At 41.3% G+C, this 72,089-nt stretch overlaps 2 protein-coding genes and 1 pseudogene across 2 annotated transcripts in view; 1 reads left to right on the top strand and 2 right to left on the bottom strand.

The window, feature by feature from the left end:
- The window catches only part of LOC109224136 (gamma-tubulin complex component 5-like), a 32,278-nt gene extending 27,946 nt beyond the window's left edge, over positions 1 to 4,332 (bottom strand). Inside the window, exons 1-2 of the mRNA XM_019388725.1 lie at positions 4,220 to 4,332; positions 3,802 to 3,979 (exon numbers count right to left, since the gene is read on the bottom strand). Coding sequence (XP_019244270.1) covers positions 3,802 to 3,979; positions 4,220 to 4,332 — 291 coding nt within the window. The remainder of the gene's footprint in view (positions 1 to 3,801; positions 3,980 to 4,219) is intronic.
- On the top strand, positions 54,725 to 57,117 carry LOC109223212 (transcription termination factor MTERF15, mitochondrial-like). The gene is made up of 2 exons (XM_019387430.1): positions 54,725 to 56,267; positions 56,363 to 57,117. Exon 1 carries the CDS (start codon positions 54,829 to 54,831, stop codon positions 55,933 to 55,935), a length of 1,107 nt encoding a protein of 368 aa, XP_019242975.1. The 5' UTR covers positions 54,725 to 54,828; the 3' UTR covers positions 55,936 to 56,267; positions 56,363 to 57,117.
- LOC109223211 lies at positions 57,974 to 61,761 on the bottom strand (annotated as a pseudogene).

The following is a 72,089-nucleotide window of genomic DNA, read 5'->3' as shown; positions in this document are numbered from 1 at the left end:
TTGATCTAAAGGATCAACGGCTGGGATTAAACGGGTTAAATGGGGGAACGGGTTTGGGTATGATAGAAAGGGTATGGGTCGAGTAGACGTGTTAATTGGGCTGGGTAATTGGGTTTTTAAATTGGGGCTGAGATGTAGTGCCAAATTGGCTAAAATTGAAATGCAATAAAGCCAAATTGTAAATAGCTAATTTTCCCCTTTTAATTTTACAAAAATGGTAATACTGATTTTAAAAACAAATTAAACATACTGGATAAATAAGTATTAAATAAATATTAATTAAAAAAAAGTTGGGACTAATTATATAAACGTAAAATGTCATAAATCACAAGATGGGCTATAATTGCAATTACATGCAATTTAGCTTTAAAAATACCAAACAAATTTGTAAAAATATACAAAAAAATTACCTTAATTATATTTGGTGTAAATATGAGAATAAAATAAGTTATTAAAAAGAAATAATAATTTTGGGAATTATTATTGGATTTTGTACTGTTAAAATAAGGAAAAATACCAAAACTCTTGGGAATGCTTATATATGCATGTATATGCTATTTTGAGGATATTTTGGGTATAAAAATACATAGGGAAAAATTGGGTATCAACAATACTTCGCTAGCAACTTCTCAAAGGCTCGATTACAGAAGTGGGTGCCTCCGTCACTGATGATAGCTCTCGGTGTCCCAAAACGGGTGAATTTGTTCTTCTTCAAAAACCCCACCACCACTCTTGCATCATTAGTGGGTAATGTTGCAGCTTCTACCCATTTGGAAACATAATCTACAGCAACAAGTATGTACTTATTGCCAAAGGAGCTGACGAAGGGTCCCATGAAGTCAATCCCCCAGACATCAAACACTTCCACCTCTTGAATCGGGTTCATTGGTATCTCATGGCGACGGGAAATTTTCCTGGTTCGCTGACATTCATTGCAGCCCTTCACCCATTGGTAGGCATCTTTAAACACTGTTGGCCAAAAGAAACCGGCCTCTAGCACTTTCGCAGCTATCCTGACTCCTCCGAAATGCCCTCCATACGTCGATGCATGACATGCCTGCAAAACAGAAGATTGTTCTATCTCGGGGACACACCTTCGGATCATATTGTCAACAAATATTCGAAACAGATAAGGTTCATCCTAATAATACATTCGGCAGTCACGATAAAACTTTTTCTTTTGTATAGAGGAAAGATCATAGGGAACTATACCACACGCCAGGTAGCTTGCAAAGTCTGCATACCATGGCACTTCCTCAAGACTTGTAGCGAGCAGTTGCTCGTCTGGAAAGGTTTCAAGAATGTCCTCAACCTCATTTGAACTTTCAGCTCCCTCAAGTCGTGATAGATGATCAGCGACTTGATTCCCTGTGCCCTTACGGTCACGAATTTCGAGGTCGAACTCTTGCAGTAACAGCAACCAACGAATCAGGCACGGTTTTGACTCTTTCTTCTCAATCAAGTACCTGAGAGCTGCATGATCAGTGTATTTGAGCCGATCAGATATGATCTGAATTTATCGAAAGCAAACACCACAGCCAACATCTCCTTCTCAGTCATAGTGTAGTTCAGCTGGGCTCCACTCAGCGTTCTATTGGCATAGTAGATTGGATGCATTAGTTTGTCTTTCTGCTGTCCCAGCACTGCCCCCACTGCGTAGTCACTGGCATCACACATGAGTTCAAATGGCTGCTCCCAATCGGGGGCAACGATGATGGGTGCTGTGACCAGCCTCTTTTTTAGCTCCTCGAATGCTACCCTGCAATCATTAGAAAACAAGAAGAGGTGATCTTTTTCTAACAACTTACAGAGAGGGTTGGCAATTTTTGAAATGTCTCTTATGAATCTCCGGTAAAAGCCAGCATGCCCGAGGAAGCTCCTGATTGCCTTGACTGAAGTTGGAGGTGGCAGCTTTGTTATCACGTCAACTTTAGCGCGATCCACCTCAATTCCTTTACTTGACACCCGGTGCCCCAAGACTATACCCTCTTATACCATGAAATGGCACTTCTCCCAATTAATAACCAGGTTAGTCTCAATACACCATTTCAGTACCCGAGTCAGATTTATAAGGCACTCATCGAATGAGTTCCCCAAATCATCCATGAATACCTCCATTATGTCCTCTACCATGTCAGTGAATATGGCCATCATGCACCTTTGGAATGTGGTGGGTGCATTGCATAGGCCAAATGGCATCCTCCGAAAGGCATAGCCATAAGGGCAAGTGAAGGAGGTCTTTTCTCTGTCCTCAGGTGCAATAGAGATTTGATTATACCCTGAGTACCCATCCAGAAAATAGAAGTGCGACCTCCCCACCAATCTGTCTAGCATCTGATCAATGAAGGGAAGTGGGAAGTGGTCTTTCCAGGTGGCCAGGTTTAACTTTCTATAGTCCATGCAAATTCTCGAGCCTGTGACGGTTCTCGTAGAGATCAGTTCATTGTTATCATTTTTAACCACTGTCATGCCATCCTTCTTAGGCACACATTGCACCGGGCTAACCCAGCTGCTGTCGAAGATTGGAAAAATGATTCCCGCATCCAACCACTTTATCACTTCTTTCTTCACCACTTCCTTCATGTCGGGGTTCAGCCTTCGTTGGTGTTCCCTGGAAGGTTTATGTCCCTCTTCCAGTAGAATCTTATGCATACAATAGGCGGGGCTAATCCCCTTAATGTCTGCCATGGTCCACCCAATGGCAGTCTTACACTCCTTGAGTACCTGCAAGAGTTGTTGTGCCTGCACATCTAACAAACTAGATGAGATAATAACAGGTAATGTGGAGTTAGGTCCAAGGAACTCATACCTGAGATGGGCGGGCAGTGGCTTCAATTCCAGCTTTGGTGGCTCTTCAATGGATGGCTTGGCTGGAGGAGTTTCTCTGTTTTCTAAGTGTAAGGGCTCAAATTCAGGAGTTCTATCCCAGAACCCTCTACCCTCTAAAGCCAATACCCATTCCGCCAGTTCTTCCCCATTCACCTCATCTAAATTCATCAGACATGCAGTAAGAGGGTCCTCAATAGTCAGCATCTCATCATCAGTTTCTACAATTACATCCACGGCATCAATAAGAGAGTAATTGGCGAATTCACTTGGTCGCCTCATAGATTTTTGCACATTGAATGTTATCTCTTCATCGTTCAATCTCATCTTGAGCTCCCCAGTCTCACAATCAATGAGAGCTCTCCCAGTTGCCAAGAATGGCCTTCCCAAAATTATTGGGATCTCTTCATCCACCTTGCAATCTAGAATCACAAAGTCTGCAGGGAACAGAAATTTCCCTACCTGAATCAACACATCATCTAAGATACCAGATGGTCTTTTCACGGTCCTGTCCGCCAGCTGCAACAACATCAAGGTGGGTCTGGATCTTCCAATCCCCAACCTCTTATAGATCGCTAGGGGCATAAGATTTATACTCGCCCCTAAATCACAAAGTGCCTTGGCAAAAGCAAAATTACCAATAGTGCAGGGAATTGTAAAGCTCCCTGGGTCTGATAGCTTCTCAGCAATTGGTCTAGTAACCACTGCACTGCAGGTCTGAGTAAGCGTCACCATGGCCAAGTCTTGGAAATCAAATTTCCGGGACATCAAGTCCTTCATCATTTTTGCATAACCAGGCATCTCTTTCAAAGCATCTATCAATGGAATATTTGCCTGGATTTGTTTCAGCATCTCCAAGAATTTCTTGTATTGCTCCTCTTTTTGGTACTTGGCCAGCCTCCGAGGGAATGGTGCGGGAGGTCTCTTCTTTCCAATGATTTGGGATTGCTCTTTGTCAGCTGCCACCTCAACTACCTGTTCCTGGGCTGTCTCAGCTTCATTCTCAGCCTCAATCTGAATGTTCTGTTCTTCTTGGGCAGGCTGGACTGTCACCTCTGTCAGTTTCGTTGACTCATCTAGCTCAATAGGCACTGGTATAAGTGTCTCAGCCTGTCTGCTTTCTCGATCCCTCTCTTGCTCCACGTCTAAGTCTCTGCCATTACGTAGACTCACTGTCATCAGCTGCTTCGGGCCTTGATCTTTTGGATTTATTTAAGTATCTGCAGGTAATGTCCCATGAGGACGATTTTTTAGAGACATCGAAATCTGGCCCATCTGCACTTCAAAATTCTTGATAGCTGAATCATGTGCATCTACTCTTTCACTAATTTTTGCATTAGACCCAATAACCTGCTGCATCATTGCCTCAAGTCTAGTAAACCCATCTTCCTACCGTCCACCACGCTGTTGCTGAGGAGGATGATACCCCTGCTGCTGATTTTGATTATTGTATCCCAGTGGCCTTTGGTAAGGCGCCATATTATTGGGAGGTCTCATTCCTCCCATGTTTCCATTGTTGAACTGTGGCTGGACTGGCCTGTATGGCTGCTGCTGCTGCTGACCCCAATTTTGACCACCATGTCTCTAGCCTCCATAGTTAGACACATAATTCATGTCTTCAGGGTAGTGATAATGATCACTTTCTGAATTCCTTTGGTTACCAATTGGCTGACTAATGAAGATGTGCATAAGCCCCCATTGGTAGTGTCTACAATATGTACCTGCTGCTTCTGCCCTGATTCTTCCACCTCTTTGGTGAGTATACTCATCTGTGTCATTAACGTAGCCATGTTTTCAGCAAGAGTGTTGGATGGATCTAGGGGCACTGAGTGAACCACTGGAGTAATAGGTGCGCTCCTTGTTGTCCACCCCGAATTCTGAGCCATCTTATCAAGCAGACTCTGGCCTTCCCTCCATGTTTTTCTCAAAAATGCTCCACCAGCTGAGGCATCAACATTACCTTTCACGCTATCAGACAATCCCATGTAAAATCGCTGACCCAACATCAGATTTGGAATACCGTGGTGCGGACATATAACTAGCATCCCTTTGAATCATTCCCATGTTTCATGCAGTGTTTCCATTGGTCTCTGTTTGAAACTCAAAATTTCATCAATTTATTGAGCAGTCTTGTTGGGTGGGTGGAACTTGTTCACGAATTGCTTGACTAACTCCTCCCAAGTTGTTATGGAATTAATGGGGAGTGAGTTTAGCCAGGTCTGGGCAGTTCCTATCACTGAGAATGGAAACAATAATAGCTTGATTGCTTCCTGAGATACGTTGGGCTGCCTTTGAGTTTTGCAGATTGACAGGAAATTCTTCAAGTGTTGTTGAGGATCTTCGACATGTGACCACGAAAATAGTCCCTTGTTTTGCAACAAGTGCAGCATGTTGTTCGTGATTTGGAACGATTCAGCCTGTATTTGTGGGACTGAAATCGCTCTGGCCAGATTTTCAGCTACGGGTTGTGCCCAGTCATAGAAAGCAGCCTCTGGCACAAGAGGTGCCACAGGCGCTATTGGTACAGCTGGGTCTTCTTCGTGATCTCCCATGTTTGGTTCGATTTGTTCAATTGTTTGTTGCTGTTTGCTTTTCTGATTGGCCCGGTTCAAGGCCTTAAAAACTTTCTCGGGATCAGATAAAGCTTCGAATACTTCACCAGTTCGTGATGAGTTTCTAGGCATGCACATGTACAACCAAGTCAACAAACGTTAAAATTTCAATGTAAAGATTGGGTATAGAGAAAACTGACTACACTAAGAATTTTTGTATTTCTTTCAATTGTAATTGATAACACCGTTAATCCCCCGGCAACGGCGCCAAAATTTGATCATGCCCAACTATGCCTTATAAAAAGGACACGCGGACATTGCAAATATAATCTGAGTATTTAGCCTAGAGTCGAACCCACAAGGAATTAACCTATCAATTACTCTCGTTAGACTTACTAAATTCTATGGAATCAACTTGCCAAACGTTCTGAATAACAATTGATGATGTTTCTACTAACTAAGAATGAATGTAAATAAGCAACTAAAAACTAACTATGATTAAGTTGTAAACAATTAAGAGAAGGTTCTAAGGTTATGATTTCCCCTATTGATGGAATCCCTTCCGGTTATTTGTCACATAGAATTCCCTAATCATCTCTATCAATCATTAGCACTCTTATTACCGTAAATCTCTCCCGAGTAATCACGATAATTTACTAGACGCACTCTCCCGAGATACGCTAGCTAGCTTTGTTTATTACAGCTCACTTTAGATTGCACCCAAGGCTTCGTTATCCCTAATCCCGCCTTTAAACCCTCAGTTATTGATCCCTCATGTACTTTGGGAGAGGTGTTGTTCAATAATTAACCTAAATATGCACTCTCTCCCGAGTTATGCACACTAAATAGGCACAGCTAATTGAGGATCCAATCAATTAACTACAACAAGCACATAGTTGAACAAATAGAGATTAAACCGGGCAAACTATATTAACATAACAAGAAGTTCATCCTTCAATAGGTTCCATCAAAACCCTAGACTAAGAAATTAGCTACTCATAACAAAACAAGATAAAACTACTGAATTATTCATAATGGGTAATTGCAATAATAAAGAGAAGATAGAAGAACTCTAATGTTTTGTTGCTCTTCTCACACTTGTTCTTGCCTCCAAAGTAGTCTCAAAAAACAAGCATTAACATGTCTTGGGCGAGATTCTAAAGTTTATAAGGGTTTGGAACAAGTGTTCCCCGAATTACACTTTGGTCCCCAAACTTTCTGACGAGTGAAAAGTTCACCGCGGTCGCGGCAAGACCGCGGCTCGACCGCGATGAACGCTGAACATTCTGGCCCGAGTACTTGATATGCCGCGGTTCCACCGCAGTCGCGGTGGATTTCACTCAGCCCATTTTTTGCTTCCTTATGCTCGGGTACTTCTTGATGTGGGCGTTTTCTTCACAATATTGACTCCAAAACACTTCGTAGTGCTTCCTCACTTAGATTATTCCCTGAGATGCAAAAGAACACCAATTAGAGCATTTTGTTATCAATTTGCCTATAAATAATATCAACAGCATATAAAGAGAGACAAATTTAAACAGTTTTGATTTCAAAAGAAAACAAAGTCTAAGACATAGAACTTGTAGGCAGAATTGCACCCAGAAAACAAGCAAGGTTCATGCTCAAACACACAGTTCAAATGAGTTGAAGTCTGGTTAACAGTCTAGTTAAGCTAGGTATTCAATGCTAGTATTTAGGAAAGCCAAACAATCAGAACACTAACATGAATTTCAGACATGTTAGAAAGCAAATTATCAAACATATAAACGACAGAACCAAAAGCCTAGTGACAATACAAGTTCAAAAGGCTTAAGACTGATTGACTACTCAACCTTCTAACATTGTTCTCAAGGTTCTCAAATTCAGAATAGGTACAGAACATACAGGAGGCAGATTGAGCATATTTTCTTAAGAGGATTCATATTATTCAAAACAACTAATCAAAATTAATAGTGTTAACTATATGATTAAAAGAAAAGCATGTATACAGGTAGAATCATGCTTAGAGATGGATTTAGACATGCTGGATTATAAACACAGATCAGGAACACATAAAAATGGTATGACAAAGGATAGTCATTCACCAGTTAAGCGAGCAAAACCAGAATAATACCACGAAGTTGAGAATCCAGAATGTTTGGCCTTGGCTTTCAGCCGGCCAAGACCAGTAGTAAGCGAGAGAACAGAGAGAGTATAGAACCAGAAACTTTAAATTTTAGCGGGAGTCTATAGAGTTCGAGTCTTATTCAAAGGGGGGGAGGGAAAAGGGTTTAAATAGTATTCAATTAGGCAAATAAATAAGGGAAGAAATCAAACATACACAAATAAGGAAAGAAATTTAACCCACAATCAATTGTATAGAGTTCGGTAAGTTAACAGAGCATAATAGCGTGTAATCAGGCGAGTAACACTTAGAATAAGGAAGATATCATATGGAATCAATTAACAATCAGGTTCAAGGCAAAATAAGGTAAAGGAATAAAGAAAACATGGTAGATTGAACGAAATAAGAAAAATATCAGTACCATGCAAGAAAGGAAAGATTAAAAGTCTCAAACCCTAGTTTTAGGTAAAATATACAAAATTGGCAGTAATAACAAGCAAAGAGATGCATATAGGCATATAGACAGAGAGTTTAATATAATAATTAAAGAATCAAACAGATTTGGTTTGATTTCGCAGAATCAAAAATCCCTAATTTAGGGTAAGTAAAAATCAGTCAGAAATTAAAGAAGAGAGTTATAATAAGATGCACAGACACATATAGACGGAAAAATTAAGGGAAAAATAATCAAAGAATCAAGAACCAAATTAGATCTTGAAAGATCTGAACCCTAGTTTTAGGGTAAGCAGAAAATCGCGAAGAATCTCATAGATTCATACCATAAAGAAATGAGAACGAACACGGATGGAAAGAGGTCAAAGATTTGAACCAGATTTGGTTCGAATCTCTTAAGATCTGCTTGCCATTTTAGGCAAGCCATTAGGAAATACCAAATTCGGGTAGCCAGTAAGGAGAAGGGGCCTAATAAGGTAAGGAATCATGGATTGATTCCATTTTTGGGTTTAGAATCAGGGAGGTTCGCTTGACGGCGCTAGGGTTTTGTGAGGAAGATAATGAAGGAGAGGGAGTGTATAGAGACGGCGGGTTGGGGTAAAATGATTAGGGTTTGGGCGGATGGGTATAATTAAAAGGGGTGAGGTGATATGAGTCGTTGATCTTCAGAGATCAACGGCTGTGATTTAAAAAGGGAATTGGGTCGGGGTTTTAAACGGGTATGGGTCTGGGTATTGTGTCTTTGATACGGGCTGGTGTATTGGGTGTATGATGTGGGCTAGTGTATTGGGCTGGGGTAATTGGGTAGTGTAGGTAATTGGCCTAGGTCCGAAATTGGGGTTTTAGGGGGGGCTATATTTTAAATACCCAATTTAACAAATAAATAATTTATAAAAAATAATTAATAAATAACAACAATATCACTTGTGCATGAAAATAATTTAAAATAATTACTTAACATTATAAAAATATAAAAGTCAATATTTGTGTAAATAATGTAATTATGCATATATATGGGCTATTATTGAAAAAATATGCAATTTTAGCCTAAGGATGCAAAATAAGTATACATAAAAATATTTAAAGCTTAATATGGATATAAATGATGAAAACTTAAATAATGAATCATTATAAAATTATTTGTGATGCAACTAATAATTATTTATATAAAAATGCAGGAATAAATTGATTAAAAGCCTTTAAAAATTATAAAAAAAATTATGGAAAAATACTTTGGTGATGCTCATGCACTACTTTGAAGGTATATACGTGTATTTGAGAGATATGAGGGAAAAATTGGGTATCACACCAGCAATGCATCATTATTTGCTTCTTCGTCCGCCTGGAAGTACCGCAAGGTCGGTTCTCCTACTTCCACTAGGATCAGAGCTTCTGCGCCGTATACGAGAGAGAAAGGTGTCTCCCCCGTGCTCGACTTAGCCATCGTCTGGTATGCCCACAAAACTGTCGGTAACTCTTCGGGCCACTAGCCCTTGGCTACTTCCAACCTCTTTTTGAGGTTTTGAATAATCACCATATTGGTTTACTCCGCCTGCCCATTTGCGCTTAGATGGTATGGCGAAGATGTGATTCTTTTAATTTTTAGGTCTTCAAGAAATTTTATGACCTTGGAGCCTATGAAATGTGGTCCGTTGTCGCAGGCAATCTCCTTCGGTATTCCGAACCAGAAAATTATATTTTCCCACAGGAAATCAACCATTTCGCGCTCACCGATCTTTTGGTAGGGACCTGGCTCAACCCATTAGTGAAGTAATCAGTTAAAATTAAAAGAAACCTTACCTTCCCAAGACCTGGTGGCAGCGACCCAACTATATCCATCCCCCATTTCATGAATGGCCATGGGGACAGTACCGAATGTAATAATTCTACCGGTTGGTGCATTAATGGAGCATGGCATTGACACTTATTGTACTTCTGAATGAATGCCTTCGCATATTGTTCCATCCAAGGTCAATAGTATCCTGCTCTAACTAATTTTAGCACCAATGAATCAGCACTAGAATGATTCTTGCATATCCCTTCATGAACCTCTCTCATGACGTAATCTGCCTTCGAGGCTCATAAACATCGGGCCAACGAGCCTTGGAACAACCTTCTATATAGCTTCCCCCCCCCCCAAAAAAGGTGTAGCGAGCTGCTTTGGTGCAGAGTACTCGGGATGCCTTCGAGTCTGAAGCTTCTGTGCTAAGGGTAATCGATGAACTCATTCCTCCAGTCCTAGACTAGGTTAGTTGTATTTACTTCACAGTAACCGTCTGCATCCAGTACCGAATGCATGAGTTGTACGACGGTACCAGAATCTGATCCCTCCATCTCTATAGACGACCCCAAATTGGCCAACGCATTTGCTTCAACGTTTTCTTCTCTCGGGATGTGGATGACCAACCACTCCCTGAACCATGTGAGCAAAGTTAGAACATTAACCACATACTGTTGCAAAGATCCCATAAACCACATTTACCACCAGCTGTGAATCACATTTGATCTCTATGACCTCGGAGCCAAGTCCCCGGGCCAATTCGAGTCCTGTAATCAGTGCCTCATACTCGACTTCATTGTAAGTTAAAGGAACAGTTTTTATGGCTTGCCTCGGGGTTTCTCCCGAGGGCGTGATTAGGAGCATCCTGAGCCTGGACACTTTCACATTGGAAGCTTCGTCCGTGAACAGGGTCCAAACTCTTAATGTCGTTTCCGACACTATCATCTCTTCTTTTGCGGCCAAAGGCAGTAGCCAGGAACTGAAATCAGCCATGAAGTCGGCCAAAACTTGCGATTTGATCAAAGTCTTGGGCTTATACTCAATATCAAATTCACTAATTTCAACTGCCCATTTCACCAGCCAACCTGACAACTCAGGTTTGTGAAGGACATTCCGCGGGGGAAAGGTTGTCACAACGACTATCAGGAGGCATTAAAAATAAGGCCTAAGATTTTGAGAGGCGACTACTAGAGCTAATGCCAGTTTTTTGAGGTGCCGATAACGAGTTTCCGCTCCTGACAAAATTTTGCTAACATAATAGACAGGAGATAGCGTACATTCATCCTCCCGGACTAGAACGGCACTTACCGCTACCTCCGAGACCGCTAAGTATATCAGAAACTATTCGCCTTCCTCCGGTTTTGATAGTAGTGGGGGGATTGATAGATAACGGTTCAGGTCGTTTAAGGCCTGTTGGCATTCTGGAGTCCATTCGAAGTTTTTCTACTTCTTCAAATGTGAGAAGAAGTGATGACATTTTCCTAAAGATCGAGAAATGAACCTGCTTATTTTCCAGTTATCCTTTGGACTTCTTTCACGCTTGTTAGCTGGTCTGGGATGTCCTTGATGGCTTTGATCTTATTGGAATTGACCTCAATCCTTCTTTATGACACCAAGAAACCCAAGAATTTCCTGGAGCTAACTCCGAATGCGCATATTTCGGGGTTGAGCTTCCTTAGGATATTGAAGGTTTCCTGGAGGTGTTTTAAATGTTCTCCTGCATTCAAAGTCTTGACCAACATATCTTCTATTTATACTTCCATTGTCTTACCTCTTTGTTTTTAGAACATCTTGTTCGCGAGCCTCTGATAAGTGGCTCCAGCATTTTTAAGCCCGATGTGCCGAAGTTCGTTATGAATGCAGTGTTTTCCTGATCCTCTGGGTTCATCTTAATTTGATTATACCCGGAGTAAGCATCAAGAAAACTCATTAACTCATGTCCGTCCATCGCATCAATCATTTGACAGATGTTCGGCAGTTGGAACGAGTCTTTCAAGCACGCCTTATTCAAGTGCTTATAATCATGCACATTTGAAATTTATTATTCTTTTTCGGTAAATTAGCTAGCCAGTCAGGATACTTTACCTCCTGGATAGAACCGATGTCAAGTAACCGAGTTACCTCTATTGGCGCTTCTTATGCCTTACCGGTGGGATGATCGAGTCCAGGATTAGCTTGTGCATGACTACCTCTAGTGAGATACCTGTCATATCCATGTGGGGCCATGTGAAACAATAAACGTAAGAAAATCAATTATTCCTGACATGAGCTTGGGGTTGAGTCCTGTCCCCAAGTTAAATTTCCTCTCCAAGAATTTTTCGAACAAAGCCACTTGTTTGAATTCTTCTGTCGTGAACTTGGTCGCGTTTGTTTCTTCCGGTACCTAAAAATATCTTGGTACCTGGTGGGATTCTAACGACTCCTCCCCTTTGTTATCTTTGATTGGTTCAGGAATAGGCGTCGGTTCCTGTAATTGCTATGTGTTTATTTCCTTCCCTTTACTGCTGGAAATCGATACCGCGTTCATTTTCCTTGTTGTCGGTTGATCTCCTCTTATTTGTTTGATTCCCTTTAGAGTTGGGTATTTCAGTAGTTTGTGATATATTGATGGTACGGCCGTCATCTCATATAGCCATGGTCTACCGAGAATTATATTACAGCCCATGTTGATATCCACCACTTTAAATAAAGTGTTCTTCGAGACCCCTTCGGCATCCATGGGCAGCAAGATCTCCCCCCGGGTTGTCACACTTGCTAAGTTGAACCCGGCGAGGACGTCATCTCATGTAGCTATTGTCTACTGAGAATTATGTTGCAGCCCATGTTGCCATCCACCACTTCAAATAAGGTGGTCTTGTAGACCCCTTCGGCATCCATGGGCAGCAAGACCTCCCCCTGGGTTGTTACACTTGCTAAGTTGAACCCGGCGAGGAGCTTTGTCGCCGGAATGACGCTTCTGGTAAGTTTGGCTTGTTTCAGCACCCTCTATTGAATGATGTTGGCTGAACTTCCGGGGTCAACTAAAACCCGTTTAATCTTGAAATCTCACACGTGTAGAGAAATTACTAGGGCGTCGTTGTGCGGTAGAAGAAGTCCATCGGCGTCTTCTTTCGTGAAGGTTATGTCGTCTTTGGCGACTTCCCAGAGTCTCTTGCTATGAGTCACTGATACCTTCGTCTTCTTGGCTGCCGAGAAAGTTACACCGTTGATCTCGTCCCTCCCCTTACCCCCCCCCCCCCCCCCAAAATCATATTGATAGTTAGTCGAGGAGGGTCTTCCCCTATCTTCGAGGGTTCTGCGTTGTCTTGGCTGTGGTCGTAATTGTTCTTAGCATGTTCGCTTAAGAATTACCTGAGATGGTCGTTCTTCAATAGTGTTGCCACCTCCTCGCGCAGATGTCACCAATCCCCAGTTCGGTGTCCATGAGTCCCATGATATTCGCACCATAAATTAGGATCCCTCTGGTCGGGATCGGATCTCATCGGCCTCAGAAATTGTGCTTCCTTGATGTTTCCCATTGTTGATACCAGCTCCACTACGCTAACTTGAAATTATACTCTAACATTTTGGGGTAAATGGAATCCCAGGAACTCGATACCTCTTTATCCTGCAACGACCTATTATTTCGGTCGCGGTCAATTCTTCTATTGGGGGCGAACCTATCCGCTGATCGGAATTCTTTGCTACTGCGCCCTTCAGCCCTCTCGTAGGGCAAGAATTGGCCGTTAGAAGATTGCCGATCTGAATAAAAATCAATCTTTTGATTTATCCCTGTTCTTTTCTCGATCCCGACCCTTGGTTGATATCGGGAAGCCGAGCTGATCATCTTCTATCCTTATCTTTTATTGATAATGGTAATGTACATCTGCCCATGTAGTTCCTTGGAACTCGAGCAGGCTTTCTTTCAGATTTCGGGAGGCGTCAGAGCTCCTCGGGTTCAACCCCTTAGTAAATACCTCAGCTGCCCATTCATATAGCATGGCCGGTAACAGAATCCTTTCTTTCTGGAACCTGATCACGAACTCATACAGCAACTCGAACTCTCCTTGCGAAATTCTGAATATGTCCGCCTTCCAAGCCTAGACCTTCCTAGCCCCCACATGGGCCTTGATTAAAGAATATGCGAGCATCTCAAAGGAATCTATTGAGTGTTCGGGTAAGAGTGAATACTATGTCAAGGCCCCCTTCATGAGGGTTTCTCCGAATTTCTTCAATAGGACCGACTCAATCTCATGTTGGCCCAAGTCATTTCCTTTCACCGTCGTTGTATAAGTTGTGATATGCTCCTTAGGGTCTGAAGTCCCATCATACTTTGGTATGTTTGGAATTTTGAACTGTTTCGGAATCAATTCTCGTGTTGCGCTCGGCTTGAACGGCATTTGGTGACTTCTTCGAGTCCGAGCCCTTCAACACTGATTCGAGCATGGAACTCTTTCGCGTTCTGATCCATCCGCTCGTTCATTTTCCTTATGAACCTCATGAATCCTGTTTTGAAGGGATCATTGACGTTGACATTACCGGCTCCGCTACTGATCCCCCTGGCTCCGTCGAAGCCAACCTTACCCCTTGGGGTGTTGTTATCAACTCTTTGAGCTGTTTGATTTGCGGGAATGCCGGGAGGAACATGGCCTCTTCCATTCGCGTTGTTGGAAGTGCCTGACAATGCCTGCTTTAGTTCCATCATGGTCTGGTCTTGCCTTGAGAGATGGCCCATGATGGCCTTTTGCTGCTCTCTCAAGATCCTTACTGTTTCCGCAACGAGCTCGTCATCAGGAGTTGTCTCTTGCACCTGTCGGGGATATCGCCCGCCATGGATTGGAGTTGCTACATCCCTCTCGTTGCGGATGTCTTTGATCGAATCCTCGTGTTAGGGAAGAGTTTCTTGTGGCTCAACATTGTGTGTGATGTTGACATCGCTAGCTGCCATTTTTTATGATTTTTGCTTTGAAACAAAGAATCAAACAAGTTAGTAATAGATGCAAGGATCAACTCAATTATGCAGTTGTCTAAGCCCCACAGTGGGCGCCAAACTATTTACCCGTAAAATGGTACGGTTGAATTTGTTGCATGATTTATAGACAAGCGAACTGATTTGATCCCAAAATGATAAATAAATTAAATGAAATATAAGACTTAGCGTTGAAATCGAGAGAAATAGCAAGCAACCTGGTTCCGGGAGCAAAGCTTCCGAAGACAGCGATAAGGACAATATTAGACAGAAAATAAAGTTATATTATTCAGCTTGATAGTATAATATAGCATAAGTTTTGCTAGAGATTTCGTGTCCTACAATGGTTTTTCAAGTCCATTTTTATAGCTATACCTAGGAAATAAGATCCTAAGATCAAGCCCCTCTTAAATGATAATAATGAGGGCCATTGATGAATGTGTAACGGCAGGCCATGAATGCCAAAATTTTCTACAACGGCAACATATTTAATACTGAGGAATATTGTTCATTAAATGTCATGCGATGACAAACATTCGTTTGCATCAGTTGACTGCGTTCCCTTCGGGATCTACCCAATAACAACCGAAGTTGTTTTCATCGGTCTTGGTTCCTATTCACTTCATCTTTCGTCCGCCTCCAGTTTCACGTGTCATGTAATCATTCGAGCATTTAATATAAACCAATTTCACCATATACAGTGGGACCCATAAATTATACGTGTCAAACCATAAAAAACCTTATTATATGACGTGTTATCCTTGTCAACGTAATTGAGTATCACACTCTGATGGAGGTGTTTAAAACTGTTTACCCTAAAGTGCGAGTAACGATTAAACTTGTATTGTGGTTTTAAGGATGTGATTTAATTCATCACCAATTGATAAACAAGGGACTAAATAGACAAATTAAAGAGTGAAGTAGATCAAACCAGTATGTAGGCTAAGTCTCGACCTCGACCTATGACGGTCTCGAGGTATGATTATGGGAATAAATGATAAAACAACGCTGAAGAATAGTAGGTAAAGTAGCAAGAGAATAATGTACGTATATTCTCTTATCAGTGAACCGTGTTGTACAAATGAATGGGATCCCCCTTTATATAGTAGGGGAGTCCTAAATAAGGTACATTTCTAATTACAGTAGGAAATCATATTTGATAGCTGTCTAACCGAAGACCAATCCATTCTGAAATTTACGCCGTGATCCTCGGGCCGTTGCGAGTATCATGCTCCTTTCATTACTGAATCATAACGGTATCATCTCGAAGCATGCCTTCTTCCGACCTCGACAAATGATATCGACCTCGTCATCGGAAAGAAGCTTCTACCCCGAGCTCGGCGTCCTGGCCTTCCGACGTGGTATCACTTTCTCCGTCGAAGAACGAAATTGGGTAGCCCCGATTTCCACCGTATACAGATAGTCCCCTCGTTTCTTAAAATGAAATGAAAAGAAATGACTTGAACCTCGATTTTCTGGAGACCCCGAAAATGACGTCATCCCCGCGTCGGTTTGGTTCCCCAAAACATTAAATGCTTTCCAGTGACGGTTGGCCACTAGCGCCACCGAACCGTCATCATGTGCCTCTAAATACAAGTTCTCTATTTGAATCATAAACTTTGCTTCCACCTTCAAATTTGCTTGATCTCTTCCTCTATTTCTCTTTCACTACCTGTTGATTCAACCCTTTTAGCACCAAAAATATCAAACTCCACCTCTTTCCGCTTCCTCTAACCTAAACCAATGGCCAAAACTTCCAAAACTTTTCCTCAAAAGGGGAAAGCTTCCTCCTCTTCTTCCCTGTCGGCCAGTGATAAAGCGCCGGCGGAACCGGCCCTTCACGAGATTGTTCCCGGCCCTGTGTTACAAAGAACGACTTCAAATTCGAGAATCCCCCATCGATCCCTGGCCGATGTGAGCACGTGTCGAGATATATTTGCTCCATAATAGAGAAACACCTCGAGGCTATGAAGAGAGATTGTGGCTGGGGGGACGAGGTCGTGGTAAAGATCCCCGCTCCCGATGAGAGTATCACCACTCATGTGGAGGGGTTCCTAAGTGTCTACACTTACCCCTTCACACTGGGTCCCATCGACAGCTAGTGGATCGTGCCAGGAAGCTGGTCGAGGCTGCCAAGCCCCTCGAGCCGGAGAACCTGCCTCTTGATGAGGAGGCTTCGAAGAAAGATTCGGGCAAAACCCCTGAATCGCCCGAGGTCGAGATTGTTCCTCGGCCATCAACAAGCACACCGGAGGGGGCTGGTTCCGAGATCCCCAGAGATGAACAGAGCACCCTGAGTGATTTGCTCTGGCCAATGACAATAGGTCACTCTCCCTCACTACCGGCTTATTCTGAGGTGGCCATAAAGGAGGCTCGGGCTCTGTAGATTCCTAACTTAGGCGGAGTCCCAAGTGAAGAGGATCCCTTCCGGGATTGTTGATACCTAATTTTTCTCTCATATTTTAAAATGTGCTTACACGCTTTAAAAATATTATACATGCATTTACAAACATGCACAAGTATTTTTTACAATTTTTAAAGGCCCTAAATCCATTAATTTCTGCATTTTTTAATAACATAAATGTTCAAAGCTATCCTCATATTATTTTATGATGATTTAATCATCTAAATTCATCATTTATGTTCATATGAGTGTTCAAATATTTTAATTGCATTTTTTATAATTACATTTGCATTTTTAAGACTTTAATTGTATAATTTGCAAAAATAGCCCCTACATATGCATAACTACGTTATCTATACAAAAAAAATGGCTTTTTATATTTTTCTAATATTAAGCAATTATTTTAAATCACCTTCATGTATGAAAATCATTTTTTATCATTTAATTAGCTATTTTTAAATTATTTTATTTAGTAAAAATGGGTATTTAGCAAATAGCCCCTAATTTATACCCAAAATCCGACCCCCCCCCCCCCCCTCAACTCCAATTACAAACNTGGTGGTGTTGTATATTGGAGGTAATATTGACTGGAATAAGTGTGGGGTGTCTGTTGCTGGATGTGGTACTGAAAAGGCGGAGCTGTTGTAGGGTTGTCTAGCTGTTGTCATTGGGTGGTGAAGTCTGAGTAACCACCTTAATGGCTTTAGCTCATGTAATAGGATGATGGTTTGTTAACTGTTTTCAGGATTAATGGCTCCCAAAAGGCACAGGCGCTCTGGCGGTCCTTCTCACCAACCTACTTATGATGAATCTAGATTCCAATCGGAACAGGCTGAGGATGACTTCCGTGCCAAAGCTAATAAAACGTTCATTTCATGAAAGAGATCTAGCCCAGATCTTGTTCGAGACTCTTTAAGAGTCTGCCTATGGTCACCTCCGTTTGTGAGTGCTATTATCTTGAGTTTTATGGTTCAAATATTTGGTTCTAAAACCAGATTCTCTTTACCTCACCCCTTTTCCTCAAAACCCTAATCTTTTTGACATGATTCTATCCAGATCTTTGTAGATCTAGAGTGATTCTGAGTTTGTCAGTGATTTTTCTTTAAAGATCTCTTGTTTCTTTACTGTTAATCGACTCTAAATGTTTTTCAAAATGAGGGTTCCACTTCGTCTGTTTTGGCAAAAGGCTTTTCTGAAATTCCTTATGTGTNAAAGCAAATCATCATACCCATGGTGAAGCAAATAACATACACCACACAAACCCGAACGGACATAACCGATACGCCATTCACCGAGCAACACCCAATTACTCTCCCTGCTCGACTTCCACTATGAAACCCCAATAGAACCAAAACTATCCTCATATTATTTTATGATGATTTAATCATCTAAATTCATCATTTATGTTCATATGAGTGTTCAAATATTTTAATTGCATTTTTTTATAATTATATTTGGATGTTTAAGACTATAATTGCATAATTTGCAAAAAATAGCCCCTACATATGCATAACTACATTATCTATACAGAAAAGGACTTTTCATATTTTTATAATATTGAATAATATTTTAGATCACCTTCATGCTTGAAAATCATTTTTTATCATTTAATTAGCTATTTTTAAAATTATTTTATTTAGTAAAATGGGTATTTATATAATAGCCCCTAATTTTACACCGAAAATCAGACCCTCCCCAATTCAATTTAATTGACCCAAGCCAAATTCAAACGACCCTAACCCAATTAAAAACCTACCCGACCCAGGCCCCTTTTCATCCTTGCCGTTGATCTCTGAGATCAACGGCTCCTATTCATTCTTACCATTTTTAACTCAAACGACCCCCCCTAACCCAGTCATTTTTCACCAACAACCGCCCTAAAACTCCTCTCCTCTCCGTCTCTCTCTAAGACCCAACCCTAACCCCAGCCGCCGCCACCCAAAACCAGCCCCAAACCCTGCATAAGGCTAAGCCCTGCCTCCATTCTGCAAAAGGCTAAGCTCTGCCTTCCATTTGCATGGGACTAAGCCCTGTCCCGAATCTTGCGCTCTGTCTCCATCGGCATGAGGCTAAGCCCTGCCTCCATATCTGCATAAGGCTAAGCACTGCCTTCTATTTGCATGGGACTATGCCCTATCCGGAATCTTGCATGAGACAAAGCTCTGTCTCCATCTGCATGAGGCTAAGCCCTGCCTCCATATCTGCATAAGGCTAAGCACTGCCTTCCATTTTCATGGGACTATGCCCTGTCCCGAACCTTGCATGAGACTAAGCTCTGTCTCCATCTGCATGAGGCTAAGCCCTGCCTCCATATCTGCATAAGGCTAAGCATTGCCTTCCATTTGTATGGGACTAAGCCCAGTCCCGAATCTTGCATGAGACTAAGCTCTGTCTCCATCTGCATAAGGCTAAGCCCTGCCTCCATATCTGCATGAGGCTAAGCCCTGCCTACATTCTGCATAAGGCTAAGCTCTGCCTTCCATTTACATGGGACTAAGCCTTGTCCCGAATCTTGCATGAGGCTTAGCCTTTCCTCCAAATCTACATAAGGCTAAGCACTACCTTCTATTTGCATGGGACTAAGCCCTGTCCCGAATCTGGCATGAGACTAAGCTCTGTCTCCATCTGCATGAGGCTAAGCCCTGCCTCCATATCTGCATGAGGCTAAGCCCTGCCTCCATATCTGCATAAGGCTAAGCACTGCCTTCCATTTGCATAGGACTAAGCCCTGTCCCGAATCTTGTATGAGACTAAGCTTTGTCTCCATCTGCATGAGGCTAAGCCCTTCCTCCATATCTGCATGAGGCTAAGCCCTGCCTCCATTTTGCATAAGGCTAAGCTCTGCCTTCCATTTGCATGGGACTAAGCCCTGTCCCGAATCCTGCATGAGGCTAAGCCTTGCCTCCCTATCTGCATAAGGCTAAGCTCTGCCTTCCATTTGCATGGGACTAAGCCCTGTCCGAATCTTGCATGAGGCTAAGCTCTGCCTCTTATTTGCATAAGGCCAATTGTCGCCTTTATTTGCCGAGACTAAGCACTGTCTCTCCGGCACTATCTATTTGCTCCTCTTTCGGGCTTAGCTCTGCCCTCAACCTCACAAGACTAAGCCTTGTCTTGTTGGTTTTAGCATCATATTATTGCATCTCATGGGCTGAAATATCGCCATCTTGTCCAAAGGCATCATTGTCTAAAAGCATCATCCTCATAGTTGGAAGACACCATGCCATGGCCTGAGGATCTCTCAATACTTGCATATCATTATTCAAAGGCGTCATGGTTCAGAGGCACCATCCTCATGGCCCGAGAACATCATTTCATGGCCTACGAATCTCCTATCTCATAATTCATGGCCCAGGACATCATAGTCTAAGGACGTCATCTGCACTGTCCAAAGACAATCTTTCATGGTCCAAAGGGAATTTGCATCATATATATACTCGCATGCATTGTGTTTCAAGTTTTGCAGGTAATCTAGGAGGTAACCGTTCTTCAAACAGGAGCAGCCTTCGCTCCGGTTTCCGCTCATGCCATTCTTACTTTGCCATTCATAACCAAATCCCATCAATTACCCATCCTACTCTGCGATATCCAGCTATCTTCCCTGCGATGCAACAATTCAGATTCACATTCATAACTCCGCGTAATCCATCCGATACTATCCTCCCCAAAAGGACCCTTTCCAAAACATACGAATATTCCTATAACAATTCCATCGGTTCCATTCAGCGTTGGGTCCAGAACTACACATGGCCTAATTCCTGTAAAACCAGGGATATGTAGGCAGCTCAAAGACCAGTGTTCGGCCTCTATTTTTTCAAAACACCCATTCGGTCAAAATTGGTCATCATTTCTTTACCCGAAAACTCTTTTATCCTTCCCGGGTAAAGAGGGGCAGCTGTTGATACCCAATTTTTCCCTCATATATTTTTAATTTTGCATAAATACTTTCAAAATATGGTACATGCATATTACAAACATGCACAAGTGTTTTACAATTTTTCTATAATTTTTTAAAGACCCTAAATCCATTTATTTCTGCATTTGCAATTACATAAATGTTCAAAACTATCCCTCATATTATTTTATGATGATTTAATCATCTAAATTCATCATTTATGTTCATATGAGTGTTCAAATATTTTAATTGCATTTTTTATAATTACATTTGCATGTTTAAGACTATAATTGCATATTTTGCAAAAAATTGCTCTACATATGCATAACTACATTATCTATACAGAAAATGACTTTTCATATTTTTATAATATTGAATAATTATTTTAGATCACCTTCATGCTTGAAAATTATTTTTTATCATTTAATTAGCTATTTTTAAAATTATTTTATTTAGTAAAATGGGTATTTAAATAATAGCCCCTAATTTTACACCCAAAATCGGACCTTCCTCAATTCAATTTAATTGACCCAAGCCCAATTCAAACGACCCTAACCCAATTAAAAACCTACCCGACCCAGGCCCCTTTTCATCCTGGCCGTTGATCTCTGAGATCAACGGCCCCTATTCATTCTTACCATTTTTAACTCAAACGACTCCCCCTAACCCAGTGACTTTTCACCAACAGCCGCCCTAAAACTCCTCTCCTCTCCGTCTCTCTCTAAGACCCAACCCTAACCCTAGCCGCCGCCACCCAAAACCAGCCCTAACCCCTCCGATTCTCACTCGATCCATGGATTTCCATGGGTGTTTGAGACCCCTGCTGGCCTCCTACTTCCCCTGGTTGCTCGATTTTGTGATTTCATGAAAAGATCTCAAAGAGATCTAGTCTAGACCTTGTTCAAAACTCTCTAAGAGTCCGTCTATGGGTTGTGAGTGCTTTCTATCGAAGTTTTACGGCTCAAATCTCTGATTCAAGACCAGATTCTCTTTACTCTTTCCTTTTTTTCAAAACCCTAATGTTTGGACTTGAGTCCGTCCAAATCCTTGTAGATCTGGAGCGATTCTGTGTTCATCACTGATTTTTCCTTAAGCTTCCCTTATTTCTTTACGAATTAATCGATTTTTTAAGCACTTTGTTATATTAGGGTTTGGTTTTCTCATTATTTGTTGGTCGAACCTCTGTGTTTGAAGTAGTATCGAGTTTCCATAACTGTTTCCATGACTGTTTCTGTAAGATTAATTAACCCTAAGTATTTTAAAAATTTGGGTTTCCACTTCTGTTTTTGCAAAAGGTTTTCTGAGATTCTTATGTTTTGTTTAATCTTTCTCGCATGGCTATGTTTCTGGTTCGATTGCTGGACTGTTCATTTGTTTAACTTCAACATTTTCGTCCGTTATTGTTCGAATAATTGACTAATTAACTAAATTATCTAGGGTTTCATTGTTTGCTGAAGTAATTTATTGATTTCTGCTCACTTTCCTTAATCTAGAGGTTCCTAATTAGCATCTCTTGCCTATTTATGGGTTGATTGACCCTTGATTGGTCTCTAATTACCTATGATTGCCTTATTCATGTGATTGATTGCTTGATTTATGGGTTCTAACCCTAATTAGCTGTTAAATCCACTTCTTGCCTTATTTGAAACTCAATTCGAGTTATTCATGGGTATAATCCCCTGATTTTCTGTCCCGTCAAGCTTAATTGATGATTTGATTGCTTACCTTACCTTATTTAATATATTAAGCTGCCTTGCCTTATTTACTTTACACTACTCGACTCCTATAAATACATGATTCTGTTTTCAAACACACACATAGACCTAAGGAAAAATACCCAAAAAATTCTTGCTCTCTCTCTATTGCAAACTGCTGTTACTTGTCTACTGCACTATCTAGTCGGCTGGAAGCTAAAGACTAGATTTTGGATCCTCTTTACTTCACTCCTTTATTGCAAATTTTCAACTGGTATGCCTCTACTACTGTCATTCAATTAATCTGTGTGTTTATTGGCATGTTCACTTCTGTTTAAATCGATGTTTTTATCAGCATGTTTACTTCTGTTTAAATCTATATGTGTACTAGCATATTTACTTCTGTTTAATCCATTTGTTTACTAACACGACTGCTTCTGGCTAATCTACGTGGTTACTTCTGTTCAATCTGTATGTTCAATGGCATGCCTAACTATGTGTTTCCTAGCATGTCTATTAATATTCAATCTATGTGTTTATTGCACTTGCATGCCTACTGCTGCCTAATACATGTGTGTACTGCAATAGCATGTTTACTTCTATTTTTATTTAGAACTATGTGTTTCCACTTTTTGCAAATTTGCATGTTTACTCATGTCTAAATTGGATCTGTGTTTTGTCTACTTCCCTACTAGCATGTTCTCCCTATCCAGATGTTCACCTTTCATAACTTTGCTCCCCAGTCCCTACTGCCCCTTTGTATGTGACCGTTTGATCCTCAACATGCCTTGTCTTTGTGTTTGTTCACTTAGTAATAGCCAACTTAAGTAATCCCTGTTTCTGTACACTATTTGACTGCTGGGACCTTTGTTGAATGACCTTGTTTGCTCCTTATTTCCTGAAAGTCTAAAATTGCTTTTCTCAAAACTACTCTTGTAAATCACTATCCACTTCAAATTCTTAGAACATCTAGGGTCCTGCCCCTCCAGTGTGAGCATTGCTTTGGAGTCCATGAGAACCCTCTGAACTTTGACACACTGGGGCTGGCTATTCCACACTGCACAAGCTGTTGATCTTTAAAGGGGGCCTTGGTGTGAGCACTGCCCTGGGTCCTCGAGGCCCTTGGGAACTTTGACACACTAAGGTACCCTCCCTGGCACTATGAGATGTGGCATTTGAGACTGTTTGAAGGCCTGGTGCCCCAGGTTTTTCTTTGGGCCCATCCAGGCTCCCAATAGTATACTATTATCACTCCTGTAATTTATTCACATTTGGCTTGTAATATTAATTTCTTTGTAAATAGATATTGGGGAAATTAGTAAACTGTTGATACCCAATTTTTCACTATGTATTTTTCAGTATGCAAAATAACTTTAAAATGGCATATGTATGCATATATGAGTATATCCAAGTGTTTCATTATTTTTCCTTAATTTTTTAAGATTTTTAAATCAATTTATTCCCCTATTTTATCCATAAAAATCCAATAATAATTTTTAAAGTTATCACTTTTGGTGATTCACTTGTTGAACTTTTATATTTATTCTAAAATATAGCCAAGATGATTTTTGCACATTTTTACAAATTTTACTTAGTATTTTTAAAAGCTAAATTGCATAATTGCAGTATTAGCCTCTTTTAGGATTTAATTATGTTTACATTTACAAAATTAACTCCAGTATTTTTAAATAGTTAATTATATGTTATAAATCATTTTAGCACTCTTAATTTATTTCCAGAAATTAATTTATTACTTTTTATAAATTAAATAGGGAAAATTGGCTATTTAAATAATGGCCCAATTTCATTTCAATTATAATCTACAATCTGACCCTAATTAAACCCTGACCCAATCCCAATTAAACCGACCCAGACCCGGATCCCCACCTACCCTTTCTAATCTCGACCGTCGATCTACTAGATCAACGGTCCACGTTATTTCTTGCCTTTCTAACCCAACGACCCCCCAAAACCCTACCCCATTCATTTATTCGCACCGCCCCTGAATCCCTCCTCTCCCAAATTCTCTCTACANATATTGCAAATGTGCTGGTAGATCTCCTCGTGAGACACCTAGATGGTGCACCCTAAAATATTAAAGCTAGATATGAGCACTGGAAGCCTTGAAGGAATAAATATTACCTTAGTGTGGCTCCCGCCCCCAGTAAAGAAAGAATGTTAGGCAATTGAAAGAGCCAAGGGATGGAGCAAGGGGAGCCAAAAGCAAAAATATTTTGTTCGAGTTTTTAGAGTAAAGCAACATAGATAATTAGTGGGAGATAAGAAGAGAGTTAATGAAGCATTATGAGTAAGATATGATACACGAATGATAACGGTAGGTCAAAAAAAATGATGACAGTATTACAGAGTTTACAGTCAAGTGAAGGGAAAGACAAAAGATGACAGGCCTTGAGACAATAAAAGAATATAGGCCATAAAGTCATATCCTCATTTCGAGAAATAAGTTCGCTACTTTAGCGCGATTGCCAAGAGGAAAAGTTAGACCCCAGAGTAATAATAGAAATTAGTGTGGATTGGTGAATAAGATAAACTAAACATGAATTAGGAACTGAATGATTTGATAATGGTTGGCATCACGAAAATTTCAGATTGCATTCCGGCAATAATAGAATGGACGATGGAAGAATAACCTTTAAAGGTCATAGGAAGACGCTTCCCTAAAGCAAGCAATGCGAGCAAAGTTAAGATTAAGCGACTGTATATGCCAGTTACACTAAATGTCACCATCGTGAGTGAGGAAATTTTGTTATCCTTGAAACAGAAGGATTACCGCAAGGAGAATAAGGGTCATTGACGATGTGAAAGGACGCCAAAGATGAAGAGGAAAACATATATAGGCAGGTCGTCATAGCTCCAAGTCTTAGTACTCCCCAAAAGGGGGGAATATGGAGTAATAAATGAAGAATGCGGTAAACACGAAAAAAAAAAGGATAAGATTACACTTATTTAGCTCCTACGTATATGCTACAATTTCAGAACATTATGCAAATATGACATCGATGAAAGGAAGTAAGGATCCCTGCCCGAGATGTTATTGATAGAAAAGGAGTCAATGCGAGACATAAGTTAAGACAAAGGAAATAACCTAAGAAAGATTTCGAGGAATATTGATATGAAAATGGGTCAACGAGTAATTAGTAATTGGTCAGAAAAATCCCAGTTATGACTAAACAGGAGGTTACAGACAAGTCATCAGATCGTGTAAGATAACATAGTAGAACCCAACATGGAGAATTCAGCCTCGAAGAATATCATTATAATACTTGAGATATATTCAAACAAGAGTCGGGGTAGTTAAAGGAACCGTATGAGTGTTACGGGGATAAAAGAAAGTGCCACTAGGAAGGCAGTCAAAATATCAGTTCAGAAGCAACCATACAAGCACAAGGGCATGGAAGTAAGCAACTACGGATGATTATACGCATGTAAGGACATCAAAAAGGTCCGTAATAAGCTCACAGCTTTACGAGAGTCAAGGGTTCTCCCTAAGTACTACAACGAAAGACTAGCTGAGGAGATAAGAAAGAAGGCTTCAACCTAAGCACAATGACATAAAGAGGAAATGGTCGTGTAACAACAATCTCTCAACAACATTGTAAGCATTCCAAAGGAAAGTGGCACCTACCATGACTAATGAACGGGAAGTAAGAATTAAAAGATCATATGAGTTGTATGAAAACCATGGCAAGGTTGGGCACTAAGATAAGCTAAGTATGGACGCAACAAGGGGGCAGAAAGACCAGGAAAAGTAATAGCTTACGTTGAAGGAAAGCTAAGATGGAACAAAAGATTTATTCGATCAATGATCAAGAGTTAGTATGTTATGGATACACTAAAGATTTTGGAGCATTATCCAGGCAGCATACTTGTTAACAATCATACAGCCATAGAAGACTCCGGCATAAGTTAAAATAAAAAAATTGAGCCCAAGGCATAGACAAAGGATTGAATTGTTAGAAGATTGTATCATGGATATTCCATAACGCCCATGAAAGACTAAGGTAATAACTGATACCATGAGCCACAGATCGGAAGATACCTTAAGCCTACGTAAAGGCTGATCAGAAGGAAGAGGAAACTAAAGAATTACGTCACCCAAGTAAATCAGGAGTCTGATTATTGGACCTAGAAAAATTATAGAAGTTGTGCTTGAGAACATGACAGAATCACTCTTAATATCAGATGTTCAAGAGAAATAACACAACAACCATAATCTATAATGGCTCTACAAGGAAGCCAGTTAGAAGAAGTACCAGCCTCATAAGAAGTCAGTACGAAGCTCCCACCGGATTGTGTATGTACCATAGGTGCGAATATTATAATAGAGCTTCAAGTTATGGACGTGAATTACACGTAGGTGGAAGGGAGGTCAGGAAAGAGATAGAAGATACGATGCGAGATTTTAAGGTAAGTAAGGTAAAGGTGAACAACGTACGGGATACTCAAAGGCAGAAGATCGCGAATAGTCCATACTTCGGATAGAAGGCTATAAGCACGGGGATCCAATAACCGGGAATGATAGCGGCATCGTCGGCGGCATGTCTTCCAGCCTATAGTTTCTAAGTACTGAGAGATCTAATTAAGAGAGTAGAGAAAAGTTGGAGACAATGTGATGTCTCGCTTGACGTTCCAGAATAACATAAGAAAATCTATGGTGCAAGCAAGTTAAAGGAAAGTTTCGAGTAGTATAAATGGATATGTATAGACCGCAAGCTAAAGTATGGTAGAGCGACAAAGTTTTAACGAAACATGAGTAAGGATGAGGAAAGACAAGTGAAAAGGTGACGAGAATGGATAAGTCCTCGGGATTAAGTCCATGGAAGCAAGAGAGATAATGGTTTCTCTAAGTTATTGAAAGTTCAGTATAGCCTGAATAAACTCAGAGAAGTCTAAGATTAATAGCATTTAGAAGGAATAAAATGCTGACCTGGTAATAAAATGAGGGTATAATTGTGACAGATAAAGGATGATGTTTGGGCCTTCGTTTGAGTAATGATTTGAGAAAAAAAAAAAGAGAAGAGAAGGAGAAAAGATTTCGCTGGCGGCACGAAATTAAGGTACCCCCATAAGGTGATTCACATTGAGACACTATGAAATACGATTATGGGAATCACTTCGAATATTCCTTGATGTGACATAAGCCCTAGGGGAAAAAGTATTACGTAAGGAGTTTCGAGTTATCAGTGGTATATCGTAGATCAATATTGAGGTGAATCAACAATGGATGGACAAAAGTCACAAAGTATGAGATGAGATTAGGCTATCATTCTAAAGATGAGCAGTAATGAGGGAGCATTAAAGGATTTATATATATACATATGGAATAAGCAACGAGAATAAGCTGGGAATTGGTAGCAGACCTCCGCAACGATAAATTAAAGTAAGAGTTATGACAGTAAATTCATACGGATGGCTAAACGGACCTACGCGATGAGATAAATATTTGTGAATTCAACAAAGTACCGAGCGAAGAACTTCAGTATACTCATAGATGCCCAAAGGGACATCTTATCAAGCTCTACATATGAAGCCTAGAGATTGGGCACATTTACAAGGTCAAAATTGTACAGGCTGCATGATGAAAGGTAGCAACAGTTACGAGATTGGAAGGATTCCGACAACAAGTTGTGGTATGAGAAGGAGGCCTAAAGGGGGAATGCCCTGGACTTTGGACTCATTCACAGAATAGTCGCCTAGATGGCAAGGGAAGTTCTAAAGTATTCGAAAGATATAAGTTATGAAATCATAAGTGCACCAGTCAACATTCGAGGACGAATGTTCCAAAGGGGGGAATAATGTTACGCCCCGCAGTATTCGTCGATGTTATGCTCTACAGTAAAATATTACGGTGATGTTATACCCAACAGTATTACATTACGGTGATGTCACGTTTCGCAGTATTAAGTTACGACGATGTTGCACCCTGAAGTATTGTACGTCAAATTTGTCGTAAGGCTATTGACATCAGTCCAAGTTTGGCATATTGGGATAAAATACGACCCGAGCTAAAATACCCGATAATTATGAACTAGTACCATGCAAGGTACCATATGACCATGGTAGTATAATATATAAAGTATATATGAAGTATTTAAAAAAAATAGAATTTTAAGTAATTTGTGGTAATTTTTAAATTATGCGGGTAATTGATTAATTATCGGGTAACAGAACATTACCCAGTTGACTAATAAGCGGACAAAATTTAATCAATTACAAAAGGGAAACGTGGCACAAGGCCGCTAATTGGGAGGAATGACTGATGAATATATTTATATGTGTCTTAAGTTTAAAGAGTCTTAAACATAAAGTCTTGGCAAGACTTATCCGATGACATTTAGAAGGAATACTTTGTAAAGTTTCAAAGCCACAATCTGCCAAGGACGTGAAGCAGAAACATTTTATTTCAAAACCAAAAGGAATTCAAAAAGGTTTCTTTCCAAACCTTTAAGAATCAGAAACATTTTCCTCTTAAGATTTCAAACCAAAAAAAAACGTTGGAACAAGTTTTAGTATTAAATCCATTCTTTAGCTCAAAAACGTTAAGGAACAGAATCCATTCGTCAAAAAATTTCAAATCAAAAACCAATTTCGTTCCTCAAGTTCAAAAGCGCAGAAGCTTAAATCCGATTTTTGAAGGCTTTTAACGGGATAATTATACGGAGTTGTTCCAACTCCAGGTATGTTAAGGCTAAGCCCTCCCTTCATTTTTTGCATAATCTCGTCATTACACAAGTTTGATAACGAGGCATAAAGAAAAATTCATATCTCGGAATTTACGTATATTTTGCTAGTTTCGCAAATTACATGTATTTCAAGCTACTAGTTGATTCCACTGAGCTAAATTGAGAAATTCCAAGTTCTTTAAAATCTAAGTTTAACCTACTGCGTACAGTATAAGAATAATAAGTATCCTGCAAGACTAATTTTTGTTAGAGAAGTTACGTATTTGGTCATTCGGTTTATATTCATTAGTAAGTTACAATATCCTCTTTATCGGGACTGCATATTTAGTTGAGTATTTCCTTCTTCCAGTCAAGAGAGCAGAGAATTTATATATACAGTATTAAAGTATTTTCATTACCATCAAGCTATAATCGATGGGCAGGCCCCTATTGGGCAACCTCTGATCAGATGGTAAGTTATATGCCGAGCCTGCTGTGGCCGAGCGCATATGAGCGAGCCCAGTTGGTCGAGATACAGAGCCTAGTACGGCCGAGCGCCTATGAGCGAGCCTACTACGGCAGAGCAGATATGTATATATACCGAGCCTTATAGGGCCGGACAGCTATTTTACTCACTATATTGAGAGAGTTGAGTCAGTATCAGTAGGTGAGCATATCTTCAGATTATCTTTGACTTCCAGTTACTTGCAGTTATTATATTATCTGTTTAGTTTCAGCTTTCAGTATATTGCCTTACATACTCAGTACATTATTTCGTACTGACGTCCCTTTAATGGGGGCGCTGTATTTCATACGTGCAGGTTCAGACAGACAGGCGGGTAGACCTCCTCATTAAGTGTTGCCCGAGTTCAGCTTGATAGGTAAGCTCCATGTCTTTCGGAGTTTCCGGATCTAGAGTTTTATGTACATCTTGTGTATATATGTATATATGGTATGAGTAGGTCGGGGAGCTGTTCCGATCACAGTATATCCACTAGTAGAGGCTTGTAGACATATCATGTTAGTTAGTGCAATATGTTGGGCTTGTAGGCCCAGTATGTATATTTGGTTGGTTTGTCAGCTGCAATAATTACGACTGCCTTGTCGGCCCAGCTTTATATTGATATTTAGTTAGTCTTCGCAGTTTTCTTGCAATTTGGCCCATGGCCAAAGTATGCCATCACATGTTCAGAGTTCCTTAGTCGCAAGTTAGTACGCAAGGTTATGTGAGGCACCGGGTGCCGGTCTCGCCCCCAGGTTCGGGCATGACAGATATGAATATACAAGAGCTGCTCGTAATTGGCGATTCGGATCTTCTGGTACATCAGGTTAAAGGAGAATGGGCTACAAAGAACACCAAAATACTACCATACTTGCATCATGTGCAGGAATTGATGAAAAGATTCAGAAAGGTAGAATTCAAACTTGTACATAGAATTCAAAATGAGTTTGTAGACGCACTGGCCACTTTGTGATCAATGATACAACATCAAGACAAGAATTTCATTGATCCCGTCCCGGTGAGGATCCACAATCAACCAGCTTACTGTGCTCATGTTGAAGAGGAAACGGATGGAAAACCTTCGTTCCACGACATTAAAGAATATTTGGAAAGAGGAGAATATCTAGAGCAGGCAAACCGCACTCAGAAACGCACGTTGCGGAGGCTATCCAATCACTTCTTCCAAAACAGAAGGACCTTGTATAGAAGAAATCCTGATCTTGGATTGTTAAGGTGTGTTGACGCAAAGGAGGCTTCCAGATTGCTCGAAGAAATACATGCCGAAACTTGTAGACCACACATGAATGGTTTTGTTCTAGCCAAGAAAATACTCAAAGCTGGATATTTTTGGATGACCATGGAGACAGATTGCATCCGCTACGTACAAAAATGCCACCAATGTCAGGTACATGCAGACATGATAAGGGTACCACCCAATGAGCTCAACGCAACAAGTGCACCTTGGCCTTTTGCTGCCTGGGGAATGGATGTCATCGGTCCGATCGAGCCAACTGCTTCAAACGGGCACAGGTTCATTTTAGTGGCCATTGACTACTTCACAAAATGGGTAGAAGCCGCATCTTACAAAGCTGTAACCAAGAAAGTTGTCGCGGACTTTGTCAAGGATCGTATTGTTTGTCGATTCGGAGTTCCTGAGTCCGTTATCACTGATAATGCTGCCAACCTCAACAGTGACCTGATTAAAGCCATGTGTGAAACCTTCAAAATCAAGCACAAAAACTCTACAGCATACTGGCCTCAAATGAATGGAGTTGTGGAAGCTGCTAACAAGAACATCAAGAAGATACTAAGGAAGATGGTAGAAAATCACAAACAATGGCACGAGAATCTACACTTTGCCCTATTGGGATACCGCACTACGGTCCGCACATCAACTGGGGCAACCCCCTATTTACTGGTTTATGGTACCGAAGCTGTCATTCCAGCCGAGGTAGAAATTCCTTCTTTAAGGATCATACAGGAAGCCAAACTCAGTGATGCAGAATGGATAAGGAGCCGCTACGAGCAACTGGCCCTTATAGACGGAAAAAGGATGAATGCAGTATGTTACGGTCAGCTTTATCAGAACAGAATGTCCAGAGCTTCCAAGACAATTCGCACCAGGACAGTTGGTGTTGATGAAGATCTTCCCCCATCAAGATGAAGCCAAAGGGAAATTCTCTCCCAACTGGCAAGGTCCTTACATGGTTCACCGGGTGCTAACAGGAGGAACATTCATACTTGCAGAAATGGACGTAGAAGTTTGGCCGAAACCAATCAATTCAGAAGAAGTCAAGAGATACTATGTTTAGATCGTTTACATTCCTTCATATGATGTAATTGAACTACGCTTGACCTGATTCCCGTTTAAGAGGGTTTACGTAGGCAAGCCTGTGGGTTCGGTCATATCTTAATAAAATTTTCATTTTCCCCCAGCACCAAAAACTTGGAAAGAATTTTGAGGAGGACCCTCAAAATTCTGGAGCAAGTCCAGCCAATGCCATCATGTGCCAGACAGTCAGAAACTGGGGCAGAATTTTGAGAAGGATTCTCAAAATTTCGGAGAAGGTTCAGCAAGTTTCATCACACGCAAAGCGGCCGAATGATCATTTACCAAACTGGGGCAGAATTTTGAGGAGGACCTCAAAATTCTAATACAAGAAAGATGCAATGTCTCTGAAATGTGTTACAGGCATTAGCTCATTTAAAATTACTCAATATTTCACTGTGTTTTCTAAAATAATTCTAGTTTCATCAATAAGTGCATATTTTCGAAAACTCTATTCTCGTGATAGCCAGGCGTTACCCAGGGCAATTCAAACAAGGCCTCCAGAAAGGAGCGAAGCAAAGCCAGCAGACGAAGGCACGAACCAACCTCCCGTTACAAAACTTACAATTTTTCTTTGGACGCAGGCACGGTGAACATAATAGAAGTATTCGCAAACATACCAAAGTCCTAACAATCAGGCCACTAGACGCAAATATATCTCCAGCTAAAAAATATTCTACTCGTATTTGCTACTTGTTCACTACATGAGACTAAGCCCTGCCTCCATATTTACATAAGGCTAAGCATGGCCTTCTCTTTGCATGAGACTAAGCCCTATCTCAAATCTTGCATGAGGCTAAGCCCCGCCTCCATATTTGGATTAGGCTAAGCATTGCCTTCTCTTTGCATGAGACTAAGCCCTGTCTCGAATCTTGCATGAGGCTAAGCCCTGCCTCCATATTTGCATAAGGCTAAGCACTGCCTTCTCTTTGCATGAGACTAAGCCCTGTCTCATGAGGCTAAGCCCTGCCTCCATATTTGCATAAGGCTAAGAATTGCCTTCTCTTTGCATGAGACTAAGCCCTGTCTCAATCCTGCATGAGGCTAAGCCCTGCCTCCATGTCTGCATAAGGCTAAGCACTGCCTTCTCTTTGCATGAGACAAAGCTCTGTCTCAATCTCGCATGAGGCTAAGCCCTGCCTCCATATTTGCATAAGGCTAAGCATTGCCTTCTCGGGACTAAGCATTGTCCCTCCCTGCATAAGTGTTGCTCCATTCTAAACTTGGCACTATCTTCTTCCCTCGGGCTAAGCTCTGCCCCCAAACTCCGCACAAGACTAAGCTTTGTCTTGCTATCACTTTCAGTATCATATCTCTGCACTGCATAGGCTTTTATATAGCCAACCTGTCCAAAGGCGTCATAGTCCGAAGGCATCATCCTCATAGCCTGAGAGACTCATAGCCTGAGGATCTCTCAATACCTGCACAACATTATTCAAAGGTGTCATGGTTCAAAGGCACCATCCTCATAGCCCGAGAACATCATTTCATGGCCTGCGAATCTCCCATCTCATAATTCATGGCCCGGGATATCATAGTCTAAGGACGTCATCTGCACTGTCCAAAGACAATCTTTCATGGTTCAAAGGGAATTTACATCACGTTTAAATTCTCGCAGTAACATATATACTTGCATGTATCATATTTTAAGTTTTGCAGGTAATCTAGGAGGTAACTGTTCTTCAAAACAGGAGCAACTTTCACTCCGGTTTTCGCTCATACCTTTTCCGCTTCGCCATTGTAACCGATTCTCATCAATTACCCACCTTACTCTGTGACCATTCAGATATCTGCCCTATAATACACCCATAACACCCCAAACTCACATTCACAACTCCATCCTACATTACACTTCACAAAAGAACCTTTTCCATCGGCTCCATTCACCGTTCGGTCCAGTACTACACATGGCTTGATTCCTGTAAAACCAGAGATATGTAGGCAACTCAGAGACCAGGGTTCGGCCTCTATTTTTTCAAAACACTCATTCGGTCAAAATCGATCATCATTTCTTTATTGAAAAACTCTTTCATCTTTCCCGGGTAAAGAGGGGAAGCTGTTGATACCCAATTTTTCCCTCATATATTTTAAAATGTGCATACACACTTTCAAAATATTGTACATGCATTTACAAACATGCACAAGTATTTTTTACAATTTTTCTACAATTTTTAAAGGGCCTAAATCCATTAATTTCTGAATTCTTTAATCACATAAATGTTCAAAGCTATCCCTCATATTATTTTATGATGATTTAATCATCTAAATTTATCATTTATGTTCATATGAGTGTTCAAATATTTTAATTATATTTTTTGTAATTACATTTTTATTTTTAAGACTTTAATTGCATATTTTGCAAAAATAGCCCCTACATATGCATTACTACGTTATCTATACAAAAAAATGGCGTTAGATATTTTTATAATATTAAGCAATTATTTTAAATCACCTTCATGTATGAAAATCATTTTTTATCATTTAATTAGCTATTTTTAAATTATTTTATTTAGTAAAAATAGGTATTTAACAAATAGCCCCTAATTTATACCCAAAATCGGATCCCCCCCCCCCCAATCCAATTCAATTAAAAACCAGGCCCAAATACCCAGCCCAAACCCTAAAGATTACCATTCATTCTTTCCTTTTTTATTCTAAATGACCCCAAACCCTAATCATTCTTCACACACCAGCCACCCTTGAATCCCCTCTTCTCCGATTCTGTCTGAGACCAACCCTAACCTTAATCGCCGCCACCTAAACCTATCCCTAATCCCTTCGATTCTTACCTGTTCCATGGGATTCCATGGTTGTTTCAAACCTCTACTGGTCTCCTACTTCTTCTGGTTGTTCGATTTTGTTATCTCATGAAAGAGATCTAGCCCAGATCCTGTTCGAGACTCTTTAAGAGTTTGCCTAACCTCCGTTTGTGAGTGCAATTATCTTGAGTTTTATGGTTCGAATCTTTGGTTCAAAACCAGATTCTCTTTACCCCACCCTTTTTCCTCAAAACCCTAATCTTTTAGACATGAATCTGTCCAGATCTTTGTAGATCTGGAGTGATTCTGAGTTTGTCAGTGATTTTTCTTTAAAGATCTCTTGTTTCTTTACTGTTAATCGACTCTAAATGTTTTTCAAAATGAGGGTTCCATTTCGTCTGTTTTTGCAAAATGCTTTTCTGAAATACCTTATGTGTTTGATTAATCTTTCTTTAATGATTGTGTTCTAGTCTTAGTTGTTTGATTGTTCGTTGTTTACTTCAATGTTTTGCCCATTATTTTTTGAATAGTTGATTTACTGACTCAACCGTCTAAGGTTTCATGTTTTGCTGAGATGATTTACCATATTTTGCCTGCTTTTCTTAATTCTGAGATTCCTAATTGACATTCCTTGCCTATTAAGCTTAAATTAGGGGGTGTTTGACCCCAGATTGGTCTCTAATTACTTATGTTACCTTATTTGTGTGGTTAATTGCTTGATTTATGGTGTTTTGATCCTAATTGGCTGTCAGACTCACTTCTTGCCTTATTTGAAACTCAATCCGAGTTTTTGGGTATAACTCCCTGATTTTCTGCCCTATCAAGCTTGATTGATTGTTTGATTGATTTCCTAACCTTATTTGCAATGTTGAACCACCTTGCCTTATTTACTTTACACTACTCGACTCCTATAAATACATGACTCTATTCAAACACACACACACATAGAGACCCAAGTGATCATGTTGAGCAGGAAGTACATAAACCAAGTCATACAAATGTCTAAATAATAATAAAGTGAGACATACCAGTTAGGAATTTACAGTAGGACAGTGAGGTAAATAGGATCCAAGATCTAGCATTGGCTTTCAGCCGGCTAGACAGTGCAATAGACAAATAGTAGTAGAGAGCAAGAGTTTTTAGAGGTGTTTTTCCTTGCATGTTACTAAATCAGTATGCTTCTTGTTCTCAACATGCCTACTTTCATGTCATTGAATCAGTATGTTTCCCTGATATTAGCATGCCTGCTCTTGACTAAGACCTATGCGGTTTTTCCCTGCCTTCAATATGTCTACATTGTCTGTTTCAGTTCCTAGCATGTCTACTTTCATGTTGTTTGAATCAGTATGTTTCCTTGGTATTAGTGTCGTGCCCCCTTTTTCTCGCGAAATCGGGTTTATGACATTTGTGAAGACAACTCGTTCCCTTTTGGGAATTAGGTTTTGGAATTGAAGAGTCGCCACCTAATGATTTAAGTGCATTAGGACACTAAGGAGGGTTTGAGTCAAGTAACCGGAGATTGGGTAAGGGCTTGAAATTATTCCAAGGGGAAGGTGTTAGGCACCCCTCAGAATCCACTAGTGTGGTTCCCGGCCAAGCTATCGTTGTGACTTTAGGTACAAATAACACATATGCAAGTAGGACTTCAAATAAGAGGGGATTTTTCACATAAAGGTTAAAAATAAACAAAGTCGGAAAGAACTAAAGAGAGTTGATTTTCTTAGAAGAGACGGTTTTTAAAAGATTTAAAAGAAGTAAAGAACAAAGGGAAGGGGGTCCAAGGTTTATTAATAATATGGATCACCTCACACAACATCCGGTAATCACTCCTCAGTGAGAGGCTACACGTGATGTTATCGCGTGGTCATCATATCCATATCTACCCTTTCCCACCCCGTTAAGGTATTAAAGCGCGGAATGGTCTCATTTACTTATTGCATGCTATTACCCGCCCCAATCCTATCAGTCCTGGAGGTACTTCAGACTACTAATCCTAAAGGGAGGAGAGGTTGGGCTTATTTGTGGTTTCAAAAGGTAAAATACTAAGGCGACAGGCAAAAACACATATAGCAAATTTGGGGAAAGCATATAAGCAAATAAAAGGCTCAAATACACCTCCTTTAAACAGAGAAGCACATAATTTAGCATGTCTTGCACGCACTGTATAAGGTCTGATTAAACTTAAAAGGGTTGAGGCAGACTGATTTATTACATAGTTTAGATAAGAAGCCCGAATGAGGCCTGCCTGCTGGTTGTAGCTAATAAAATCTGATTCAATTATAAAATTCATCCTACGGTTTGCCTAAGTGTTGGACGAGGGTCCTATAGGCATGATATCTACTGATTTCAGAAACAATAAGTTAAACTGAATACATACTGATTTAAGAAAAAGTTGCCAGTTATTAAAGAAGGGCGAGTTTCGGCAAAAGATCATAAGTTCTGCAGCTAGTAATGCATTATTATTGTTGGTTTTAGACTTATAAACGATTGAGGCAATTCAGATTTGATTTAAGCTCCTATAGGCATGCTTTCTATGCGTTTGTCGGCTTTAGAACACATTTTTATAGACATAGTAAAAATGCAAAAACCCTATAAACATGATATCTAGGTGTTGTATTTTTATATGAACATGATATCTAATTGCAGCTGGTTATTTAAGACCTATAAACATGTTTGCCTAATGAGAGTGTATATGCAAGATTCAGAAAGACCTATAGGCATATTTTCTATATGCGTATGCAGAATTCAGACTATAGACATGGTATCTATATATGAAAGAATGCAGGATTCCTATAGACATGGTATCTATATATGAAAAAATGCATAACTCCTATAGACATGGTATCTATATATGAGAGTGCAGAAATTCAGAAACTCCTATAGGCAGGATATTTATATATGAGAGTGCAGAAATTCAGAAACTCCTATAGGCAGGATATCTACCCCTTTTGCATACATGGTTACCCCTCCCTTTTTACTAGCCATCCCCGAGAGTTTTATTACAAAGTTATTACAGCCCATAAGAAACTAAAGTAAAGAAAATACATCAAAAATTAGAAAATACAACCAAGGAGAGCCTGATTCAGACTTCCTGTCTGAAGTATGAAGTAAACCAACTCCAAGAGATCATGATCCAAAGCCTTTCTCCCATTTGGATGTGTCAGAGTTCCCTAAGAGCCTCATATGGACTCCGGGCAGTTCTCACACCCAAATGTATCACCAGATTAAGACATAGTACGGTGTGGAAAAAGCCAGCCCTCAAGTGTCCAAGTTCAGAGGGAACTCAAGGTCCCAAGGCAAGGCTCACAGGAGGGGGGCAGAACTTTGAGACTAAGAGAGAGTGCAAGTGCAGGATTCTGAAAGGGGAAAGGGAAAGGGAAATAGTTCACATTAATACACATAGGGATATAGGGAATGGGGAGGTAGTAAAGGGGCAGAGACAGGCTGGTGGGCATACTCAGCAATGGGAAATACTGGCATACCCATAAGCTTGTTAGAACACATTGTTTAGAGGTTAGGATCCTTTAAGGGATAAAGTTCAATCCATAGACAATAACTTACATATTGCCATGTTTTAAACTGTAACTCAAAACACATAAAGGGGTAGGGAGCAAGGATTCATAGCAGAAACAAACAGAAAGAGATCAACATACTAGTTTAAACATTTAACTCTGTAGAAGCAGTAAAGTAGACATGGATACAAAAAAGATGTAAATAAACACATTGTGATGATGCTGAAGCTTAAATTAGGACATACCAGTTTCAAAGAAACAAATAGAGAAAAAGCAGTAGGTCGTGTAAATAGGCCATAGTGCAGGCAAAGAGAGAATACTATTATGAGTAAGTATGAGTTCAGAAGAATTGTGTATTGTGAAGTGTAGGATTGTCAAATTGTGTCTGCTGTGTGTTAAAGAGTCGTGCATTTATAGTGTTGAAAACCAGGCAGAAATAAGGTAAGAAAAATATTTAAGGAACTGAGTATCAATTAAGCATCAATTACACAAAACTTCCCTTAATTAAGGGATTCAGATTCAAACGGGTAAAAATAATTTAAGGAAAGAAATTGAATAAGCACTTTGTGCAAAAGCATGTAATTAAGGGCAAATACATAAAAGGTTATTTAAGGACAGGATTTTGAAGTGCACGGTTGTACAAATAAGGTAAGGAAATCAATTAACAGCCAGTAAATCAAAGGTCAGGGATCTTGTAATTATTGACCCATGAATGAACTAAGTCGCAAAAGCTGAGAAGGGTTTTAACTTAAGTCGAGTCACAGAGAAAATCAGCAAACAAGGAAAGAAAATCAATCAGACATACTCAAAAGGAAGTCTGAACTAAACGCAAATTTGCAAACCATTTTAGAGGGAGATTCCTCGCATATAAAGAGCATATAGACATGTCAAGCATGAAAGAAGATTGTAAAATCAGTAAAAAGAGAAAAAACCAGTGTAGAAGAGTTTAGCAAAAAGTTATAATCGTATGCAAATAAGGATGTCCAAACTTAGTTCAGAGACTCAAAGTTGGTCTGAAAGAATAAAAACCCTAGTTCAGGCAAATCACAAAGCAAAGATAAGAGGGCAAGCAATTGAATCGATACATGTTTAGAGGTTTCAGAAAAGAACTGAACCTTCTAACATGCTTCTTTCAGCAACAGAACTCATGAGAAACATGATAGAAAAGTAGCATGCAAACACAGTAGAAGGGTTCAAAGTAAACAGAGTGAAAGAAACTAATTCGAAGCATAATGAGAAAGGACTGATAAGAACAGTAGAAGAAGCATGCTAAGAAGTTTTAGAAGAAACTTTAAACAGAGCTCAGTAGAAGGAATTTAATAAGGAAACTTAGTAATAAAAAATACAGTAGGAGAAACACTAGAACACAGGAGAAAAGAAATACAGTAGAAAAGCATACGAGAACATAATATAGGAAAGCGCAGTAGGAGAAGCATACAAGAACAAGGTGGAAGAACACATAAGAACATAGTAGAGGCAAATACACACAAAAGAAAAAAGAGAAACATTTAAAACTCTTTCAGAAAACCCTAGATCGGAAAAGAAATGGTTTTTGAAAGTAATTTTTGCAAGAAAAACCAGAGAAATCGTTCAAGAACTTAGGGAAAGCATAGATACACAATGGATCTAAAGGAATCGGAGAAACCTCGAAGGGTTAGGGTTTCAGAAGAACCCTAGAAGTGAGAAAGGCTTTGAAAGATCACCGATCTAAGTCGGAGAGGTCAAAATCTGGCTCGAGCAACCATGGTACGCCGGAGCAAAGCCGGAGATGACCGTGAAACTTCGAATCGACAGAGGTCTGGGTACAACCCTTCAAGGTCAGGCCTTGAATCTTCAGAAATCAGGCGCGTGGGAGCAATAGGAGATGAGTATAAGGTCTCCATAGCCTTGGAAGCCATGGATTTCGGTGGCTTTCAGGACGGAGATGGTGGCTAGGGTTGGAGAACTTTCGAGAGAGTTTGAGAGGCTGGAGGGTTCAGAGGTTGCTAGTAGGTGAAAGTGATTAGGGTTGGGGGGGTTTGTGAATTAAAAAGGTAAGAACGAATAGGGGCCGTTGATCTCAGAGATCAACGGCTAGGATGAGAGGGGGTCTGGGTCGGGTAGGATTTAATTGGGCCAGGGGCGGGTTTAAATTTGGGGAATTGAGATTGAAATTGGGCTTAATTGGGGCTGATTTAAGGCTGTAATCGAAATAGTTAGGGCTAGTATTTAAATAGCCACTTTTTCCCTTATTTATTTTACAAAAATGGTAAAATAATTTCTGGAGACAAATTAAAGGTACTAAATTAATTAATAATATATAAATATTAAATTAAAAATATTGGAATCAATTTTGCAATTATAAACGCAATTAAATCTTAAAATAGGCTAATATTGCAATTATATACAATTTAGCTTTAAAAATACCAAATAAATTTGTAAAAATGTGCAAAACTTACCTTAGCTATATTTTGGTATAAACAAGAGAATCCAATAAATGAATTACTAAAATGACAATTTTGGGAATAATTATTGGGTTTTTCTTGATAAAATAGGGCAATAAAATTGGTTTTAAAAATCTTTAAAAATTAAGGAAAATAGGAAAACTCTTGGACATACTTATATATGCATACCTATGCTATTTCAATTGTATATAAAAATATATAGGAAAAAATTGGATATCAACAATTAGTATGCCTATTTCTAAGACTTATGTGCTATATGCTAATGCCTTAATTCGGATGCTTACTTACAATGTTTAAACCTAGAGGGTCTTGTTTTCAGCATGTCAACATGCCTGTTTCTATTCACTAGACGTACGTGTTGTCCTGCTTACAACATATCTATGTGTCTGCCCCTATGTCATTAGACCTATGATTGTTGTCCTGTTATAGATGTTCATCCCTAATAAACCCATGATTAAATCATGGTATCTATGCCCTCAACTTGCTTGCCTTTATGTGTGACTGATTGATCCAACATACTACCCTATGATTGGTACAAGGCTTTATGTTCACCTAGTATTAGTTAATGGACCAAGACCATAAGAAACCTTTGTTGAACCAATGGATCTTGTCTGTTGTTGATTGAGTTCAAGGCTGAAACTCCTTCTGCTGGCTCTGGGCAATGTGAATTCTTGCTTTGTGACTATGTCGCTGTTCTAAGAATGCTTTTGATTGTTGTTTTCAGTCCTGAACTGTTTTAATCCTTAATTGTTTCCACTTCTGAGTTGTTTTCCCTCTGCAACCTCTGAACTATTTTACTCCTAAACTATTTTCCTTAAACTGCCAATACTCTTTTAAAGCACTCTCACTCCTATTCTTAGAATACCTAGGGTCCTGCCCCTCTAGTGTGAGCACTGCTTAGGAGTCCATGAGACTCCTCTGAACTCTGACACACTGGGGCTGGCCATTCTACACTGCACAAATCTCTTGCTCTTTAAGGAGGATGTTGGTGTGAGCATTGCCCAGGGTCCCTGAGCCCTTGGGAACTTTGACACGTTAGGATACCCTCTCTCGGACACTATGGTATATGGTACTTTGGACTGTTTGAAGGCCTGGTTTTTTCCAAGTTTATTTTGGGCCTATCCAAGCTCCCTATAGTATAGTATCATTTATTTCTGTAATTCATTTATGATTAGTTTGTAATAATAATTTCCTTGTAAACAGATATTGGGATATTAGTAAAACTGGGAGGGATTGTTATATATATTTTGTTGGGAATGGGTAGATGACATGCCTATAGAGTTTAATCAGTTCCTACACTTAGAAACCATGCCTATGAGTTATTGTGATGTTTGTCTGATTATGTGCATTTAGATACCATGCCTATAGGTGCTAAAATCAATCCTGCATTTTAGATACCATGCCTATAAGTTTTAAATCAATTTTTGCACTTAGAATTCATGCTAATAGGATTTCAGCATATTTAGCACATAGAAACCATGCCTATAGGGTTTAAAATCAATCTTGCATTCTAGACATCATGCCTGTAAATTTAAAATCAGTCTTTGCATGCCAACACAGTTTAAATCAGTTTTCTGCATGCAAATAAGGTTTTAAAACTAATTGCTGCATTTAGATGTTATGCCTATAAGTTTTTAAAACCAATTTCTGCATTTAGCTACCATTGTCTATAAGTTTAAAATCAGTCTCTACACCTAGACAGCATGCCTATAGGATCTAATGAACCAAACTGCCTGCTTAAAATTGTTTACTGGTTTATTGTACTTCTGATTAATGACTAGGTACCATGTTCATAGGACATCACTGATACACGCCTAGGCAAGCCTGTAGGGCGACTAAAATCCTGCAAACTGTAAAACTGTGCTTTTGTTATTTGTGAATTGTCCAGATTCAGCAAGCCCTAAAATCAGTAGGCAAACTGATTAGGTCTCTATTGCTTCGCTTTAACACAATGTTGTATATATTCTATTTGTCATGCTCACTTAGATATCCTGCTCTAGGACCCTTTGAAATATCTGAAATCTTGTTGTTTGAGACGTGCTATTGTCTGCTTGTGTGAGGAGGTAAAAGTGAGCCTTTAATTGCCCCTTTATGTGAATGTCCTATTTGTTTTTGCTTGTCGCTTATATTTTCTCCTTTTAAACACCTTAGGAGAGTCTAGAACTGCCTTAATTAGAGGTCCTAAATACCTCCAGGGCCATAAGAAAGGGACGGGTAATGCACGCATAGAGTACGTTTAATTAGAATCGCTTATGTAACCACTAAGGGGAGGGTAATTGGGTAGTAAAGGATATGATGACCTGTGCGCTAATGCTATGTGTAGCACCCCAACTTGGGGACGATTACCAAACATTGTACAGAAGTGATCCTCTAGGCTAAAAAACCTAGGACCCCTCTTTACTCCTTGTTTTAAATATAATATCAATTTTTCTAATTTGCTTTATTTGTTTATAAGACTAATTCACATAATTTGAGTTCAGCCAGGACCCACCGTTGTGGACCGCGAGGGGTGCCTAAACCTTCCTCTCAAGGTTATATCGAGCCCTTACCCAATCTCTGGTAATGCAAACCGGTTTTATGAGTCGCTTGCTTTAGGTGACCTAACGCACCTTAAATCCATTAGGTGGCGGCTCTTCAAATTACATACCCAATTCCCAAAAAGAAATGAGTTGTTCCCTATGAATGTTGAAACCCGGACTCCGCGAGGAAGAAGGGGGCGCGACAGGGATCACTTTACCAAGGTTGATGATGCCGCTGATCTCAATGACGCATCCACCCTTTCGAAGAGGCCTAACGCCTTTTATCTCGAGTAAGTATTAATTCCCTTTGTTACAATTTTCTTTTCCTTCTTCTCCATTTATCCTAACTTGTATCTTTCTGTTTGTGTAGTCTTTCACCAAGTTTAGGGCCGACCTGAACCAATGTGAGGCCGAGCTCCAGAAGATCTTGGAGATGAGGAATGCTTTGAAGCTCCTTTGCGGTCAAAAGGAGGAGGAGCTCAGGGACCTTCGGGCAGACTTGGCCAAGGCTCGTAAGGATGAGGCCGAGCTAGAAAAGCAGGTAACTATCACTTTGAAAGAGTACGGTCTACTCGACCCAACTGTGAAGGCTAACACTTCAGTATCTCAGTTGCAGCAAAAGCTGGAAAGGATCGAGCTGCTCTGAGGGGAAGTCGATCAAATCAAAGCTGATTATGATCGATGGAAGGAGAACATGGACCGCCTTGCTGCGGAGAAAGAGACTGCTTTGGCCAAACTGTCATTGGCGAGGCCCTACTTCGGGGCGCTAAAAAGAAAAGTTTGGCCCAAGACAAAAGGATCGACGAGCTCGAGGTCAAGCTTGCCGAGGCCAAGGCAGAGGTCGGGGAGACAAAGATCTCGGCTGACAAATCCATAGCCATATACTTGGCCGATGCTGAGGCTACTTAAACGCAGCTAAGGGAGTCTTCCGATCGAGGGCGATGGAGCAATAATTTGGCCAAGTGACAATCCCGGAGGGAGACCCTCGAGGAAATTCATGCTCAAGGTTATGACCTCTCTGAAGAGATAGCTCAAGCTAAGGCGCTCGAAGCTGATGCTAGATTTCTTGTCTCCTCTGATGACGACGATGATGATGAAGGCAGCCAAGGTGGGTCTAACAACGACGAAGGGACCAAAGGAAAAGTTTCTCCCGAGGGAGAAACCAGCCCCGGGCATAGTTAGGATTTTTTCTTTTTCTTTTTATAAGACCTCTGTCGGTCTCTTGTACATATCTTTTTTCAAATATATAAAAGAAAGTTTCTTTTGAATGCCTTCCCGATCTTTATAAGCATGTTCTTTGCCTTGTAGAATTTTTAGCACACTCTTATGCTTTAAACGGTGTGTTCGAGACTTTGTCTCGGGTGGCTTCCTCGAAGTTACCATAGTCGAGTTCGAATAAGGTTCGAACTTTGAAGCATAGAACCTTAAGGGTTTGTGTCGGATAACGGTGAGTCCTCGAGCCATAATCAAGTTATTATTTATTTAGGCTCGGGAAAATCGAACCATTGGGTTCGGATGGAATGAGAACAAGATCTTGAACTCTAAGTGTATTGGCCCTTAGGCTTCTTTAGATCGGGCCGTTATCACCTCTAACAGATGGCTACTATTCCCCTCTTATGCCTTAAAATACTTGGCGAAAATTTCTTTATGCCTTAGCATGTATTTTTTACCCATTGGGTTTTTTGAGGGTTCGATGTCGATTGAAACCCTTCTGCTTTTTGTGCATTAGCACGTTTGTGTTAAGGTAATTTGATACCTCTTAAGGTTTTTCAAAGGCTGGTTTTATCGAAGCTCTTTTTATTATTTGCCAAGGGTAGCCTTTTTTAACCGGTTTTTTAAAGAATTCGAAGGCCTATTTTGATTGCGGGGTTCGTACGTCTCCGAGCCGCATGAATTTGGCTGTAGCCTTTATGTATGCCTCTTGGGCTTATTTCCCAATAACACTTCGAACTTGTTCGAGGTGTTAATCCCTGAGAAAGATGGCCTTGGCCTATAGATCGAGGGGCACCTCTTTGAGGTCTTACGAATTCGAGTTTAAATAACTCGAATATGTTGAATGTCGACGATAGTCTCCAAGCGTTCGAGGTATCTTTGTGCCTGGCCCTTGAGCCATTTCGCAAAATCATAAGTATGGAGCTCGTATAGTAGCAACTTTTCTTTGAGACACAAAGTGTTTGATATAAAAAGAGTGTTTCATTAAATAATTCATACATGCGTACATGTTTTGCCATCGGGGCTCGACTAATCTATGTGGACATGGTTCATTCGACAGTTTGGCCCACTACAAAGTTTCCCTATCGAGGCCCTTTGACATGAAGTATTTTTCTTGAAAATATAATATCCGAGGGTGATGCCCCCCAGTATTCAAGGTTGGATGTAAAGAAGCCTTGGATATTGTTGAAATTTCCTCAGGTAGCACATAATTGTTGCCTCGTTAAAAACCTCGCCGAAAAAACCCATTTGGATAAAAACCGATCTAAGGGAAAAAGAGTGCAACGCGTGCTTTAAAACCTAAGGTCTTCGTGTTGAAGAGTTTTCTCGACGTCTTCGATCGAACACCTGCAATAAGTTAGTACTAAATATAAATGGAAAAGGGATAAAGTCATGCCTCAGCAATAATATCGTTTGAGTAGTGATACATTACAATTGTTTGGCAATTGTTCACCCTCCATTGTGCCAAGTTTGTAAGATCCCTTTCCGATGATACCGAGGACCCGATATGGTCCTTCCCAATTTAGGCCTAGTTTCCCTTCGTTTGGGTCTCGAGTATTGAGGGTGACTTTCCTTAGAACTAAGTCCCCGATTTCGAAGTGGCGAAGGTTGGCTCTTCTATTATAATATCTCTCGATTCTTTTCTTCTGTGCAGCCATCCGAACAAGCGCAGCTTCTCGTTTTTCATCCAATAGTTCGAGGCTGGTATTCATAGCCTCGTGATTTGATTCCTCTGTTTCATGTCAAAATCTGATGCTAGGTTCCCCGACCTCGACTGGAATTAAGGCCTCGGAGCCATATACTAAGGAGAACGGGGTTGCCCCCATGCTGGACTTCGATGTCATTTGATACGCCCAAAGGACTTTGGGTAGAACTTCTCTCCTTTTCCCCTTAGCGTCATTCAACCTTTTCTTTAAGTTTTAAATGATAGTCTTGTTCGTCGATTCGGCCTGTCCATTTCTGCTTGGGTGATACAACGTCGATAAGAACCTTTTTATTTTGTGTTCTTCAAGGAACTCCGTTACCTTGTTGCCGATGAATTGCTTTCCGTTGTCGCATACGATTTTGGCAGGTACCCCGAATCGACACACGATGTGATCCCAGATGAAGTCTATAACTTCTTTTTCTCTAACTTTCTCGAAGTCCTGTGCCTCCACCCATTTAGAAAAGTAGTCAGTCTTAAACAAAATGAATTTAGCTTTACCTGGGGCCGTTGGAAGAGGGCCGACGATATCCATCCCCCTTTTCATGAATGGCCATAGGGATAGGACTGAATGAAATTGCTCTCCGGGCTGATGGATCATGGGTGCAAACCTTTGACATTTGTCACATTTTCGAACAAACTCCTCAGTGTATTTTTCCATGCTATCCCAGTAGTACCCTGCTCTAATGATTTTGTGAATCAAAGATTCGGCGCCGGAGTGGTTCCCACAAGTGCCTTTATGGACCTCTCGTAAAACATAATCGGTGTCCCCCGGCCCTAAACATACCGCCAATGGTCCATCGAATGTCCTTCTATATAATGTTCCATCTTCATCCAATGTGAATCGAGCAGCTTTGGTTCGAAGGGCCCTCGACTCTTTAGGGTCCGATGGGAGCTTTCCGTTCTTCAAATATTCGATATATTTATTCCTCCAATCCCAGATCAAGCTTGTAGAGTTTACTCGGCATGACCCTCCTCGATCACAGATCTCGATAGTTGGACGACAGTCCCCGGGCTGATCTCGTCTTCCTCGACCGATGATCCCAAATTTGCAAGTACATCGGCCTCATGTTTTGTTCTCGAGGTACATGGTCTAAAGTCCACTCCTTGAAGCGGTGCAAAGTTACCTGCAGATTGTCCAAATACCTTTGAAGTCTATCCTCTCGAACTTCAAAGCTTTTATTTACTTGGTTCACCACCATAAAGAGTCACACTTGGCTTCAATGACTTCTGCCCCAAGCTTTTAGCTAGCTCGAGACTTGCAATCATAGCCTCGTACTCGGCCGCATTGTTAGTCAACCTATAAGTTTTGATAGACTGCCTAATAGTGCTACATGTGGGCGACTTTAAAACGATGCCTATCCCGGACCCCTTCACATTGGAAGCACCATCTGTGAAAAGGGTCCATACCCCTGATGATGTGCCCGTTTTTAACAAGAGTTCCTTTTCAACTTTGGGTATGAGGGTTGGCGTGAAATGCCACGAAGTAAGCTAAAATTTGAGACTTGATGGCCGTGCGGGGTTGATATTCGATATCGTACCCGCTGAGCTCGACGACCCATTTAGCCAGTCAGCCCGATAGCTCGGGCTTGTGCAAAATATTACGAAGTGGGTAAGTGGTTAACACACATATGGGGTGACATTGAAAGTATGGTTTTAACTTTCTCGAAGCGCTTATCAGTGCAAGTGCCAATTTTTCTAAGTGTGGATATCTAGTTTCTGCCTCTCCTAAGGTTTGACTTACATAATAAACGGGAAATTGCGTACCTTGCTCTTCTCGAACTAGGACACCACTTACCGCGATTTCCGATACCGCCAAGTACAAGTAAAGTTTCTCATCTGCCTTTAGAGTGTGAAGCAGTGGTGGGATCGATAGGTATCACTTTAATTCCTCTAATGCTTGTTGGCACTCCGGGGTCCAGGTGAAATCGTTCTTCATTTTTAGTAAAGAGAAAAATATGTGGCTTCGATCCGATGACCTCGAGATAAATCGGCCTAAAGAAGCTATCCGTCCAGTTAGCCTCTGCACGGCCTTTACACTATCCACGACGGTCATGTCTTTGATGGCCTTGATTTTATCAGGATTGATCTCGATCCCCCGATTCGACACCATGAAGCCCAGGAATTTGCCCGAACCAACCCCGAAAGCACATTTCTCGGGGTTGAGTTTCATGTTATATTTCCTCAAAATCTCGAACGTTTCCTGCAAATGAGCCAAATGGTCATCTGCGCGCAGGGACGTAACTAGCATGTCATCAATATAAACTTCCATTGACTTACCTATTTGTTCTTCGAACATCTTATTTACTAGGCGTTGGTAAGTAGCTCCTGCATTTTTTAGCCCGAAGGGCATTACATTATAACAATATGTTTCATACTTGGTGATAAATGAGGTCTTTTTCTGGTCTTCCTGGTTCATCTGGATTTGATTGTACTCGGAATAGGCGTCGAGAAAGGTAAGGATCTCGTGGCCAGCCGTGGCATCGATCATGCGATCGATGTTAGGCAGTGGAAAAGAATCTTTAGGGCTTGCCTTGTTCAAATCCTTGTAATCTACAAATATTCTAAGTTTGTTATCATTTTTTGGGACTACGACTACATTGGCTAAACATACGGAGTATTTCACCTCCCGAATGGACTCTATTTTGAGAAGTATAGTTACCTCGTCCTTTATGAATGCGTGCTTTACTTCGGACTGGGGCCTTCTCGTTTGTTTCACCAGTTTAAACATGGGGTCAAGGCTTAGCCGATGTGTTGTTATCTCCGGTGGGATCCTTGTCATGTCTAAATGGGACCAAGCAAAACAATCCATGTTATTAATAAGAAATTGAATAAGCTTTTTCCTGAGTTCGGGGGTTAACCCCGTTCCCAGGTATACCTTTCACTCGGGAAGGTACTCGATTAATATAACTTGTTCCAGCTCTTCGACCGCTGATTTGGTGGCGTCGGAGTCTTCGGGAACAATGAAGGTTCGAGGGGTTAGAAAATCCTCCTCTTCTTCTTCTATCTCCTGCTTTCTCGATCCGGTCGAGACTGGTGGCTGTGATTGCTATTTGGTTTCCTGTTTACCTTTGATGCCCGACCTTTCCGTCGATACCGGTACTACCTCGTCAACTGCAAACATTTCCTTTGCAGCATGCTGCTCCCCATACATTGTTTTCACACCGTCCGATGTCGGTAATTTCATCATTTGGTGGAGAGTCAAAGGAACTGCCCTCATGTTGTGAATCCAGGGCCTTCGGAGTAGGGCATTGTATCTCATATCGCCGTCGATCATATGGAACTTGGTATCTTGAATGGTTCTAGCCACGTTCACCGGTAGAGTAATCTCCCCTTTAGTCATTTCAATGGCCATGTTGAAGTCGTATAAGACTCGAGCTGCGGGCACAATTTGATCTTGTAGGCCGAGTTGCTCCACGACCCTCGATAGGATGATATTCGCCAAGCTACCTGGATCCACTAAAACACGCTTAACTTGAACTTTATTTAATAAGATAGAAATTACCAGAGTGTCATTGTGTGGTTGAGAAATGCCTTCTGCTTCTTCCTCGTTGAATGATAAGGAGCCCTCGGGCACATAATCCCGGGTCCGCTTCTCCCTAGTAATTGATACCTTAGTGCGTTTGAATACGGGCCCTTGTGGAAATCGACCCCGCCGACGATCATATGAATGACATGTTGTGGTTCCTCCTGTTCATTTTTCCTGTCGGCGTCTGTCTCTGAAATGATTCTTGGCTCGATCGCTAAGGAACTCTCGAAGGTGGCCCTCATTGAATAGACGGGCTACCTCCTCCCTTAATTACCTGCAATCCTCGGTCTTGTGACCATGCGTGCGATATTTGCATATCAAATTTGGGTTTCTTTGGGAAGGATCGGTCTGTATGGGCCTGGGCCATCTAGTATCTTTGATCCTTCCAATTGCCGATACAATGCCTGATGCATCGACGCTAAAGTTATATTATGATAACCGAGGTGCCTCTACGGGATCGGCATGCTTATCAAAACCACTTTTGCTCATAAGTCCTCGAGAATTTTGTCCTCGATCGTTTCTTCGATCATTCCGGGAGGGATTGCGCCCCAAGCCATTGTTCCTTCGATCTGCGGTGTATGGTTGATATTGTTCCCTGTTCGACCTTGGTTCCCTGTCGATGTCCCTCGGGGTTTTAACTGCCAACCTGTTTGGATGTATTGAACCGGAAGGGGTTCCTAATTGGTCGTACTCGACTCTGATCTTCGATTGATATCGATTGTGCACATCTGCCCAAGTTACAACTGGATACTCAACCAAATTTTGTTTCAACTGTCGTGACGCTATCGAACTCCGCTCGTTCAACCCCTGGGTGAAAGCTTGAACGGCCCAATCATCTGTGACCGGTGGCAACTCCATGCGTTCCATTTAAAATCGGGATACGAACTCCCTCAGCATTTTGTTATCCCTTTGTCTTATCTTGAAAACGTCCGATTTTCTTGTTGCGACCTTTATGGCCCCGGCATGTGCCTTCACAAAAGAATCTGCTAACATTGCAAATGAGTCGATGGAATTCGGTGGCAAGTTGTGATACCAAATCATTGCCCCCTTTGATAGAGTTTCCCCAAAAATTTTCAACAAAACGGACTCGATCTCATCGTCCTCTAAGTCATTTCCCTTTATTCCGCATGTGTACGAAGTGATATGTTCATTAGGATCGGTGATCCCGTTGTATTTAGGTATATCCGGCATACGGAACTTCTTAGGAATGGGCTTCGGAGCCGCACTCTGAGGAAAAGGCTTCGGCACGAACTGCTTTGAATCCAAACCCTTTAAGATCAGGAGGCCCCCGGTATCTGATCAACTCGGGAGTTATATGTTTCCACTTTTTTATCATTATCTTTGAGTTTCTCCTCTCCTGACTCAATTCTTTTGGTGAGCCTTCTCGGTTGTTTCACCGGTTTAAACCTGGGGTCAAGGCTTAGCCGATGTGTTGTTATCTCCGGTGGGATCCTTGTCATGTCTAAATGGGACCAAGCAAAACAATCCATGTTATTAATAAGAAATTGAATAAGCTTTTTTCTGAGTTCGGGGGTTAACCCTGTTCCCAGGTATACCTTTCACTCGGGAAGGTACTCGATTAATATAACTTGTTCCAGCTCTTCGACCGCTGATTTGGTGGCGTCGGAGTCTTCGGGAACAATGAAGGTTCGAGGGGTTAGAAAATCCTCCTCTTCTTCTTCTATCTCCTGCTTTCCCGATCCGGTCGAGACTGGTGGCTGTGATTGCTATTTGGTTTCCTGTTTACCTTTGATGCCCGACCTTTCCGTCGATACCGGTACTACCTCGTCAACTGCAAACATTTCCTTTGCAGCATGCTGCTCCCCATACACTGTTTTCACACCGTTCGATGTCGGTAATTTCATCATTTGGTGGAGAGTCAAAGGAACTGCCCTCATGTTGTGAATCCAGGGCCTTCGGAGTAGGGCATTGTATCTCATGTCGCCGTCGATCATATGGAACTTGGTATCTTGAATGGTTCTAGCCACGTTCACCGGTAGAGTAATCTCCCCTTTAGTCATTTCAATGGCCATGTTGAAGTCGTATAAGACTCGAGCTGCGGGCACAATTTGATCTTGTAGGCCGAGTTGCTCCACGACCCTCGATAGGATGATATTCGCCAAGCTACCTGGATCCACTAAAACACGCTTAACTTGAACTTTATTTAATAAGATAGAAATTACCAGAGTGTCATTGTGTGGTTGAGAAATGCCTTCTGCTTCTTCCTCGTTGAATGATAAGGAGCCCTCGGGCACATAATCCCGGGTCCGCTTCTCCCTAGTAATTGATACCTTAGTGCGTTTGAATACGGGCCCTTGTGGAAATCGACCCCGCCGACGATCATATGAATGACATGTTGTGGTTCCTCCTGTTCATTTTTCCTGTCGGCGTATGTCTCTGAAATGATTCTTGGCTCGATCGCTAAGGAACTCTCGAAGGTGGCCCTCATTGAATAGACGGGCTACCTCCTCCCTTAATTACCTGCAATCCTCGGTCTTGTGACCATGCGTGCGATATTTGCATATCAAATTTGGGTTTCTTTGGGAAGGATCGGTCTGTATGGGCCTGGGCCATCTAGTATCTTTGATCCTTCCAATTGCCGATACAATGCCTGATGCATCGACGCTAAAGTTATATTATGATAACCGAGGTGCCTCTACGGGATCGGCATGCTTATCAAAACCACTTTTGCTCATAAGTCCTCGAGAATTTTGTCCTCGATCGTTTCTTCGATCATTCCGGGAGGGATTGCGCCCCAAGCCATTGTTCCTTCGATCTGCGGTGTATGGTTGATATTGTTCCCTGTTCGACCTTGGTTCCCTGTCGATGTCCCTCGGGGTTTTAACTGCCAACCTGTTTGGATGTATTGAACCGGAAGGGGTTCCTAATTGGTCGTACTCGACTCTGATCTTCGATTGATATCGATTGTGCACATCTGCCCAAGTTACAACTGGATACTCAACCAAATTTTGTTTCAACTGTCGTGACGCTATCGAACTCCGCTCGTTCAACCCCTGGGTGAAAGCTTGAACGGCCCAATCATCTGTGACCGGTGGCAACTCCATGCGTTCCATTTAAAATCGGGATACGAACTCCCTCAGCATTTTGTTATCCCTTTGTCTTATCTTGAAAACGTCCGATTTTCTTGTTGCGACCTTTATGGCCCCGGCGTGTGCCTTCACAAAAGAATCTGCTAACATTGCAAATGAGTCGATGGAATTCGGTGGCAAGTTGTGATACCAAATCATTGCCCCCTTTGATAGAGTTTCCCCAAAAATTTTCAACAAAACGGACTCGATCTCATCGTCTTCTAAGTCATTTCCCTTTATTCCGCGTGTGTACGAAGTGATATGTTCATTAGGATCGGTGGTCCCGTTGTATTTAGGTATATCCGGCATACGGAACTTCTTAGGAATGGGCTTCGGAGCCGCACTCTGAGGAAAAGGCTTCTACACGAACTGTTTTGAATCCAAACCCTTTAAGATCAGGAGGCCCCCGGTATCTGATCAACTCGGGAGTTATATGTTTTCACTTTTTTATCATTATCTTTGAGTTTCTCCTCTCCCGACTCAATTCTTTTGGTGAGCTCCTCGAGCATTTTCATAACTGTAGGATCGGTCCATAATCCATTACCATTCGACCTTTCCGACACTGGCTCGGTACGGGGAGTGATTTCCGGCTCGACCACACTCGGAGTTCTATGTTGACTTTGAAGTTGAGCAATAACGGCCTGCTGAGCCTGTAGCATCTTGAATATTACCTGGAGACTAACTCCCCCGTCTCCTACGCCCTATGTTCCTTGGCCACCAGATCGGCCTTCCCTGCGCACACTCCCTTCAGGGTCCGCGCCTAAATTCATATTCAAAGCAATGTGCAAACTGATATCGACTGGATCGACGATCGATACTCCCCCGAGATTTGCTGGTGGCACCCCGGCTCCTGGAGCAATTACGTTGTCATTTTCCCCATGAAATCCAAGACCATCATCACCATGTACGGGTGCGTTTTGTGAGTTTGACATGCTTTAACCTGAGAGCAAAAATTCTCGACAAGAACAAGTGTGAAAATAACGCGTGTTATCAGAATCAGCATTGGAACAATCACTATTATCCTTAGCCCCTGCCAAACTGTTTACCCTAAAGTTTGAGTAACAATTAAACTTGTATTGTGGTTTTAAGGATATGTGATTTAATTCAACGCCAATTGATAAACAAGGGATTAAATAGACAAATTAAAGAGTGAAGTAGATCAAACCAGTATGTAGGCTAAGTCTCGACCTCGACCTGTGACGGTCTCGAGGTATGATTATGGGAATAAATGATAAAATAACTCTGAAGAACAGTAGGTAAAATAGCAAGAGAATAATGTACGTATATTTTCTTATCAGTGAACCGTGTTGTACAAATGAATGGGATCCCCCTTTATATAGTAGGGGAATATTAAATAAGGTACATTTCTAATAACAATAGGAAATCATATTTGACAGTTGTCTAACCGCCGAAGACCAATCCATTCCGAAATTTACGTCGTGATCCTCGGGCCGTTGCGGGCATCACGCTCCTTTCGTTACTGAATCATAACGGTATTGTCTCGAAGCATGCCTTCTTCCGACCTCGGCAAATGATATCAACCTCGTCATCGAAAAGGAGCTTCGACCCCGAGCTCGGCGTCTTGGCCTTCCGACGTGGTATCACTTTCTCCGTCGAAGAACAAAATCGGGTAGCCCCGATTTCCATCGTATTCAAAAACATGTGTTTTGATAAGTTAAGGTATTCAAATAAAAAAGTTAAAAAAGATTGTTTACCGGGATGAGAAATTGATGCAAGTTGTAGTGGCTATGAGTTCATTTTGCCTAAACTAAAAATAAAACATAATTAAAGTCCAGCCGCCATAAAACTAAAGTGAATGACTCGCAGCTGAAACAAATCAGCGAAGGTGGAGTACGACCCGAGGTAGTGGTAACGCCTGCAAACGAAGAGAGATGTTTGGAATCGTTAGCAATTGCGCAAAGGAGCGTCTCTTTTCCATCAGATTTCAGCTCTTTTACTCCACAGCTGCAGCAACTTTCCATGCTAATACATTGGTGGAATTTCTGGTGAACTCACTTGGCTTCTCCAACAAAGAAGCCATTTCTACAAGCTCCAAGGTAACTCGTTCGACACTCCGAAATTATGAGCCACATTTGTTGCTTGATCTCTTTGACAAAATGGGTATGAACAAAGCCCAGATCAAAACCCTTGTCTCTTCTTCCCCTGAATTGTTGTTTAGTCATATTGATAAAAACCTTAAACCCAAAATTAAGGTTTTACAAGAACTTGGCTTATCTGGGTCTGACCTTGTTACATTTATCAATAAAAGCGATTTCTTGACAAGAGGTTTACATACTACGATTAAACCCAATCTTGATTATCTTCGGGAGTATTTGGGCAGTTATGATGCAGTAGCTAGGGTTGTTAAGAAAGAGCCTAGGCTGCTTTCCAATAATCTCCCTAAAGTAATACCACCCAATATATTATTGTTGCAAAATCTTGGGTTTTCACAGATGGATATTGAGACGGTTTTTTATCGGCGTCCTAGGTATCTGCTTAATAACCCTGAGTGGCTTGAGAGGGTAGTAAATCGAGCAGAAAAGAATTTTCGCATACCTCGGGAGTCACGGATGTTTCTTCATGCCATTGAAGCACTCGTGTCACTTGATGAATCGAAATTAGAAAGGAAATTAGATATTTTCCGGAGTTTTGGATGGTCTGATTCTGATATATGCGCAATGGTACGAAAGCTTCCTTACTGTTTGACTTCATCAGAGGCTAAGATAAGAAGTACATTAAAGTTTTTCATGAACGAACTCGGGTATGAACCTAGTTATCTGGCTTTTCGTCCGACACTCTTAAAGTTGAGCTTGGAGAAGAGGGTAATGCCACGGAATGAAATCTTGAAATTTCTCAAAGAAAACCAGCTGGTAAAAGGGAAGCTAAATCTTTACACTGTTGTCATGTGTCCTGAATCCAAGTTTCTGGAGAAATATGTGCTGCCTTTCAGGGAGAAGATGCCCGAGGTGTATGATTTATACATGAAAACTAGAAGCTAAAGAGAAGTCTTTGCATCAGAGACTGTTGCTGCTGATAGTCGGTTATCTCTTAGGTTTATTCAGTTCTCTGATAAAATTGTACTTTCTCTTTAATGTTCTTGTCAAGCATAGTACTCCTTGTTTACTTTTCATCGCTGATGATACATAATTGAACAATTTCTTTTCAAAAAATTATGGAACGATGGGAACTAAAAATTGGGAGCAGTTTCATTTTCGATTCAACTGATGCTTCTTGTTCGATGAAAAAGGAAAGCAGTGTAGAAATCAGACTTGATGTCTATGGCATTGATATTTGAATGCTTATCTCAATCAGGACGGTATTTGTTCTCGTTGTAAGTGAAGTTTCTTACCTATATCTTTGTGATAGGACAGCTTTGCTCCTCGACCTAATTCTAACTTGACGATTTTCCTTTCTTTCCTTGTGTAGGCAAGTAGTTCTATTATCTTCAGTATATGATTGGAAAAGCACCTTCTTTCAAGCTTGGTCATATGTGGGCATGATGCTCTACATGCAGCATGTACTTATTGTTGACAATTCCGACAGGAGTTATAGGCCATTGTGTGTTGACAAGAAAAAACGGTGTTATCTAAGATATCTCATACAAGCAAATTTAGGATGACTTCTGTGAAAGTTGCTTCAGAAAACTAATTTTACTTTTGCTGTGAGCTTTATTTCGTTTCTTTTGCTGTAGTCATGTATATGGAATTCGGCATTGGTTGACTCTTTACTTGTCCTGGAAGGATGGAGTGGTTCATGGGTGTATAAGATAAAGTGAACCTAAGGTTTCCTCAGATAATGTGGCAGGTTTGGTGATCTTGGGAGATAGAACACTGCAAATTCAGAGCCAGAGAGCAACTTGAGTCAACTTTTGCAAACGCTTTGGCATCGGATGATTGTTTTGATGGGTAATCTTGACAAGAATGTTGACAAGAATATATCTGATGGTAGAGCTGTTATGAACTTATATCACTCATTCTTTAATTTAACATAACAACTCTAGAGTTTCTTCAGATTGAGCTTTCCCTTGTAAGATATGTGTAGATGGGAAACTACCAAGCTACATTGGCTTTGGTAGAAGTCTTTATTTATGATTCTTGAGTAGGACTTAGTTTTTGTAAACAATATTATTGGAATAACCAGCTGAATTCTTAAATTTGCATGAAAATAGGCCGGCTTTTATATTTGAGGTTTCATGTTTGAGTTGGCTGGTTTAGATTTTCTCTTTCATTTCTTCTGTTGCATGTACTTGAAGTTTTTTTGTGTTTTAAAGGGGGTAAAAGAATGAAGATAAAAGATCACATGATATCCACATGCGCCAATAAGTATTTTTCAGAATTGCTGCATACTTTTGCTTCCTCTTCTATACAAGCTGCTAGAAGCATTTCATATAAAACTTGTCTTATTATTGTTACGACTATTCAGTTCTCTTCATATTTAAGATTTCCTGCAGACCAACCATGCTTGGTATATAAAGTGGATGATTATGATAACAAAGTTTGCTTATGTAGCGATAGGAAAGGAGAAACTCTTGGTAGGTAGTGCTTCCCCTTTAAATGGGCCCTAAGTAGCGTGAGTTCAAGAAATTACACCTAATGATGTTGAAAATAGTCACTCTTGACTTTTTGACCCGCTGGTTGCCCCATGGACAAACCTTTAAGGTCCAAAGTCAAATGTGTTGTCTATGGGGCAAGCAAGAGGCAACAGTTGTTAAACTTGAAGCCTATGGGGCAAACGGGTAAAAAAAATCAATAGTGGCACCAAAGTGTCGTATTTCTGTCATTCATCCGCGCGAATTTGGATTAGTCGGGCCAATGAATTATGGAGACCAAATGGTTATACGAATAAAAAAATGCTTATCCCGAACACATACTCCATATGGAAATCTGTGATGAGCGCAACCAATGCTCTGTTAATTGTTAAGGGAATCTGTGATGAACAAATTGGTCATGTTTCCACTAGTTCATGACGCATTATATGCTTGTCAAGACTAGTGTTTTATCTTTTCATTGGTAAATTCAAAGAACATAAAAACCTCAATTTAAACAATTTCAAATGACCTTTCCATAATGAGCGTAAACATAACGCCGTGTAAAATACAAATATGTCATAAATCCAAGAGCACTTAGTCCACAAAGTAGCCAATAAAAGTAATCTAGATGTCCTTTGTTCAAGTTGTCTGAAATCCAACCATCTCTGCCTTTACCACCTGTTGTTTTCTCAATGACAAAGATGAGGAAGCTACTTAGAAAGCTCACTATACCAAAAATACTAAGGTAAAGAGAGAGACCTATGCTTCTGAATTCTCTAGGCACTTGATCATAGAAGAATTCTTGCAGACCAACCATAGTGAATGCATCAGAAATTCCAATTAAAAGATATTGCGGAACTAACCACCAGATAGTCATTGGAACTGTTGCATTTGGTACATCAGCGGATCCATATTCTCGTGCAATTTCGAGGCGCTTCTTCTCTACCAGTGCTGCAATTGCCATAGTAAGAACAGACAAAAAGATCCCAGTTCCGACTCTTTGGAGTTTTGTAATACCAGATGGAGTTCCAGTAATCGTTCTCGCAATAGGTACTAGGATCTGCTCGTAAATTGGAATGAAAATGACAATAGAAACGTTGATAAAGGACTGAAGGGCAGCAGATGGTATCTTGAATGATGGTGTTATTGATCTGTCCATTGTGACTGCTTGCTTTGTAAATAAGGTGAATGCTTGAGCAAATACGATCGCATATATCAAACACGACCCCCATATAGGAACCAGCCTGAGAAGTCCCTTTGCTTCTTCAACATCATTGATTTTAGAAATCTGGCCATCTTCAGCCGAATGATCATCAGGTGCAAGCAAAGCTTTGTTCAGAAACCTGTAAACAGACCTAACTTTCTATGAACTATAATTCTGTTTCCCAAGTCTCATTTTTATGGCAGAAGATAGTCTAGTATTATTCTGGTTAAGATAGAAAGAACAATATTTCCATCACACCATTTGCTTTTCTGGATAAAACTAACCACTTATCTGACTATTCAATAAGGCATATCAATAAAATTTTATAACTGACAACGGTTACCTGTTTTCCTGGGAATCTTGATGACACTGCACTCTTGTTTCTTCTACTGATGTCAGTACAGATGTCGCAAGCCAATTTCTCACTGCTTTGTTGAAAACCATGCCAATTCTCACAAATGGGCTTATTTAATCACATCTGCTGCTAAACCGATAAGTTAATGTACCAAGCCAAAAAATGACAAGTGCAAGGCACATGACAACGCAAGGAATGCCAAACCCAAGACCCCAATTAAAGTTGTCCTGAATGTAGTTCAGAACCGAGATGGTCACCATATTACCTCCACACATGCCAAAGTACCACCAGTTGAAAAATGAGCTTCTGGCTTTGCATTCTATGGGATCTAGTGGATCAAATTGGTCAGCTCCAAAAGCCTGAACACAAGGCTTGTGTCCTACCTGAGCTATTGCGACCAGATACAAAGAGAAAAAGAATAATACAACTTGGAGTCGAGGAGGAGAACATGCATCAGCATTATCAGTAGTTTGGCAGTTAGAAGAACTGAAGAAGGGGAAGACAGCCGAAAGCGTCAATAGTCCAAGTCCCTGTTATCATGCGAATCACAAGCACAAGTAGAAGTGATTGCCATTTCTAGATGGAATATTAGTCTGACTGAATTCAAAGACATTCTAATAGGCCATCCATACAAACGCTCAACCTTATCCAACATAATATATATGAAAAAGTATTACTAAAATCCTTAAATATTTTTTGATAACCAAGAAACCCCGGAGGGCTAGTGGCGCACCATTCGAAGCTCGTGGATAATGGGCTCGGTCATCTATCCCTCTCTACATAAATATCAAGCTTTTGTCTGTGCCACGGTTCAAACCCATGACGTGCCCCCAACCTACACATCACGTGTTGCACTTTTACCTCTAGACCAATGCCCTTGAGACAACTATAACTCCTATACATTTGAAGGGTAAAATTTCAACTTTAGAAAAGCTTGAGGAAGCCGCTGGTGGGTCCTAAATCCGCCTATGCTAAAGGGGGTAGTATTGCTCCTAAACTAGCTTTTCTTCCACAAAATAGTTCAAAATCTTATGACATGTTAAATCGAGGTTTAGAAATTTAAATCATAGAAAAATATAGACAGAAAAAAATCCAAAAGATGGGCTATATGAATGGGGCATATTCCAAATAACAGTAAGGTTCAGGTTCATAATTCTGTAAGGCACAATCTATTGTAGTTCTATTAGGTACAAGCTGGAAACTCAAAGAACATTCAAATAGGCAATGAGAATTCTTGATCTTAGGCAGTTTTGTACAATCCATGTCCGATCTACAAAATTCTCATATCGTGAACTCACATCATGCTTTTCAACACCATTTCAAATTCAAAAGACCAAAACTTTGTACAGAATAGGATAAAGGTTATTAGAGCATTGAGCATTGAATCCATAGCAATCAATTGAAGGACCACAGAGAACAATATCCCTCAATGATATTACCTTCTTTAGTAAACCCGAGTACCTATACAAGTATATTGATTTGAGGTCTTGTGGATCATTTCTCAGTGCCTAAGGCCAAGAACTTTGAAAAATAAGAGATTAACACTTACCAGAATGTAAAACAGAGAAGCAAACACAATTGTGCGATAACGACCGAGGAAGGAGTCAGCCACCAAAGCACCCAAAAGGGGAGTGAGCGATGCTGCTCCGGACCACGCATTCACATTCTCGGCAGCTGCCGCAGTGGACTGGCCCAGTGGCCCAGTCAGGTAATTAATTAGATTAGAATTTATTCCATAATATGCAAACCTCTCCGCTATTTCCACGCCTGCCATACACCAATAGTCGTAATAGTGTAATTAGCACTCTCTCTAAAATGAAAGATGGAGTTCATATTTTGAAGATCAAAACCAACATATGTTTCAGACTTGTCTACATATTGCGACGTGCACTAAGTTTTAATTCATTTTTTTCAGATTAATTAGTGCTAAATTCAAATTAGAGACAGCAGAAATCTAGAACAACACTCTAGATTATAGGATTTTCATAGTATAGAGGGTGTGTAAGTATTTTAATTCTAGGGTATCCAAAGCTGAGTTATATTATAGAGGTGTTTAGTGTAATTAAATCTAAGAAAAAACACCAAATCAATTCACTTGCTGCTGTCAATATCAAACAGCCAATCTGAGAAACTCTTCCAGTTAGTCTATATCCAGATTTAGCACATGGTTTCAGCTAACTAGGACAAATTGCTGACTTCACTAACACAGTGAATTCCACTTTTTTTCTTTTTATAAGAAGAATTGAACTAATAATTTTTAAAAATCTAATCAGAAATATTTGTAGCGAAAGAAGTAGTTTACAAAATATTAGTAACTATGTAATGTCAGAAATGAATAACGGAATACTAAAAAACGGAAAAGCATATCAAGTAATGTGATCTACATATTATGAGAGAAGCGGATCGCCATCAACCGGAATTTGATCGGTGGACCGGACGGCCGTAGTAGTCAACGAAATCTGGAACGACGTCGTTAGAAAGAGTTGGAGTTTCAGTCTCCGGCAATAGCATAGCTGCTTCTTCTTCTTCTTCTCCTACAATTGGTGGTGATGAGGAAATATCCATTTTCAGTAGCAGAAGAAGCTACACTGCTTGAACTGCACGCATACAATTGAATGTAGTTGACAAAGCTATATTGAGGGCGTTTGCTAAATATATACGTATATGTTGTCACTTGTTAGTGGCGTCACTCGCACGTTGCAGCAGAGAAATTTTAGTTTTAAAACACACACAACTGTGTGAGGACACTTTCTACGTTTGGCAAGTGGGGATGAAGACAGAGAGATGGAGCCACAATTTAAAGTTTATTAGTTTTTAACTTGCTATTGAACTCATAAGTAGTCTTAGTTATTGAGTTTGTAATTAAATTTTTTTGTATTTAATAAAAAAAATAATATAAATATAGGGACTAAGCAAAAGTTATTGGATTCGTTCGAATAATCTAGCTCTGCCTCTTAGCATACTGTTAGTAATCTATATTCAAAAAATAAATTTCGCAACCTGTAAACAAAACAGAAATGTAGAAGAAACAGAAATAAATCTGAACTCACTAAATTGACAATGTGTCCTTAAGGAACTTAATCTCCTCCTAGTACGCGAGGTTAACAATTATTTTCTACCACGATAGAATGGATTAACCTCACTAGTGTAATGGTACTTCTGTTTATCCCAAAATTGGATAACAATTAAATTTGTACGCGGTTTTAAGGATACATGGTTTGATTCAACACAAATAAGTAAGAATATTAGATAAATGAATTAAAGATGAAATAAGCGATCAAACCAATTGTAAAGTTATGGGTCAGGCTTGGACTTAGAGTGAACAGTGACTTCGTCCTCAATCGGACCCTCGGCTCGAGCCTGGTTTTGACCGAAGAACATGACAAGTGAATAAGAACTTTAATAGTAGCTAAAAGGCAGAAAAATAAACTTGTATTGCTTTGATTTGCGTGTTACAATGTGTCTTACAAAAGAAAAACTTCCCCTTTAGATAGTAGGGGAGTTTCATCCCTAGTATAAGTCTAAAAAAGGTAAAAAAATTTATTTCTCGTTAATTATTGATCCGTAACCGAGATCGAGCGAGATCCGCGCCGTGATATCCGGTTGGGTAAGAATATCACGTCCCTCTATCCGTCGTGTGTAACTGTTTACCGTGTTTCCCGAGGTCTTAGAACTCATTCTTGGCCCGGGGCATGGCGCTCTATCATACCCGATGACGAGCACATCGTTCGCTTTTCCTAGATCTCGATACGAAAGGTTTCTAACCTCGATTACAATCTCGTGCATTCGTGCCCTTCTCCCGCTTTCTCATCGAGGAATCGGGGTAGACATTACCCCCGATTTTACCCGTACACAGATAGCCCTCTCGTTTTCTGGAGAGTAGGTTTACCGATACGACGGGAAGCGATAGATGAACCCTGGTTCTTTCCTTCGTATGATACAATCGAAATGATGGGTAAATCGAAACGTCCCATCAGTCGCAGCGTTCTGACTTCGGAGACGTGTCAGTCACCGGTTGACTGTCCTCGAATGCGAAATGTCGCGCATTGATTGTTCTTCCTCTATAAAAGCTTCGACCCTTTTTCACTTCTTCCACTTTCCGATTCTAGAATTTACCCTCGAACTCTCTAATTCTTTTAACTCCTCCAAATCTTCATATTGCTCCTTGAAGCTTCATATCTTCATCTTCAATCTTCATATATCTTCTTTGGATCTTCAACCCAGACCTTCATACCTTCGTACCATCTTCAAACCTTCATATTTTTTTCAAACCTTCATATTTTTCTTCAAACCTTCATACTTTCCAGATTACGATGGCAAAAGCCTCCAAGTCAGTACCTCAGCAGACTGCTCCTTCATCTTCCCACATGGCCACCAATGGCGAGGTGACCGTTCTCAAGGTGGCTCAGGAGCCCCCCATGAAGAGCTTCGTACCTGGATGCTACTCCATCGGGAACGACTTCACTGTCGAGAAGGCCTCTAGTCAACAGGACTAAGGCGACGAAACATGGAGATATATATGCTCCGTTATGGAGGAAACACTACCCATAGTCCGAGCGGACTGTAAATGGGAGGGTAAGGAGGCGGTCGTTCCCGGGTCCAATGACGACATCACTACTCACGTGGAGGGTATTAAAGTACTTACACTTACCCCTTTACGCTTGCTCCAGTGAACCTCATAGTCCTTGCCTTCTACAAAAGGTATGAGGTGTGCCTCGGGCAAATCCACCCATCCTTCTGGAGGATCGTAATCCTCTTACGACACTTCGTGAATAACACTGAAGCCCCTCGGTTCACCCTCGACCATCTACTCCGCTTATATAATCCCCGAATATTCCGAGGAGGTTTGATCAAGCTCGTTCGCCGAGCAAGCAAGGCTCCTTTCTTGAGCATCCACGAGGACCGAGATGGAGGCTGGCAGGGGAGGTTCGTTCGGGTGAAAACCGAAGACCTGATCCCTTCCGAGTTTCTGCCGTTCCCTGAGAAGTGGAACACATCCCGTAAGTATTCTCTTTCTTGAGTATTCATTTCCTTTTATTATTTCTCTCATTCCCTATGTTTTTTGCCGTGCAACTGTTGCCCAAGTTCCCAATGCAATTCCCCGCTTCAAGGAGTGGATCGAGGGAAACTGCAAATAGATGTCGTAATCCGAGTGCGCATGGCGCAAGCTCTCGAAAGGAAAATGGGAGGCCCGATCCCATGTTGAGGTTCTTTCCTGAATAATTACCTCCACACTTTTAGCTTACACAGTGCTAACCTTTCTCCTTTCTTACATGTTTGCCTAAGACCACCAAACTCAGGTTGTTGGATGAGGACGAGGATCCGTCCTCGCTTGCCAGACCCTCCGTTTCAGGGCAGCCCGAGGCTGCCCTAAAGGAGGAGAAGAAGAAGAAGAAAAGAAAGCCCTCGGGTTCCCCGGATTCCGAGGTGAAGAAGAAGAAGGTGACCATCCAGGTCCGGAAGCCCAAAAAAGCACCAAGTCCAGGGTACCGGACCCCGTCCATCTACCGGCTCAGGGACGAGCCCGAGGACAACGACCTTTTTATTGCTTACGGTTCAACCCTTAACAAGGGGGAGCAAGAGACGACCGGGAAAGAGGCCATGAGGTCGATCCCCCTCTAACTCGGGAACCAGAGGGAGAGACGGAGGCTGCGGCCCCTGGGAAGCTGCTCCTTTCATGAAGGAGGCAGCCGGTGTCATTGACATCGTGGAGACACCCTCCTATACCGAGTCCGTGCTCGAAGAGGCCCAAGCGGGCAAATATAATTCAAGCGAGATGGCGCAGGGCCCAGACGACGCCCTCATCACATTCTTCGACGGCATGGATATGGCCACACTGGAGGATTTTTCTATGCTTGGTCACCTAGAGGTCCCGAAGAAGGATATGCCATTGGGAGCGGGCGGGCCGAGTTCGAGCCCAAAAATAGTGAAGCAATTTCCTGCTCTGAGCGTGGACCCCGAGCGCAAGAGAACGGTCGTTCTTACAATCTCGGAGGATGCACGGGTCCTGTCTGCTCCTGTGGGCGTAGCCAACTACCTTCGATGCTTGGTGACCGAGGAGGACCAGCAAAGATGAACGAAGTGGGTACGTCGAGCCTCTTCAACGAGGCACAACAGGCACTAAACCCGGTAAGGCGTCAGCCCTTTGTACCCGTTTGTGAATCTCACATTAATTTTTGATGTGCTCTACTAACTTCATTGTTTTTCAAGCTTTAGTGCTTCATCATGAAAGCTTCCTCCAGTACCACTTGGAGATTATCCAGCTCGAGTTCGAGCTCAAAGATCAGGTCTGGAAGAAGGACATGTACATGGCTCTTAGTGGGTACAGGACGAGGACCTCACTATTCTCCAGGACAAGCTGGAAAATGCCCAGAAGGAGGCCTCGACCCGAAGAGGGAACACGCCGACCTGGTTGAGAAGGTAAAGATCTTTGAGGCTAAAAATGAGCAGCTAGTAGTGGTGACTAACAACACAACTCCGCAGGTCCAACAGAAGATAGACCTGATCGACCAGCTTCGGGCTGAGATGGATTAGGTCAAGGTCACGACCGAAGTGTGGAAGGGCAGGATGGACCTGCTGGCTTTGGAGAAGGAAACTACAAAAGCGGAGCTGGCATCGGTTGAGAATTAACTCCCAGTGGCTAAGGACAAAGCCGCTAAGTGGTCTCGGCTAAATGATGATCTTCGGGCACAACTGAGCTCGGCCGTCACGGAACGGGATGCCCTACGACAAAAATATGCCGCACTGAGGTCCAAATTGGATGCAACCTCTTCTGATGCCAAGGAAATGTTGTCCATGTATAAGGCCGATGTGGAGGTAGCCGAGACCCGCTTAAAGATGAAGACTGAGTACATAAAGCGGCTATCCCGGATAGAGACCCTCGAAAAGATCCATGCCAGAGGTTTTGACTTATCGACCAAGATTGAGGAAGCTAGGAGACTCGGGGTCGAGGCAAAGGAGCTTTGCGAGCCTGAGGGTCCCGAAGGCTCCGAGGGTTCCGAAGGTTCCGAGGGCTCCGACGGTTCTGGCGACGAGTCGAGCCCTGGCGAAGACCAGGTGTAGATGCCTTAGCTCTTTTTCAGTTTTTCCTTATGTATTTTTTGTTTATTTTGAGGTCGTTCTATCGTGCCTTTGTAAATATATTTTGAAATATATAAAATTTTCCTTTTTTGGCAATATCGTATCTTTACTTTTCCAGCATCTACTCGTAATTTTCTACTTGCGTATTGTTTTAATGTCTTAGCATAAAATCAGATGTAGTTTTAGAGCATCGGTTTTTCTGAGGTCCGAACGGAGCCCGAGTTCGATGCAACTTCGGGTTACTTGTGGCTTCGAATACTCGGTAAAGTCAAAGGTCTTTAAGATGCTTAAGTGTTTTTAGATGATGTTTTTGTCGAGGATAACCTCTTAGTAGGTTTCGATTTCTCGTAAGGGCCTTACTTTCTGGTTACGTACTTCAGACGTCTCCGAACCATTTTTAGGGTGGCCGTAGCCTTTCATATTCGGGCACCGCCTAGTGGGTTTGGTGCCTCCAGGATTCGTTAGTCCGTGGGCTTGATAGTCCCCGAGCAAGAGTAGCCCATGGGCTTTTAGGATCCAGGATCGAAGAAGCAAAATCCGCAGTAACAAAGTTTAAGGGAAGTAGAAATTTCTTTCTTTGCTTAATATGCAAGGTGCATGATCGAAGGCACATAAAACTTGTGTCGATGCTAGAGTGGACTATGTGGGCACATTTCATACGACCGTTTGACCCTTACAATGAATCCTAACCACCAAGCCTTAGCTTTTAGCACATAAAATTTTATTTTCCCTTGCTAAAGATCTTAATTCCAGGGTAATGGCCCCCAGTATTTGAGGCCGAACTCGTGGGGGCTCAGATACTGTTGATCTGATGCAAACGGTCATCCATTCCGGTTCAAGACCGGTCTTCAAATCTAAGGTAGCACGTTTTACTATTGCCTCGTTAAAAACCTTGCCGAAAAACCCACTTCGGGACAAAACAACTTCAAAGGTAAAAGAGGGCAACACGTGCTTCCAGACCTAATAGCCACATCCTTCCTTGGCCGTTGCCATACGTTAGTCCGATACAACACAATTAAAAAGGAATTGAGTTCGTACCTTAGAAGTAGTACCGCTTTAAGTGTTTCACGTTCTAGTTACTTGGTAGTTGTACGTCGTTTCCCGCTTCGAGTTTATATGAGCCTTCGCCGGTTATTCCGACAACTCATATGGCCCTTCCCAATTCAGGCCCAGTTTCCCTTTGTTCGGGTTCTTGGTGTGTAGTGTTACCCTTCTCAATACCAAGTCCCTGATTTGAAAATGTCGGAGATTGGCTCTTCGGTTGTAATATCTTTCTACTTGCTTTTTCTGGGCAGCCAACTGGACCATGGCGTCTTCCCGCCTTTCATCCAACTGGTATTAAGGCTTCAGCTCCGTAGACCAGCGAAAACGGTGTGGCTCCAGTGCTTGATTTCGAAGTCTTACGGTATGCCCACAGGACTTCGAGCAAAATCTCCTTCCATTTTCCTTTCGAACCGGTCAACTTCTTTTTTAGATTTTGGAGTATAGTCTTGTTCGTTGTTTCCGCCTGCCCGTTCCCACTAGGGTGATAAGGTGTTGATAGTACCTTCTTGATCTTGTGATCTTCAAAAACTTACTCGCCTTGATGCCGACGAATTGTTTTTCGCTGTCGCAAAAATCTCAGTCGGTATCCCAAATCAACATATTATGTGATCCAGATAAAGTCAATGACTTCTTTCTCTCAGACCTTTTCGAACGCTTGAGCCTCGACCCATTTGGAAAAATAATCGATCATGAATAGTATGAACTGAGCTTTATCGGGTGCCCATGGCAGGGGACCGACGATGTCCATTCCCCACTTCATAAATGGTCATGGAAACAAGACCGATTGGAGCATTTCTCCTGGTTGATGGATTATCAAGGCATGTCTTTGGCACTTGTCGCACTTTCGTACGAAGTTCTTCGCATCCTTTTCCATTTTAATACAGTAGTAACTGGCTCTGATTAGCTTCCGAACCAAAGATTCTGCCCCCAAATGGTTCCCGCAAGTGCCCTCATGAACTTCTCTCATGGCGTATTCGGTCTCCCCCGGTCCCAAGCACCTGGAAAGTGGGCCAAAGAAAGACCTCCTGAACAATTCCCCTTCGACCAAGCTAAATCTGGCAGCTTTGGTGCGCAGGGTTCTCGATTCTTTAGGATCCGAAGGCAATTTTATGTTATTTAAGTAGTCTATATATTTGTTTCTCCAATCCCAAGTTAAACTCGTTGAGTTCACTTCAGCGTGGCCTTCTTCTATCACCGAATTCATTAGTTGCACTACTGCTCCCGAGCTGAATTCATTGGAATCGACCGACGACCCCAAGTTAGCCAGTGCATCAGCCTTACTATTTTGATCTCGGTGTACATGCTGTATGGTCCATTCCTTGAATTGGTGTAGGGTTACATGCAACTTTTCCAAGTACCTCCGCATCTGTTATTCTTTTACTTCGAACGTTTCGTTACACGGGAAGGGAGTCGCACTTGGCTTCGACCACTTCGGCCCCAAGGCTCTTAGCCAATTCTAGACCTGCAATCATGGCCTCACACTCGGCCTAATTGTTAGTCAATTTTATGGTTCTAATAGATTGCCTAATTACATTTCCCGTAGGTGGTTTTAATACGATAGCGAGCCCAGACCCCTTCATGTTGGAGGCATCGTTTGTGAAGAAGGTCCAAATTCTCGATGTAGTCTCTGAGGTTAGCAGTAGTTCCCTTTCGACTTCGGGTATTAAGGCATGCGTAAAGTCGGCCACGAAGTCTGCCAAAATTTGAGATTTTATGGTGGTTCGGGGTCGATACTCGATATCGTACCCGCTAATTTCCACGGCCCATTTGGCCAACCGGCCCGAGAGCTCGGGATTATGCATGATATTCCTTAGGGGGTAAGAGGTTACAACACATATAAGGTGGCACTAAAAGTACGGTTTTAGCTTCCTGGAAGCGCTTAGCAAAGCGAGCGCTAATTTTTCCAGGTGAGGATACCTTGATTCGGCCTCGACTAGAGTTCTACTAACATAGTAAATAGGAAATTACGTGCCTTCTTCCTCCCGGACTAAGACACCACTTACCGCCATCTCAGAAACTGCCAAATAGAGGTACAACTATTCGTCTATCTTCGGAGTGTGTAGCAGGGGGGACTCGACAGGTACCGTTTGAGTTCTTCCAAAGCTTGTTGGCATTCCCGAGTCCAGGAAAAGTTATTCTTCTTCTTTAATAAGGAGAAGAACTGATGTCTCTTGTCTGAGGACCTCGAGATGAACCGGCCGAAGGCGGCTATATGCCTGGTCAGTCTTTGAACGTCTTTGACATTGTCCACCATGGTGATGTCCTCTATGGCCTTTATTTTGTCGGAGTTGATCTCGATCCCCTGATTGGATACCATGAACCCGAAGAATTTGCCCGATCTGACCCCGAATGTGCACTTCTCTGGGTTTAGCTTCATGTTGTATTTCTTTAGTATGTTGAAGGTCTCTTGCAAATGTTTCAAATGGTCCTCTGCTCGCAGGGACTTGACCAATATATCATCAATATAAACTTTTATTGATTTCCCTATTTGCTCTTCGGACATCCAGTTTACTAGGCGTTGGTAGGTGGCACTGCATTCCTTAATCCAAACGGCATTACGTTATGACTGTAGGTATTGAATTTAGTGATGAAAGAAGTCTTTTCTTGATTATCCGGGTCCATCCGAATTTGGTTGTACCCGGAGTAGGTGTCGAGAAAGCTGAGTATCTCGTGCCCGGCCATCGCGTTGATCATTCGATTGATGTTAGGAAAAGGGAAAGAATCCTTAGGGCACACTTTTTTTAGGTCTTTGTAATCTACACACATTCTTAGTTCGTTCCTTTTTTTAGGCACTACCACTACGTTGGCTAACCAGTCCGGGTATTTAACTCCCGGATGGATCCTATTTTAAGAAGTTTGGATACCTCATCCTTGATGAATGCATGTTTGATCTTGGACTGTGGCCTCCTCTTCTATTTAGCCGGATGGAACTTCGGCTCCGAACTCAGCTTATGAATGGTTACCTCCGGTAGGATCCCTGTCATGTCAAGGTGGGACTAAGCAAAATAATTTACGTTAGCTTTAATAAAATTAATAAGTTTTCTTCTGAGCTCGGGGGTTAACCCCGTATCTAAGTATACATTTCGATCTGGTAAGTGTTCGATCAATACTTGCTCCAACTCTTCAACCGTCGATTTGGTAGCATCGGTGTCATCAGGAGCTATGAATGATATCGGGATACTGTAATCGTCCTCCTCGGCGGCTCCTCGTTCCTCCTGTTCGGCCAAGGCCGACATCAGTGATTGTTATTTAATTTCCTCCTTTCTGGTCGACTCCGCATTTCTTGATATCGAAACCGCGGGTACCAGGATTACCTCATCGATAACGAATATCTCCTTTATGGTTGGTTGTTCTCCCTAGACCGTCTTGACTCCCCCTGATGTGAGGAATTTCAATGTCTGGTGCAAGGTCGAGGGTACCGCCCTTATGTTGTGAACCCAGGGCCTTCAGAATAGAGCGTTATACCTCATCCCCCCTCGATCACGTAGAACTTTATTTATTGGATGTACCGATGGTGTTTACTGGCAAGGTTATCTCCCCCTTAGTTGTCTCACATGCCATGTTAAATCCGTTCAACACCCAGACTGCCGGTACGATTTGGCCCTGTAGCCCCAATTGCTCTACGACCCTTGATCTGATGTTGGCCGAGCTACCTGGATCAATCAACACACGTTTTAAGTACAGATATTACCAGTCCATCAGTGTAAGGTTGCACGATGCCCTCGGCATCTTCGTCGCTGATCGAAATGGCTCCCTCCGAACATAATCCTGGGTGCGTTTTTCCCTCGTGATGGATACTTTAATGCGTTTAATCATTGGTACTTGGGGGACATCGACTCCTCCGATGATCATGTTGATCACGTGATGAGGCTCCTCCTGTTCGACCTGTTTGTTGGCATCCCTGTTCCTGAAGTGGTTTTTGGCTCGATCACTCAGGAATTCTCGGAGGTGCCCGTTGTTAAATAACCGGGCAACTTCTTCTCTTAACTGTCGGCAATATTCGGTCCTATGACCATGAGTAGCGTGATATTTGCACATCAAATTAGGATCTCTCTAGGTAGGATCAAACTGCAAAGGTCGGGGCCACTTGGTCTCTTTAATGCGTCTTATGGCTGACACGATGATGGCGGCGTCCACGTTGAAGTTGTACTCCGACAATCTCAGTGCTTCCTTGCTCCCAACCGGCGAATCGAACCCATTTTTGCTCATCAGGCCTCGGCCACCAGGCCCTCGATCGCTTCTCTTTTTGTTCCTCGCAGGATGACGCCCGGATCCGTTTCCTCTTCGGTCTGCACTGTATGGTTGATACCGGTCCCGGACCGGTCTTGTCTCTTGATTAATGGCCCTCTTAGATCTATCGTCGGCCCTCATGAGGTAAACAGATCCAGAAGGGGCCCCGAGTTGGTCGTCCTCGACCCTGATCTTTGATTGGTACCTGTTGTAGATGTCGGCCCAGGTTACTGCTGGGTACTCCACCAAATTTTGTTTTAGATGCTGAGAGGCCAACGAACTTCGAGGATTAAGCCCCTGAGTGAATGACAGAACGACCCAATCATTTGCAACCAGAGGTAAGTGTTGATACCCAATTTTTTCCTATAATATTTTAAAGTACATATATACTTTCAAAACTGTGCATTAGTGTCAATTGATATTTTTCCATAATTTCTATATGTTATCCTAGTATTTTATTTACATAAATAATTACAAATCGCATCACAAATGGCTTTATAGCATTTCATGACTTAATATTGCTATTTATAGTTATATTAAGTTCTAATTATTTCACAAATGGCCAGATTTACGCCTTTTAATTACAATTGCACTAATTTTGTAATTATAGCCCATGTATACATCACTGCATTATTTTACCAGAAATTGATCCATTATATTTTTTTAAATATTGAATAATTATTTCAAAGCACTTCCATGCATAAAAATCATT

Source organism: Nicotiana attenuata, chromosome 3 (assembly GCF_001879085.1).
Source record: "Nicotiana attenuata strain UT chromosome 3, NIATTr2, whole genome shotgun sequence".
Taxonomy (NCBI): Eukaryota; Viridiplantae; Streptophyta; class Magnoliopsida; order Solanales; family Solanaceae; genus Nicotiana; species Nicotiana attenuata.
This window is presented reverse-complemented; position numbering and strand designations above follow the sequence as displayed.

Coding starts and splice junctions, on each gene's coding strand:
- LOC109223212 (XM_019387430.1), top strand. CDS start 54,829: ATGTTTGGAATCGTTAGCAATTGCGCAAAGGAGCGTCTCTTTTCCATC.